Consider the following 71,647-nt stretch of genomic DNA (forward strand, 5'->3'; position numbering starts at 1 on the left):
TAGCCTCTGCATGCAGTGTTTCAGAGAGTCATGGCTCATGTGCTCAAAGGGCTAAAAGGGACATTGGTGTATCAGGATGACATTATGGTTTTCGGAAAGGGGGCAAGCGAGCATGATGAAAGATTGTGAGATGTTTTATCCAGATTGAGTGAGAAGGGGTTGAAAGTAGAACAAAGTAAATGCAAATTTAAGATGGCAGAGGTGGAATACTTGGGTCATGTTGTTAGTGGAAAGGGGTATGAACCGAAGTTGGAGGCCATGAAGGCTATTGAAGAGTCACCTGACCCTAAAAGCAAAGACGAACTCAGATCGTTTCTAGGTCTTTGCGAATATTATAACAAGTTTGTGCCAAATTTTGCCAGCATGACCGAGCCACTAAGAAGATTACTAAAGAAAGATGATAGGTTCATATGGGACAATGAGTGTGAGAAGTCGGCAGACTGCATTAGGAAGAGTATTTACAAATCATGTGATTTGGGTGGTTTCGTGTTTGGCAAGCAGACCAGAGTGACCGTGGACGCCAGTGGCGTTGGATTAGGGGGCAGTATTGTCGCAGTTGTCTGAAGGGGGATATGAAAAAGTGATATGTTGTGCATCCAGGGCGGTTACAGAGATTGAAAGCAGATACCTGGTGATTGAGAGAGAAATGTTGGCCTGTGTGTGGGCAGTACATTAATTTAGGAAGTGTCTTTGAGGAAGCAGATTCATAGTGTGCACTGACCACAAGTCTTGGTGGAGGTGCTGTCAGTGCGTGGTATGTGTAGAGCATCCCCCAGGGTGGCTCGATTAAGCTTAAAGCTTCAAGACTATCATTTTGAAGTGAGGTACCTTCCAGGTAAGAAAAATCAAGCTGCTGACTTTCTGTCAAAGTTACCTGTGGGCATGGGAGATGTGAGACAAGGTGAAGAGGTGAAAGGAGTAGCTTTGGTAGTAGAGGTCACGTCTAAAGAGGAGTGGTTAGAAGGACTTAAAGGGGATGAAGTGTTGAGCAAGGTCATCGAGTATACCAGGAATGGATGGCCTGATAGGAGACTGGTGGATGAATTTTGTATACAATTCTGGGAGGTGAGGGATGAATGCACTTTTGAGGATGGCTTATTACTAAGGGGAGATAGGTTAATACTGCCTCAGAGTTTACGGAAAGGTTTGGTTGAGAAGGCTGATATAGGGCATCCTAGCACCTCGAGCACAAAAAGGAATGTTCATTCTAAGTATTGATGGCCTGGGGTTGACATCATGGTGGAGAGATTTTTCAGACATTGTTGGCCCTGTCAGAATTATGATAAAAATTGCAAAGTATTTAAGACTGCACCCATGAAAACCCAGAATCTGAAACATCCGTGGGAGCAGCTGGGCATTGATATTGTAAACCCATATGACAGCATAGCGAGTGAAGGAAAATTCTTGATTGTCATGGTAGATTATTGCTCCAAGTGGATGGAGATCAAGTTAGTGAATAGAATTGACACCTGTGATATGATATTTTATTTGTATCGCGCTCGTACACAAGTGTTTCAGAGCGCGACTAGGCAAGGGAGGGGAACAAGGGAGAACACAGCACAACATAAAAACGATCTTACTAGGCCCATTGACATTGAGAACGCGCAAGTGCATGGGAAAGGGAAACAGTGCATGGAAGGGGCAGAGTGGAAGTGCAGAGCCGAGGAGCGCAGATAAATAAAATAAATAAAAATACATAGAAAATGGAGGCAAACTGTGGTAGTGCAGCCAGCGGCAAGTGCTGTGTTTAAGGAAGCAGACTGGGTAAGTCTGAATAAGTGCAGAAAAAGAAGAAAAATGGGGGGGGCTGTATGGGTACAGATACAGTCCCCAGTGCAAGGGGTGGCCAGGAGGCAGTGCAGGAAGCTGGCAGGGTGAGCAGGTACCTGGGCCCAGGGGACAGAGGGTGGCCCGGTGCACAGTGCCAAGAGATAAGAACAGCATGGGAGAAGGGGAGCGAAGTAAGAAGCAAAGAGGAAGGTTTTGAGGTGCTTCCGGAACCGGAGATGGTTCTCCTCAAGTTTTAGAGTGGCAGGGAGGCTGTTCCAGAGAGATGCCCCAGCCGAAGATAGAGATCTACCCGCAGCTTGTTTCTTTGAAAAACGATTGACCCAGGAGGGAGTTAGAGGTAGAGGAGCGAAGAGCACGAGAGGGGAGGTATTTGCGGAGGGATAGCTGAAGGTATTTTGGACCGAGGCCCCAGAAAGCCTTGTGGACAATGCAGAGGGTTTTGAATGTAATCCTTGCATCCACCTGGAGCCAATGGAGAGATTTCAGAGCTGGAGAGCTACGATCCCAGGGCTTGAGGCCAAGGACAAGTCTTGCAGTCCTGTTCTGGATAAGTTGTAGATTGCGGAGAGTAGATGCAGGTAAATTTAGAAAGTTGCTGTTACAGAAGTCCAACCGAGAGAGAACCAGAGCTTGGGAGACAGTGAGCTTCTGAGGGAAGGAGAGGAAAGGAAGAATACCTCTGAGGAGGTGCAGTAGGAAATTTGACTTTTTAGAGGCCGAGAACGAAAGTGTGGAGTCAAAGATGACCCCAAGGTTCTTAGCCTCGCAGTTAGGTGTAGGAGGAGGGCCAAGGGAGGCCGGCCAGAGAGTGAGGGAAAAGGATGGAGATGGTGTGCCGATAAGGAGGATCTCAGTCTTGATGGCATTCAGACAAAGATCATTGGCGGCACACCAATCTTGAATGGCAGTTAGGCAGTCAGAGATGCGAGAGGGAGAGGGGGTGGCCGAGGGCATCCGGAAAATTAGTTGAGTGTCATCAGCGTAGCACTGGAAATTTGAGCAGAAAATGGCAATGCAGTGAGCGAGAGTTGCCAGGTATTGGTTGAAAAGCCAGGGTGAGAGGTTAGACCCCTGGGGAACCCCAAAGGTGGGGAGAAAGATAGATGATAGGAAATATAGCGAAGTCATCAATTTCATGCAACAAGTTTTCAGAAGGGAGGGGTATTCCAAAATCAGTGACAACAGAGTGCAGTTCAGGAACAAGCAGATGAGCGAGTTTGCAAGGCAGGTAGGGATTGAATGGAGGTTTTCACCCTTTTTACCATCCCCAAACCAATGGCTTGGTGGAAAGATGTAATAGAGTAATTGTGGAGACCATAGAACAAGCTGCAAGAAACAACATACCTATTGAAAGAGCTCTGCAGTAAAAATGGTGGTGTAGCAGAGTTGCTGTTAGAGGTGACACCAGTAAATCACCATTTGAGGTGATGAGAGGCAGAGAACCTAGCACGGTATTGAATCCAGTGTGGGTCTATCATAGAAGGGCGAACATTGGTTATGGTAACTGTGCGGATCACAAAGAGACTATTAGAGTGAAAATAGTCCCTGGTGATTTGGTCAGACTAAAGAAGGGGAGGACGGTGAAAAAGGGGGAGTCTAAATACTCCGACCCAGTGAGTCAGGGAAGTATTCAAGCATGCAGTCAGAGTCCAGGATGGCTCTGTTTTGAATTTGGATCATGTTAGTAAGTGGAAATGGCAGGGGGACGAAACTAGGCTTAGAGTGAGGAGGTGGTGTCGAGGAGAGGAAGAGGAGTGCCGGTGAGTTGTTTGAAGAGGAGGTAGGTCGGCGAGGGAGTCTGAGGAACCGAGAACAAGGCAGGGTGTCTATTGAGATGGATGTAGAAGGTGTGAGAGGAGGTTTGAGGAGCGGGCAACAAAGTAGGGAGGCTGCCGCGATGGGTGTAGGAGGTGTGAGCGGGCGTACTGTTGGGTCAGGGAGTACGATTAGGAAACATCCTGCATGGTCTAGGGATTATGTCATGGACTAGGTTGATCGTTTTAGGTTTTAGATATCAAATTGATATACTATGCTTTCCGTTTTTCGTTTTCAACATTGTTTGTCTGCCTATATTTCTAAATTGTGTTATAAAGGGGGGGGTGTCATAATGTATTTGCTTAATTGCACTCCATCTGCATCCGCGCCTAGAATGTTTTCTTTGGAATCGTGGATGGCTCGGGTGAGGAACATGAGGGCAGATCGGTTGGAAGGTGCAGTGGTTGGAGCGAGAGTGCCATGGGTGGCGGATACAGAGGGAGTGCCGGGCTTTGATCAATACAGAAGCATTAATCTGCGACGTCTCACCTTTGCTTCCTTTGATGGTACAACAGTCCTCTTGTCTAATGGTAACTAGCTTCCTCACACCAAAGCATCTATTTCCCATTAGAGAAACGAACTTCTGATCTGAGAGGCAAAAAGGTCCTCACGTCTAATAGGAACTAGCCCACTCACACTGAAGCAGCTATTTCCCATTGGAGAAACGGCCCTCTGACCTGGAGAGGCAGAAAGGTCCCCTTATGTAATGGGAACTAGCCTACTCACACTGAAGCAAGCATTTCCCATCTGAGAAAGGCCCTATCAACCAATGGTCCGTTTCTCGGATGGGAAGTAGTAGCAACCTTCCCACTCAGACAAGACAAAGTCAGATACTCCAGGGTCTTGCAGAAACGTTCCGGCATCCCAAAGAAAATGCCCACCCACACTGTTGCAAGCCAAAGGCATGCAGAGTCTGGTTGCACTTCCACTAAATCCTGCTCACTGAAAGTGCTCTGGAACCGGGAAAATGACACAGACTATGTCAGAAGTCAAATGAACAAGAGTGGGCAGGCCGTTGCTATTCTCCGTTTCTAGGATGGGAAGTAGTCGCCACCATTCCCATGCCTACACAAAAGCCCAAACGCTTGGCATTGCCAATGCTTGTTTTATCAGAAGTTGTAACCACCCAACAGCTCCACCCTCAACATCAAAGACGAACAAGCGTTCCTATGTACCACAGATTCCCAAACTTACCAAAGAAGCATTATCAGACACGGTCGGTTTTAATCGAGACGCGTTTGTGGTTCCGCTTTTACTAATCTTCTCTTATTTCCCAGATACATAACGATTATCGTAAAAAAAAAATGTTTATATATCCGCACACGCTCTGTTCAAGCCTTGTGAAATAAATGCCGATCGTTTTCATCATACAGTGCTTCCAAAACAATCCTAGGGGGTATATTTTTTTAGATGACCGGTCCATTTGCACACTTCCGCCAGGAGATATTTTGAAATTCCATTCACATCGTCACGGTCTTCACGGTCTTCTGCGCATGCGCCACTGCCAGCCTCCATTACGCACGTACGACAGCGTCTCGTTTTCACTTCCGCTCACCGCCTTCTGCGCATGCGCCACCGACAAACATCATCACGCACTTACGAAAGGTTCTCGTTTTCACTTCCGCTCTTGCGCGGAACAAGTCCTTGAGCGGACATTTTGTGACGAGGCGGCAGAGCAAGCGGTGTCTTTTGTTGCGTTGCAGCGAGCAGTTGAGGAAGACAAAGTTTCTCTCGCCCTTATTCCCGCCGCTACACTCGTCCTATTACCTCCACGACAACCGCCGCCAAGCAAGAGATGGGAGACCGTGCCCCACCCCGAGGCTTCGACGATCGCTTTCCCAGAGGCCGCGAAATGGCGCGCTTTGGGGACCGACCACGCGGACCCAAACCGCCCATGCACACGAGGGGTGGAGGGCCCGAGCCCGGCATGAATGGGGGCTTCGCCCCGGGTCCTCGTGGCAGGCCAATGGGCCCACCCGATGGTCCCAGAGATCCCTATCCAGGCCGACCTTTTGCGCCCCGGAGTCCCAGCCCGCGGGGCCGCTTCGACCCTCGAGGTCCGTGGGAGCCTTCCCGACCCGCACCTCCAGCTGTCCGGGAGATGGTAGAGTATATCAAAGACCGCATTGCGCGGGAAGTGGAAGTGCGTAGGCCTGAGCTGATAGACGACGCCAGAAGAGACTTTGCACGGGACATGGAGGGTAGAAGGGGAGATTTCCCCAGGAACGTGGATGGCAGAGCCCGAGTGGAGCTGGAGGGAAGACGTGGGGACTTTCCAAGAGAAATGGAGGGTAGGTCGCGAGGGGATTTGCCCATGGAGGGTAGGTCGCGAGGAGATTTGCCCATGGAGGGGAGGTCGCGAGGGGATTTTTCAGTGGAGAGGCCGAGAGGCGATTTTCCTAGAGAAATGCGGCCCAGGGTAGAAATTCCCAAAGACCTCGAAGCTAGGCGCGGAGAGTTTGGGAGGGAGCCGGAGGCGAGGCCTCGGGGGATGGAGTCTAGGCGCGGAGAGTTTGGGAGGGAGCCGGAGGCGAGGCCTCGGGGGATGGAGCCTAGGCGCGCCGAATTCCCTATGGATATGGAAGCAATGCGGGGTGACCTCGGCAGGCCAGCCGAGGGAAGGCGTGGGGATCTAGATGGGAGGGGGTCAGACTTCCTGAAAGAGCTCGAGGGCCGCCGTGCAGACATAGATGGCCGGCGTGCGGAATTGGCCAAGCACTTGGATAGGCGCCCAGACTGGCCGAGGGAGATGGAGGGCCTCCGTGATTGGGACAAGGAGCTAATAGCCCGGAGGGCTGAGTTGCAAAAAGAGATGGATGGCAGGCGCGGGGCGGATTGGCTGCCGCCTAGGAGGAGCAGGAGCCGATCCCCATTGAGGCATCCCCACCCTTCCCCCATGGGGGTGGCCGCGAGCAGCCTCCCTGCCCGCTCTCCAATGGCATCGGAGAGCCGGTCTCGGGCTCCCGACAAACTCGTGCAGACCCACGGACTCAAAGTGCAGAACTTCCCCGTTGATGTGCCCGACGATCTCCTCCAGCAGACCCTCTTCCAGAAGTTCCGCAAGTACGGCTTGGTGAGCACCGTGGAGGTGCACGGCCATGGCGAGGAGCGCTACGCCCTGGTGTTCTTCTACCGCCAGCAGGACCAGGTGGACGCGCTCATAAAGGGCCGCAGAGACGACCTCTTGGGCCGACTGGTGAAGATCACGCCCTATATAGGAGGAGAGTCGAAGAGTAGCAGCCGCCCCCTGACCGGCTGGGATGAGCAAACCGACGAATATCACCCCCGAGCTAGCAGGTTGTTCATTCCTTCTTTCTCTGTCCTATTTATTCTCTGTTCACGCTGCCCTGTCTCGTTAGCACTGTTATTTTTCTCTGCCAGAGAGACTGTTTAATGCTTCGATTGCACATACAATATGAACCTGTTTAATGGTATGCGATGCAGCTGTGAAAGTATGAACCTAAAAGGAGTTCATCCCAGCATCCTGTTCTCCAATTGTGTGTAATTTTGAGGCCGAGGGTGTACCCATGCCCACTGCCCTTTCTGTAAACAGTTCTAGTGGTAGTGGTGGCTCATACATACACCCGCAGGGGCTGTAAGGTGGCGATGCGGGCACAGCGTGCCTAGCTGAGTAGGGGCCGTGTTCAGACTGCCGCGAAAATCCATGGGACAGTCCATGCTTACAAGTTCAGGGTCCAGTAAGTTCGTATTTCATCTCTCCGCACTTCATCCGGCAAAGTGTGCCCGGAAGCTGGAGTGGCCTGCTGTGCTTTCAAATGTGGATCCCCTGGACTCAACCGATGGCTTTTCATTTTCTTTTAAGCAATGGGGCCTGGGGAGGAGGGGGGCATATTTTGTAGTGGAGCAGTTACTGCTAGTTATTAGCATTATAATGTTCCACCATGGCAAATAATGCTTCAACTGAATGGCCAATTCCATGGCACCTTTCAAGTATCTTAATGTTACACTTCTATGCAAGTGGGGCGAAACTAGCATCACCTAGGAGCCGACTGTAGCGAACCAGGAGCCTTGCACACAACGTTCTCTAAAAAAGCTTTCTACACGAGAGGCGCACTTTAAATTTGTCCCATATATACAGTTCCTTTGGCTTTACATGTATTCTAATGTCCCTTTACACACTTCCCCAGGTACAGAAAGTTAATGGCGCATAGCTGTTTGCAGGGCACCAGTTTGCTTCTGGAGCCAAAATGGACTTTGATGGTGGTATTTGGTCTAAAATCAGGCGCTAAATAGCTTCTAGTAATTTCCAAACCCTGGGAGTTGTGAACCCACAAATATGGTGGGGTGGTTAACGCTTAAAACTCAAGGGGTAGCCATTTATTAAAATGGCATAGAAAATCGGTTCATCTTGGCGCAACACGCCATTATTGGTACCTGCTTTGTTTACCTTGTTTCTGTGTGGTTACTTGGCAAGGTGCGAAGAATGTGGTGCTGTATAGGGAGGAAGCATATTTCCTTTCGCTCCATGCTGTCATTGCCCCCAAAGAATGGAATATACTTCTGTTGCAATCCCTTTTAGAGTTGCATTTGGCTTGCTTTGCCGATCCCATGTGCACGCGACCCTATAAAGGGCACACAACTTTACAGTGACTGCACGTCATCCTGTAGTTGCTAGTGCAACCTGTTATGTGCCATGTTCTGTCTTGACAAGCGCAGCGGCGGAAGCTTGAATTAACTTTAGTGAAGACTTAAGCTCTCACATGTAGGGACTGTGCACTGATGGTGTCCCACCACCCCGGAATAAGATTTGGATCTGTTGGTGCGCATACCAATTTAAAATGGGTATGTATTGACACATTCTATAATGGTTTGTTCTATGTAGTGAGCGGGGTGCAGGGGAGAAATGCAGCTGTCAAGCTGCAACTGGAAAGTCGGTCAACAATTTAGGCTACTCTTCAGTGTTTTCAATTAAATACGCAATATTAAAGCAGTAATTCCTTCAATGTGTAGGTGACGCTCGATTAGGATAGCGGATTTTGCCACGTCTCGCCTCTTTGATTGCACGGTGGAAAGATTTTTCCCCAAACATTCCTTGAATGTGGACTGAGTATCACTCAATCGAATGTAAGCATTGACACACCCGCGTGTGTACTGACATTTCTGATGAGCTGGGGGACGCAAACGTATATCGCCTAGGCGACGGTTTCAGCGTTTGTGATGTGTCCACAAACGCTGTCCTGATTATGGTCCCCATAACTCCCACAGACGGACATATTGTAATCTTGGGCACTATGTCGGTCATCGAAGATGCTAACGCTTTGCTGTGCCTCTTGCTGTCTTGCAGGTGGCCTCTGACTGGGGCGCACACTATATTTCAAGTACCAGTCTTGAGAAAGGGCAGGTTGTCGACAGTCTTGTAGGCTCAGCAGAGCTACTAGACAGCAATGTAGAGCATTGTCCCGATACATACCACTGCATTCGATCTGCTTTGCATTACATGACCCTTTTGTCGTAAATGGCCTTTAAAATCGCATGACCTTTCATAGTTGGGTCCTGCCCGGGCCTCCAAAGCACCACCTTTGCCATTTCAGTCGCTTACCCGTTTAGAGAAGGTCGGTGTTCCAGCCCCTGTGCACATGTCACTGCCATTTCCCTGAAGTGCACTAAACGCTCACCGACTTATGCAATGTAATATAACACGTATGCATGTAACGTGTATCGAAGGACTATTTATTGTCTCGTCTTTGGTGGTGCGTGATAGCTCGAGCCCTGAGAACTTTACGTGTTTATTGGAGGCGAGTGACTTGAATGTTGGCCTCTTCCCGATGCTCTATTGAAGTACTTGTGGTCAGCCATGGATTCACGATACCCGTGCTCCCAGCCTGTCCCGGGGCTGGAAAAGATGAGTCTTTGGTGGGCTTGTCCTGCTCAGCCTGGAACGTCCGCTCCCTCAAGCAACACGACCCATGCCGCTGGCTCATTGTGTCAATTGGGGGAGGGGGCCTTTTAGTATCCTTAAACCCAGCTTTTGAATCCATTGGAGGTAGCTTATCCGAATTTTGTATTTCCAGTCGGCAAAATGGATTGTTGAAACCAGAGAATTTTGAATGATTGCTGTTGTCCTTTGTAAAACGAAGTTTCTTAACAGTTAACCAAGGCTTCCACACAAGTTTCATAATATAATCTTTCCCTTGTTGCACCAATGGCTTTGCTGCTGGCAGTCCTTCGCTTCTTTACCCACGACCTTCTTGGCATTTAAATCCTTTTCCACCTACACCAAAGTACAAACTTGTATAAAAAGTGTGCTGTGTCCGTGCCTGTGTACGGCGTTGAAGATTGTGGACTGTAATGCTCCATGGCTTTTGCAATGTCTTAAGGAGATTTCAATGGATCGGACAGTGTCTGGTTAGAGCTACTACAAACCTTAACCACCTTGAACAGCAAGGCGGCTCTAGGACGGTGCCAGCCAGCTATAGGGACTAAACACACTCTGAACTTCAGAGTTTGCACCCAGACAGTGCGGGGCACGCTCTGGTCAGTGATGCCACCATACGGCAGTGTAGCTTTAATTTACTTGCATTTGGATCAATACACTTTTTTTTTATATCTGACTAGCATAAATATTCCCCAATTGGAGGTGGGAATTATTTCCTCACTGAAATGACTTCCCAATGTAAGAAACGGATGGTGTGCTAGCGATGAATCCTCCCAACTTGGGAATCCTAGGTGGTTGCTTGTAAAGGCTGTCACCTGGTGAACAGTGAAGCAACCAACTCTACATTGTTCCTTGGACCAGGCCCACTGCCGATCTCATCCAATGGTTTAACCACCAGCCATAACCAGTACTCATGGTGCAAGATCCTTGTATGTCGCTACACACCCATAGATGTGAGCGTTGAAATAACGGAAAACCATATCCCATCCGGTGGTTTCACTCAACCTCGGAAGGATGGAAGGCTGAGTTGACCATGCCATGATTTGAACCTGCCCCACCCGGCTGCACACAGATATTGGGGGGGGGGGGGGGTACTTGGCTCGCTGTGCTATCTGACCGACTGCCATGGGGGTAATTGCCTGAAACACGATAAGTGCAGGTTGCAGACCCCTGCCTAATCCAAGGGGTATTCCCTTGGTGGAGATTTCCGAACCAGGCGTGGCAAGCAGTTTTTTGACAGTCTATAAACTACTTAATTTTTGTCTTTTTCAAATTTCACTTGTGATCTGCTTGGAATGAATCATGTCCCTAAAGATGTAACCAGTTCATAGCATCGGCTGCCACTGAGCACCTACTGCTCATGGTTACACTTCTATAGTCTCCTTACAGGTGTACTTGACACCTGTGCTGTAACTGGGCCCCGCAGGCTGCCCGTCCGATATACTGGTCAGGTGCATATCTTGACTACCTGACTTGCGCCTACTGCACTGCTGTGTGCGATACCTAGTTGAAAGCACCTCTAGGGCACCTAGTGTGGTTTGCTTGCACTGCTCAGGCTCTGGCATCAGTCTCCCATCTCGCAGGATTTTGCGCCACTGTGGATTTTGGCAAACCTGCCTAACGCTGTTGGTTGGTGTCTTGTATTGCACCCAGATCACTGACAGTCGTGGTCAATACATCGTCCTTTGTCTTGCCTCATGGCGTCCTCCTGGCCCCTGATGTCCAATGGCTAGGTGATTAATGAAAGCGCATCGCCACATCTGCTAGAAACAATGATGGCTTACTTTCAGGGTATCCTAGGTAGAACCGGTATACATGCAGTATTCGTAACCCTCCTTACCACCCACCATGAAGCCACCTTCCATTCACAGCACATGGCGCCAGGCTGCGGGAACTGACTTTCTGCCCCTGATTGGAGAGGTCTTCATTCCTTCGTGGTGTCTGTGGCACAGGTAAGAGTCTAGTCTGCTCGCTGTCCATAATGGTGTGGTTAATTGGCTGCTGTAAAACCATAATCCCACAACACTGCACAGACCACTGCCCTATAGAGGCCAGAACTTTTTCTTTTTATCTTACCACCAACACCCCATACCCTCCTATTCCAACTAACCGCACGCCCACATTTCCTGCATTCTTCTTTAAGAGCTAGAACTCCCAGGCCTCGTTAAAAATACCGTAGACCTTGCCCCATGTAGCCCCAGTATGTCATTAGTCCAATACTGTGGCTGCCCCATCTGTTTACACGCTGCTATAGATAATTGGCAAACCATAAACTTCTGCAACATTTTCTTCCAGTTGGGCATTAACAGCATCCTATTGATGTCAATTAGACAGTAGCTTGACTTTGAGAATGCTATGTTCATGGAACATCTAATCCGTAGTACAATGTAGCACAGAGACTAGTTTCCAGATGCAAAATACACTTACTAACCGAGATGCTGGCCATACTCCCAATAGAGGGTTTGAATTCTCAATAGCCTGCTTAGCCAGCCTTCCAAAACAGGAGAGCCAGTTTGCAGACACTGGTATTACACTACGACTCCCATGATCTCTCTATTGACTGTGATGCTTAGGGCTGATGGAATTTTAGCCTAACACATCTGGGGAGCAAAATGTTGTACACCCCTGCTCTAATACAGAGACCAATCCTCCCTTTACAACCTGTGTTGCTGTCTTGGATTTATTTATTTATTTATTTGCATTTATAAAGCGCACAGAACTGCCCTGGGGCATCGTGGCGCTGTTACAGCAGACTTAGTCATGAACACAAGCATAGGAATGTGTTTACAGATGTAAACCGAGTTACCGAGTACATTTCACATTGGTAATAAACATTGAGCTTAGAGGTTATGCTATGCTGTGGTTACAATGCAAGCATGAGAGTGCATGTGGAAGACTTTAGCGGAATAGGAGGGTTTTGAGGTTTTTACGGAAGGTATGGTATGATTTTTCGTTCCTTAGTGAGGTAGGTAAGGAGTTCCAGTTTTTAGGTGCGAGGTGTTGGAAGCTGGTTCCTCCCGCCCTGGATCTTTGAAACGTGGGGACATCAATCATGTTGGTGCGGTGAGCTCTGGTGGGTCTGATGGAGGCTTTCGGTGTGATTCTTTCTGCGAGATAGGGTGGGGCATCCAGGGATAGGCATCTATGTGTGATGGTCATGGCTTTGAAAAGTATGCGTTCCTTCACGGGTAGCCAGTGGGCATCTTTCCTTGCTTGCGAGATGTGTTCTCTTTTTGGAATGGACAGTGCTGCCCGGAGCGCATTGTTTTGCGTGATTTGGAGTTTTTTTAGGTTGTGGGCGGAGGTGCCTAGGAACAGGGCATTACAGTAGTCTAGTTTTGTACCTATAGTGGCTCTGGCGATGGACAAGCAGTTTTTGGCGGAGAGAAAAGGCTTGACAGCATTTATCATCTTGGTGGTAAGTGCCGAGGAAGAGGCTATGGCGTTGACCTGGCGAGACATAGATAGTGAGGCATCTAGGTGAACGCCTAAGGTTTTAACAGTCTTGGAGACTGAGATGGTGGAGTTGTCGATGTTGAAGGATTTGTATTGGGGGGGGAGTTTGTTGAGAATTTCATTGGTCCCTACTATGAGGATTTCGGTTTTGTCCCCGTTTAGGCAGAGGCCGTTGGCCGCCATCCAGGTTTGGATGGCTGTGTAGATTTTGGTTAAAGCTGTCGCATCTTCTTCGTAGGTCCCAGTTAGAGGGAGTAGTACCTGCGTATCGTCTGCGTAGTTGGTATATGCTATGTTACGACAGTCGAGGTCATTGAAGAGAGGAAGGGTGAATATATTGGATGTTGCCGATAGTACCGTACCGTTGGGATCCTGCATGGCAGTTAGTTATTATGGTTGAGTGTTTACTGTGCCTTTGTACCTAATTATTTGTACTTCATAATGTTCCTGATTCTACACGTATTTCTGATATAAAGGAGAATATTCCCTGTTATAACCCAGGATTGACCTATGGGGTGGGCTATGTTCTCCAGTAAGAGGCAATGTATATAGAAAAACAGATGGAGTCTTGCTTCCAAGACAGTTACTAGGCTATCCTTCCTCTGAGTGGCATGTGTCCACTCATTAGTCGCAAAAGTTACGAACTGAGCACTTTTGGTCTCAATGGGGAAAACTTGAGATCCCAAACCAGAGAAAGATTATGCATTTTACAGGGAAATATAATGCATTGATCATGATTTGAGCTAAAACTCGTGTATTGAATGATACCTAACTTAATCTTTATGAAAGGATCCAGCTCCAATACAGTTGCTGCCTTCAAAAATCCGCAGGGTTAGGGTCTTACTCAGTGGGTGCTATGTGAAATGGGGAAGGAGGGCAGAATTGGCGGCTGAAAGCAGCGCTTTACCTAGAGGAAGGTCTGCATCAGAAGTCGGAGCTTTATCAAGAGGAAGGTGGCAAGCGCAGGTGGGAGCAGGGAATTTAACCAGAGGAAAGAATCAAACCGCACTTGGATGTAGCGCCTACCCAGCAGAAGGGTCAAGCAGTAGTTCTTGTACTCTTACCTTTGTCTGTGGTTGCAGTTGAATATTTGGTTTGTGGCCGTGCAGTGGTTGCCGCTAAAGCTTTCACTGTCAGATTGATCTTCCAAGAGTCCCTCAGTTGCAGCAGGAGTGCAGCTGCGCCATGGCCTCGTAGCAATCGGTGTGGATGCACCAAGGAATACAGCCATCTGTTTTAGACGGTATAGATGGAATAAAGAACTGTTCAACCTTCAGTGCAGAGTGTGTAGGACGTTGAGGTAGCAGGAGTGAGACTGGTACCAATCAGGAAAGTAGTGAGTGACGCAGGTCAACACATGGCAGAAGATTGAGAGGGAGACAGTGGTGTTTAAGAGAGCAAAATCTCTTCGCCAAGCTCGCCCTCAACCTGCCGCTTGACTCTCTTCACTGGTCTGGGCTTCCTTTGTCGTACACCATATTAGTCTGTGCCAGTTTTGCTGCTGGGCTGCCTGGTGAGTTTGTTGTGCGACTTCTGTTCCCTTTCTCCCCCATCCCTCGTTGCTCTCTCCCTCTTGGTGCTTTCATCCATCTCCCTTGCTTCTCCGCCACCTATCCTAGCTATTTCAAAGCCTGGAAGTAAAAAGTTCAAGAATGTTTCCAATCCAGGCCTGCCCATCGCGGGCGCCCACGTCAAAGCTTTTTCTGGGCAGACTCACTGACATACTGTCGTTCCCTCTCCGGACCTTTGGCTTCCCATATGGTCTGTCCTCTCCCCTTTCTCTTTGCTCATTAATTGGGAAGTAACAAACTGTGCGGCTGCTTACAATATATAATATAGCAGATATGGCGGTGGGGGAGAGATCAGCACTGTATTTACTCAAGGGGGCGGGGGGGCTGGCAGCAATATCTTTGCTGGTGTGTTTCAGCATAAAGTTTGATTACCATGCTCTAGTCTAGGGCCATCATTAATATGTACTAGACCAGCACTGCCATGGACCAGGGCTCTCAGCCGAAAATCCTTCTAGAAGGGATCCAACTTCTGCACCCTCTGGCCTCTTTGCCAACACTCATTATACCACATTGCTGTACCCATCCCCAAGTCCTTCCAACAGTGGAAACCAGCTCCCCATAGCTCCCCTCAACTTGCCCTCTGCCGTTATACTCCTGCATCTCCTGCCTCCTTGAAGACTTTGACCTTGATGTCCTCTCTCATCGAGACATGGTTCACTGCCAACGTCGTCACTATGTTTGACAGCTACGAGATCACTCTCTAAGCCCAGGCCGAACCTATTTGAATGAGTCCCTGCTACTATCAGGCCTACTCTTCCTCCAAATGCCTTGAATGCTTGGTGTCACTCCAGTCCTCTCGCTGACTCTTGCCTTCTAGAGGACCTCTGGTCCGCTCTCCCCCCTCCTTTCGGAGTGGTCTGACTTCATTTTCACCTAGTATCCCTTGATGCGGCCACTGGACTCCTCTTACCTCTAGTTTGGTGCACTCAGATGGACACACCTTGGATGCTCTTATCTCAGCAGACATCCCCCCCATCTCCAACCGTCTCAGCTGTCTCCTGGTCGTCTGTGCTCTCTTGTCCTCCCCTTGATCTCTTGCCCCCCCCCCCCCCCGGCATTTGACAGAGCAAGCAAGTGTTGCTTTCATTCCCACTCTTGATAACCTTCACATTTCCATCTCCAACACTCGGAATCTTGCCCATGTCATGAGGATCCGCATGAAGCATTCATCCTAGCGCAACTCCTGGTATGGTTCTCACCTGGCCTCTCTAAAATGCAAGGGCAGAGTTTGAGTGTGGAAGGCTTCAAGCACATCCTGACAGACTTGCCTGCTCCAAAGGCAGTACTCATCCGCACCAAGCCCTATATCCGAGCTAGCATCTTTAGGGCCACTAACTCGGCTGGACTGTTGGAACTTGTCAGTCCTACTGCAGTTTCCCAATTCTGTCACCCCGGAGCCTCTGCGCTGGCCTCCCACTTCATAACAAAAATGGGAAATCCTGTCATTGCTTTCCTACAACCCTCCCTTCATCACGACACGCAACTATTCCTTTGCGCTTCCCTCGCTGTCTATTCATTCATTTCTGACTTGCTATTCAGGCACAGTGTGCTGCTAACTATCTCAGCCTTGATGCCAGTAAGGGTGAGATCCTTCTCATTGGGACCCCCGCGCCCTCCTTTCTTAAGCTTTCTGCCCTCCACGGGCCCCCTCATCCTTGTGAGGCAGAACAAGTTGGTGTCATTTTCGCCTCGTCTCCCTACATCGGCGGCATTGCCAAGAAGGCCCACTTTTCGCTGCACCTCAGGCATTCTTTTCCTTTCCTTCCCCCAGAAACAGAATGTCTCCTGCTATGGTCCTCTCTAGGTAACAGCATCTTCCTATATCATCCCATCAACTATTCCAGAATAGGACTGCAAGGCTTGGCCTCAAGCACAGGGGTCCCATCCCTCCAGGTGCTTCCCGATTGCAAAGGGTCTTGATCCTCATAAGTTGATGGGGTCAAAGTTCAAGACCCTTTGCATCATACGCAAGACTTCCCTGCTCAAGCAGTGTGGGGGCAGGGGTTGATCTCTCTTCCGCACAAGCCTCCCTCTGGTATGGCATCACCGCCCCACTCAGACATGAGACGCATCTCCTTAAGAAGCTTCTCAAGACACTTAGTTTCTCTTCATTCCCTCTCCCTCGCGAATGTCCCCCTCTGCTGTATTTTGACTGGCCATCTGCAATAGTTGTCCGACCACTGGAATAATCCCAGTTCTGTTTCTCGAGATTTTGAAACCCTGTTGAATTTCCTTGAGCCTGATTTAATGGGTTTGACCACTTGGAGCACATGACATTGGGAGTCAGTGGTAATATTGTATCAATTGTTTCTCCTGACGAAGACATTCTTTGAATTTTTCTAAACGTCGAAACCGGTGGAGAAGAATATCCGGGGATGGGATTTATCATTCTCTGTTGAACATACCCACTCCGTGGAATAGAGCACATTCTGGTCAATGGTTGATCCACATTTTATGTGGATAAAATGAAATATTTAAGACTGTGGGGCTAATTTATGAAATGCTACCAAATATGGTTGTACTAAGTTTTAGTCTGTGAGTGAATTAGGCTGATTTAAGCTGCAAATGATGGTTTGATTGTTGATGAATGATTGTTAGGTTTTTATTATCTGGTGTCTTATGCTCTCCTGCAATACTAATGTAATCTAATGTGTGTGCATTAATTAATGATCAATTCATTTTTGAAAAATAACGTATCTCAATAAGTACATTTTTGATACCTTTAAAAATAAAAAACAACCCCTGGACAATTTTTTCAGACTGTTACATTAATACCCTAGTCCAGTGTTTGGGGTTTCCTGCGCCTTTCAGTGTGCGTATTTTGACTGGGTGCCTGGTTCCTTCTGATTCATACATGGCACCAGGTTCTCCTCAACCAGTCTACCCCGGCACCTTCGTCTAGCCGTCCCCAATCTGCTCTTGCCTTACTGAGGCCCCCCTCCCCCTGTACTAACCTGGCGAGGGCCTGCACCCCTACTGAGCCCATCCAGTCTCGCGCTAAGCATGTGAACCGTAAGGCCCTGCGTTCCCCTGGTACTTGTCCACCTGGCCTCCCCTTAAAATTGCCTAGCCCAGATGCTCCCTCGCCAGCACTTGCACATTATTGCGGTCTGCTCTTGCCGACACTTTTTACTGCACTTGCACAATCCGAATGACTCATGGCCTAGTAGGACCATTTTTGTTAATCTTCACCTCTGCCCCCTTTTTTTCTTGTTGCTCCCTGAAATACCATGTGCTGATTGGGCACTATAAATACCCTATAAATAAACCTGTGGTTGCTGTCAAGCTACTATGCTTTTGCGTGGTTAATGACGCGAATGCTCGCTGCTAACTCTGCTAACTTTTCTTTTACTCAGTAGCACATGGTGAATAAAAGGATGTGCAGCTGTAATGGAAACGTTTCTTGCTGTGCTGTCAGCTTGGGCTAGACACTGTCTGGTGATAGATTGTGCTGTATAAAAGTGAGAAGTCTCCTTTATACAGTAGCTTGTAACTTGACACTTTATCCGCGATAGTTTGGACTTTAACAAAGCAGCATTGATGCCTCAGGCGGTCCACAGCTTGTATTGATGGGTGTCTACTTGCCTTAACCTTTCCACGTAATGAATGTCCCTTTTGGGAGCTAAAGCCGAACGGGTGAGTTCACTTGGGCGTCTGACTGCTTTGCATGTTGTCCATGGTGAAGTCATTTCTGAGTTTGCGACTTAATTCCCTGCCAGCAGCCATCCAGATAATATTACGGGGTACGCCTGTTTTCTTAGAATGCCATATTCTTCTGAAGAACCGCAGCTACTGTACTGCATCAGCAATTTTATTCTTCCTACACCTATCCACCGGATCCACTGGCCAGGGGTACTAGTCACTCGCCACTTGAATTGTACCTACAGCACAGTCAATGGTCACTAGCCAGAGGCTAATAATGGGTGCACAGTGGTACTGCAGTGGCCAATCGCGACTATGCTGTGTGGGTGACGGACTTCTGCGATATAACCATTCCATTTTGTTTCTCGCTTAGAATGTCAATTTGCATTGAAGCGCCTTTTTAGGTGGCATGGGGGGCTGCTGCTGTTTGCCCTACTTTTAGTTTCAATTTGTATTTTAACCATTTTAAATCCGTAGATTTAAACATGTGCTCCTTCTGAATTGTTTTAGTATTAACTGTTGCTGTGTTGATCGTGACAAGGTTTACATGTAGACTGCTGCTTTAATGCCCTCTCAATCTGCAGGCCACATTTGCCGTGCTAACCACATTTCCCATCTACTCCTTTATATCCCACAATCGGGCGAGTCTGTGCTGGTCCGTGGGTGGTCAGCTTCCTGATCCCTTTTTGGCAGTGTCCTGCTGGTGCTCCTCTTTGGTAAGAGCGGGCTTGACAGAATCTTTTTCCTTTCGGGTTACCCCATGCCTATAAACTCGTGTTACTTTCTAGCCTTACCTACCTTGCTTACCTGTGCCTCATTCGTTTGGTGCCTTTGTGGAGCCATGACCTCTGTATCGAGACATCCTCCAAATGCTCACTTGCGTATTGGACTCATCACGCTCCTTGGCTAAACATGCCGACGGGGTTGCTGACGTGACCTTCTAACGTTATCAACCATGCAGCTTTATCTGCGACACTCGCCGGGTTTTTAACTGTTTTGCACCGACCGGAAGTGCGGTAGAGGAGAGGTTGGTGGTAGATGCTAATAGTTTTGTAGACATCGGCCTCTTTTTGAGGAACTACTTATGCTCCTCAGCGACCTCATAAAGACTGCCTCCTATGTCGTCCATGGTGATGACCTTTTGGCCTCTCATACTGACTGACGATCGCCAAGCTACCAACCTAGCCACCTCCATGGAAGCCTATGGCCTTCCAACATTTTGAGACTCCCACTCACCAAAATTGCCATATTCTTGACTGGGTTCTTAGTGTACAATTTTGACATCACTGTTTGTCCCTGGTCTGATCATAGCCTTATCACGTTTCTTCTGGATTTTCCCAGAAAACTTGCTGGGCTCCATACTAACCCGAGGGTCCAAAGATCTGTCAGGAACTATCACAAATTTACCCAGGAGTATCCGAAATGGCTTCTCTGCTTGGCGATCTTCCACACTCTATTTGACCAGTAACAAGATTAACTCTACAATAACTAATACTTCACTAATACCTTAACACCCCACCATCCCCCATTGTTAAATGTCCTCAGAGATGAGGGTGTATTTGCAGTCAGTCTACCATTGAGATGTCATAGTGAACCATAAACTACAGATAGAAGGGACTACTGTAGTGTTGCTGTTTCTTGAACAGTGCTATCATTTTAGTTTGGGCTTGGGTGCCACCTATAAGTCGATATGGCATTTCCTCCCCTCTGCACTCAATGCAATATCAGGATTTGTGTATTGTTTATATAGCGTGCCTGGCCCAAGTCATCTGGGTGCATGTCATGAGGTAGGTTTACAGGCTTGTGAAAGTACAGAAAGTTATGTACAGACATAGGTATTGTACAGATGTGAGTAGGCTAATGGTACAATGATGTATATCCGTTACATAAAAGTGGATCGAAGATAAAGTCCTGGTGCGAGTCAGACAAGAAGCAATAGGGTACAGCGACAGGATGTCTTGTGTTTTTTTTTTTTTTTTTTTTGGGGTGGAGAAATCTTTGAAGGAGTCTGGTTATTTGCCCACCCAATTCCATTCCCACCGGCTTCCTCCTCACAAACACCGTCTCATGGGAACTCTTTGAGCTTGCTTTTAATTAAGTGCCTTCCTGTTTCCTCAAAGCAGTCTTCAGAGTTAATGACATGGTTCTAAACCTGCTACTGGTGTAATAGAAAAATGCACGCCCAAATCTGCATTCAGCCACTATGCACTGTCACTCACTTGAAGGCCTGTTAAAAACCAGTATTGGGAAAGCCCAACAGTTACAGGTTGGCGTTTTCAAGGCAAATGCCCAGGTACTTGCAACCATTTTGCACGTGCTACCATTGATGGCCAGTTCATACCACTACAGCAGTTCATGGAAAGTCTTTCCTATGCGTAAACACTTTGTTGGCATTGCCAGTGCTTGTTTAATTTTGCAAGTAACAGTACGAACAAACCGCTAGATGGTCTGAGCAAAGCATGTGACTAAGATGCAAGGTACAAACGTACTGGGAAAGTAATGCTCACCATAAAGTTCCACGGCACTAGAAAATGTGTAGCTGAAACGTAAATCTACCGACAATCAAAATCCTTTAAGCACGTCTGCTCTATGCCCTTGCACACACAACTGCTTTAGCCAGTGCACGATTACTTCAGTTTCAGCTATCTTGCACATAACCTTGCCCGACATGGTATCCTGCTAGTTCGATTGCTGGTCCATTTTGACTTGCCTCCCTGGATAGATTCAGTCTGGTTTTATTCCATTTGCTGCAGTCTTTAAATAAAAAAAGCAAATCATTTTCTCGTTGATTTCAGTGTAGCAACGCTCACATTGGCCAGTTTTCTGTTCTGGATTCGAAGCCTACACGATCTTGCTTCGGCTTTTTTCCCAGTTTGGCCTTTATTCTGCCACTCCTTTCATTGGCTCAGTGCCTGCAGGGTGAAATGGTTTATTCTAGCTGCAGGCTCCCAGCGTACCCATACTCTTATACCTTTGGCGTGCTTGGGTCTGGAGCACTGCTGGGCTTGCAGAACACCTCCTTAAGCCACTGAGTGGGAACTTCCTATCATGCCAGTGATCAACAAATGCCCTGCACTCCTTATGCAAACACCCCTTTGCCTCTAGGCTGGAGTCGTCTACCAAGGTCACCCTCAAACTTGTTTTCTGATTACTGAGGCATGCATGTTCTTGGCCCATTGCTCTCGACACCCTTATGGTTTGTTTACACCCTCAAAGTAACGCTAATCTGATTCTTAGCACTCTACTTTACTTCCATGGCCTAATTTTGGATGTCGTGCCTCATGCAAAATGTCCCTCTTAGACCACCCATCGGTGTTTGTTGGGGTGGTCCCTTTTGGGCCGCCTTTGATCTTGTGCAACAACCCTTTCTGACTGCTCCACATCCTGTAGCTCCTCTTGGTCTTTCTGCACCCCATTTACGACCCATCCTTCCTAATCCTACACACAAGATGTGACGGAGGACCGCCCATCCTCTGATGTTGCACATAGGACTTCTCTGGTCCCCTCAAATTACATCCTAGTTGTGAGCATGGGAGGTCCACTAAACTGACTCAAGCGGGTTTCTTTACATTGCGCTCCAGCTTTGTTGGCTGCATTAGTCCAGTTCTCTTGGTAGGCGGGGTGCTCCCCATTCTGGATGTGAAACAAGGCTATACATTACTCTTTGTGGTCTAATGCTCTGTTCCTTTGGCAGGCAGTCCCTTGTGGAGGCCCTTTTGGGACAAGCAGATCCCCAAAACGAGTAACAGTTTCATGCATCTTAGTTGGTCCATTATGAAGATCTGACAAATGACTGCTGTGCGTGAGCACAGGGAACAAGTAGTGTAACGTGCTTACTCTGCACCCGCTACTAAAAACAGCAGTGGGCCCAATCGTAAAATGCAACCTGATTCATGGGCTGTGGGCAGGCTGTCCTCTTCAGGAGCAGTGATCCGATACCAGTACAGTGGTAAATGTCTGAAGTTTCTTTGAATTTTTCTTTTCAAGACCCACCCTGTAAAGGAAACAAATGCAGTCTTTAAGAGCAATGGTGACGCTGGGTGACGGGTGAAGTCACAAGGGCCCCGTAAAGGGGGCTTAGACCATTGCAAGTATTGCTTGTCTTAGGTTAATGACTGATCCAGGAGACTTCATAATGCTGATCTGCAGTCCGCAATTAGTCATGTTCCAGCGGAGTCTGCTTTGAGGTGGGACTTGATTGTGTGTAGGTCCCCAACAGATGGCCGCGAATTGTTAAACTGGCTCTAAACTCTTTAGGTGGTAGTTTGTGAATGGCACTGTATGGGTTCTCCAGAGACTTTGTTCCACATGTCCCCTCTGGGAAGATTGGCCCCTAGTGTCCTCCAGCGGGTGGTAGCCTGGTTTTTAACCGACAGCCGTGTCAAATGATATCTCAATGCTATGACTTGTGTAATCCCAGTAGTCGCTGTGCCATAACCACATATAGCTTATATGTACAATTTACTGTGCCTCCAGGCTGGATTACACATTTGCTTGAAACCAGTGGTGCAGATTATAATACAACAGCTGTCACGAACATTTGCCCTTGCTGCAGAGGTCGGGCAGCCACAGCAGATGAACAGGAGTGCACTGGAATTTTGGCATGAAAATTGGTTCTTTGCATTGGTTCATGAAAGGGGTTCTTTGCAGATCTCCCCTTCAGTTACCCACATTTTACTACTTAATCAAGTTCAGCAAGTCTTCAAGTGGCCTCTCGCCTTCCAATCATTATTTCTTAAGGGAAATGCCCGTGACTATAGCCAGATCACTCGGTCCAGTGCTGCGCCAAAATGTTTGTTCCCATTTCTTGATGAGCTCAAGTGCATTGCAGGGAAAGATGAATGGTTGTGGAGTTACTCGCAATGCGGAATTCTGTCTGTACACCTGGCCTGCCCATTTCTCATGTCCCCCAAAAAATTGGCTGTACATTGGGCAATGTTGGCACATGCACCCATTTAAACTAATGGCATGTTTTTTCTCGCTCAATCACACTGGTTAATGCCAAGGGGAATCCTAAGCAACTTTTAACGTTGCAACCTCGTGCTGTGGATAAAAGCCGATTTCCCCATAAATATGTAAAAATGGTTGTTTGCTTCCTTTTTAACGGATGCCTTTAAGACCATGCTCTTTGAGCACCACATCCTCGAAGCTAATTTTCTGGACACGATTCTAATTTCTCTGATTGGGAATGATCTCCATTCATGCTGTCTTGTTGCGTACTTCAGGAGGCACTTCTCTTGGCTTTCTACTACCTCACCCCCTGCACCTAACTGATCTGGACGATAGCCACGCCTGTGACGATCAAGTCTCGTTCCCTTCCACTTTGGAGGCAGTGAAGTGGCTGTGTTGTTATCTGTGGCTACATAAACCCTGCATCACACTGCCTTTTTGAAATTGTTTTATTTAGTCCTTAGTTTCTACTGTTTAATATGGTGGACACCAAACCCAATGCCTGCTAGTCCTAGATTGGAATTTAACAGCGAGCTTATGCAACAGTATAGAAGAGGTTTATTCCTGGGTTGACCCACCCACTCTTGCACCCCATGCTTGCCGTGTAGGCTTTGTCCGATTTGGAAGTGGACTTGCAGGGCACATTTTCGTATCAGAAAAGTCAGGTGTATAGAACTGGACTATTGCTTTTGACAGTCTGAATAGAAGGTACCTAATTGCAGACCCTCACTATTTTAAGGGACTGTGAGGCCCTCTGATTTTGGACTTTGTTTCATTTCTGCTCCTGCAGCATAGGTCAAGCCAAGTCTGTTCCACCGGGCTATCTTCTGTTTCAGAGGCCATATACGAAATTAGCAAACAGGTTTGCTTCCAGTTCAATAATTGGAAAGTGGCAGGTAGCAGAAGCAGATATACCTAATCTAGGAACTGCAGACGGTAGTTGTGTTGCTATGGTTCGTTTTACATTTTCATCTTAAATTACTTTAGTTTGGGCTATTAGGTGGCTCTGAAAGCGCTACCTTTAAGCAAAACTATTTTCAAATAAAAAGCTTAACAGAAGAGCTTCAAATGGGGGGGGGTCTGTAAAGCTTTTCAATAGAGGACATTTGATGGATACAGTTTGATAATGCAGTCCCTCCCATTCCATGGCCCTAACCATGCTAAAACCTATGGCAAATACTGCCCATCTCAGAACTGAGCTCTTTCATGGAGGCAGCAATCTTGGATGGCTCTCTAAGGAAGCCTTCTGGAAATGCGCCAAACCTAGCGGTCATCTTTGAGTGGGAAGAGACCCTGCATCTCTTTGACATTTGTTTAAAATGGCTGAAGTAATTTGCATTTTGGGAGCTTGTTTTGCACGCGAGACCTGTCCACTTTCATGGTAATTTGATCAGATGTATTTTGGTGGTGGCAATCTTTTGTGCACGCTGCCTGTAAATTCCCTGTTCTATGGAGGATCCTCCAACAGCACGTCTGTTTCGAAACGTGCAAACTGCAGCGTGTGCATCTAATGTGGAACACGTGAATCATTGCACCTTGATGTGACTTGTTTAAGAAATAGCAAAACAAATGCAGGCTGTGAATCAGTCTGTGCTGTGCTCTCGCTTGCATTGAAGGCAGGATTTTTAATTTGCATTAATTTACTGTGCCCGCTAGATTTGTGGATGGTGCTCTGGCAGGATCTGCACGCAAGGAGGGGTGGGGGGTTTAGGGTGAAGAGGGAATAGTGAAGTGAGGAAGGTGATTCCCTGTTGGCAGCTTCAGTTCGGTTTTCACTGTGGGCTGTGCTTGGGTGTGTATCGTATCCATGCAAGTCCTCGTGCTGTTGCAAGTTGTCGGTGTGATGAAGTGCATGCGGTTTGCTGTCCGAAGAGGTGGTTGTGTGGATTTTTGTGATGTATGCAGAAAATGTACCTTTTGGGTTAGTGGGTTTTATGAGTCTTTGTATTTCTAGTTCTGCATATTTGATCTATGAGTTGGCATCCTTTGTCAGTCTTAATTTTTTGGTGGGATGGCAAGTTTCCATCTGTGCTAGTTCTGGACTTTGTTTACCAGGTTGAAGCGCTTATTTGTACATTTATAAAGCATGCCAAGGCAACTAGGAGCTGACACTTTGATGGGTACTTTTTTTCAGGCTTCCATAACCAGTACATTTGTGTAATAGTAACCGGTTCGATTTGTTACACCTGCTGACAAACATTCAGAAGATGGTTACAGTTAAGTATGCAAGGTGTTTGTGATGGTGGCAGTGGGGAATGTTAATGGCAACAATCATGGTGTCTGAAGGAAGATCCGACCTAAAGTAGGGTTTTTAGGTTTTTCCTAAAACAAAAAACAGATATGTCTTAGTTGCGTTGGAAGAGCGTTCCACGGTTTGGGTGTGATCACTGGAAAACCTGAGCCTCCTGCTTTGTCTATGCTAGGGGTGGTGAGCAGGTTAGTGTAATGGGACAGAGTGGGTCTGCTAGACTGAGTTTTGCTGATCTGGCGCTTAGTTGGAGTCACATTTGTGTGTAAGTGTGAATTTTAAATTTGATCCTGTAAACGGCTTGGAGCCAATGGATGTTCCCCCTAGTAAACGATATGTATTCGTTGATGGGGATATTCAGCGCTATTTAGGGTGAGGTAAGAGTACATGTAAACCCCAAGGGTTTTTTTTATTTCATTAGCGACCATGATGGTATTGCCATCGATGTTGAATGATTTATACTCTTGTGGGAGGTTGCTTAATTGCATCGTCATTGAGGCACAATTCACCCTGTGCCATCCAAGCCTGGATTGCAAGGTATTGTTTTTGAATTTGTCATAGCATCCAGTGATTGGGATGAGTATTTGTGTATCTGCGTAATTTGTGTACGTGATACCCATTTTGTCAAGCTTATTGAATAAGTGCTTAGTGAATGCATTGTATAGTGTTGGAGAGACACAAGATCCTTGAGGGACGCTGCAGGTCACGGATATAGAGGGGTCTGCTGAGGTGTCTGAAAAGACCCCCATGGTACGATTGGCAAACGATTTGATCCAATTGATGGCATCAGGTGAAGTGTGCAGCAGTTTCAAGGTGTTGGCTTAAAATATCATGATTGACCAGATCCATGGTCAAAGGCTGCCGAGGGGTCTAGTGGGAGGATGCACAGGTCACCTTTGTCTTTCTATTGGTACTTTTGTGTTTTCAAGTCGAGCTATTTCCATTCCATGGCCTGGTCTAAAGCCTGATTGGCCATAACTCTTAAAAAAATGTGTTGGTAGGCTGCCCAGTCCAGAATGTTTAATAAGAACGGTACTGTGGTGATGGGGCGGAAATTAGTGGGAATGTTGTCTAATGTGGGTTTTCAAGTAATGGTAAGACCCAAGCTGTTTTTAAATCTTCCGGGATAGTGTGAGGCAAAAGAGCGATTGATGTGGTTGGTGATGTTTTACCAAGGTTGCAGGGCAAATGTCGCCTTTGCACCCAGAGGGTTTTATGCCTTTGTTCATAGTGTCTAAGATGGTCAGTGGGGGAAATAAAAATGTATTGTCCCTGCAGAGTTCTGTCGATGGATGTCATTGGGATAGATTTTTTTTTAAAGCTTTTTTGTTGTAGTAACAACTTTGTCTGCTATGGCATTTTGGATACTGGCGCACCATTGTTCATTTTTGATAGTGTGGTCTGAGGTGGGTGCTTGTGATTCCAGTTCAGAGAATTGTAAATAATTCTGGTATTGGACTGGGCATTCGAGATTCTTAGGTTATAGTCTTCACTTTTGGCTTTAATTTCTTTTTTAGTTTTCTAAATCTGGAAGAGTGCTTTATTTGTCTGAGTTGGCGATGTGAGCCAGTTTTCTACTTTTCTTTTGGTTGTACCATGGTATGAAGTTATGGGGTGAACCAGGAGTTAATGTCCATGCAGTAGGTTTGGCTTTTTTGTTTCTCATTGGGCTACTGTAAGCATGACTTTATTGTAGTTACTGACCAGTATCGAGGGGTCATTGTCAGAGCGGCAAATCCAGTAGGAGAGGCAATATACTGTTAATATTTTCGTACTTCTGGTGCTGTTTGTGTTGGTATGGGGTTTATGGCTGTTCCAGTGGTGATGGTAGTGGGGAAGATTAGTATTGTGGTGAGACCAGGGCATAGGGTTGTTGGAGAGGTTGACGGTGCAGCAATTGGTGTCTGCTATCCAATGTAGGATGCCTCCCTTTTCATGGGTATGTGCGCATATTCTTTGGATAAAGTGTGCGCTTTCATGGAGTTTTTCTAAAAGGTCGCCATGGGTGTCCATTGCATCGTTCAGACTGAAGTTGAAATTGCCAATTAGGTTTACTTTGGATTGGGGTTTCATATTGTGTGCTAAGAGATGTGATGTCATGTAGACAATGTGCCTGGTGGCCTATATATGTGTAGTGTGAGCGTACAGGTATGTGTACGGGAGATTTTTTAGCATGATTCACCTGCAGTGAAGGGGTAGTCAAGATTCTTAGTCGAGGCTTTTTTGGCTAGAAGGGCTATGCCCCCTCCCTTGAGGTGTTTTAGGTCGTCTGATATGTTGGGTATAGGTTGGGTTGTGGTAAATGTGGGCGGTTCTTTAGCAATAACTGGATTGTCGGGGTGTAAGGCTAGTACTGCACTGGGGTAACAGTGAGTCCTCAGCATTTTTAGATTGGGTGTAGGGCTAGCAGCTGTAGGGGTATGGTCATGTCTTTGGCTTGTTGTGCCGATAGTGTAATCTTGCCAGTCTGTCTGGGGGGACAGATGGGGAGGGGGGGTGTAAGGGTATTGCCTTAATGTAATCTTTCCGCAGGACAGGTTTTTAGATGGGAAGGGGGGGGGTGTCTGGGATGGGTGCCATTGTATTTAGGAAAGGAGTGGGGCAAGGGAGTATGGGTGTGACGTTCACACAGTATGCAGGCTAGTCCAGGCCCCTGCTGACCAAGACTTTCTAGTTGAGCTGTCCATGACATGAATGGCTGGACGTTTCTCCTGATGGGGACTGGAAATAGCTAAGTTGTAGTTGCGAGCATCGGTATAAAGCCAGTCGGGCCTGTCATAGCAATGGCTATAGTAATTACCACCCTCGGCGACTATAGCTGTAAAGCGTGGGCAGTTCAGAGCAGTATATTGGGAGTCGCTATATTCCCAAGCAGTGCAAATATCAACATTCAATGAGTAACTAGGGTAAAGGTCAAACCAAGTCTTGGCAATCGGCATATGTCAGATACGTATCTTATCACCATTCATAGACCGCTAGGAACAGGTCAATGTATTTTCACATAGTGATGTTGGCGATGAGGAATACGTGGCTACATGCAGAGTACAGTACATACAGCTGTAATGCAGCTAGTTGCATGCATAGTCTACACAATCTTGTTTATAACCTAGGCGTGAAGGTAGGGAAACAAGCGGCTACATATAGCAGATAATGTGCCTGCAGGTATGGATGCAGTAGATGAAGGCAGATATTGCGATAAGTTGGATAAACCTACCAAGGGTCTGCTAAGCACAGGACAAGGCAGTGTGCCTAATAGGTAAGGATACTGCCTTATGGGTAGTGTATTGTGCAGGTAGGCAATACTAAGGTCACTTTACTATTTCATTCGGCAGCTGGCGTGCATTAAGTTGTCATAAATCTAAAGACTCATACTAGTGCGGCAGTGGGTACCACGCATATACGAGAAACAGGTGGGCCCAGGAAGTACAGGTGAACTGGCGATGGATGGCAATCACAGCAGGTGCACAGGCTGTATGGACATGCAAGGTAGTGTTGGGTGGTTTAGAGTCTGAAGGGGCGTATCTATTGGAGGGGTGGCAAACTTCCGCAGTAGGTAGAATGTTCGGTCTGAGTGGGTAGGCCCATGGCCCTTAAGCACTGACCGGCCTGGGCCCTATGAGGAGGGCCTCCAGTGGCGCTGGGCCAGACAAAAGTGGGACGGCAGCTAATCGGGCAAGCTGCTCATAGATGTTGGTTGCTTAGCAACCAGTGCGGCAGCTGCCGTCTGAGTAGAGGCTGTCATCCTCCAAATCGTACATCTGCCATCAAGGGTCAGGTGGGCTCAGAGTCCTTGGCGACGGATTTCCGAGTCGATCCTGATAGGGGTGGGGTCGCACTTCTCCTGAAGCTGATGAGGAATGGTGGCAATGAGGGGTGGGCTCCAGCCTTCCCTGGACAAACCAAGCTGCACACACCATTGCTGCATTGTCCCCCACTCTGGTATCTGTGCTGTATGTTTTAGTTATCCACTCGCTTCCCGTTTCCCCATCGGTGATCCATTACTACCTATGTTTGCTTTGTTGGCTAAGGTGTTGACATGTCATCCTTCTCCAGCATTGGATCTTTCATGGATTCACATGCTTAGAATATTCCCCGTCGTCAGACTGGGAACCCTCGGTACACATATATATATATATAGTCATTTCCAATAGGAAAAACTTCTGCCCTATCCCCGTCTGCGTCCTCTACGGGGCCGCCCACGTACGCCCCGTTGGACGTGATGGTATATAAGCCCCGCCCCCGCGGGTCCCTTCAGATTTCAACCGTCTCCAAAGATAGTGGGATCTCCTCGTGTATTTTCTTCAAATACTTATCGATTGTTTCTAACTCCTGCGAGTTTGTCTGTTTGGTCCGCTTCTAACTCCTACGAGTTTTGTTAGTTGGTCTGGCAATAATGTCGGGTAAGCCTCTTTTCCGCCAGTGTGCCACGTGCGGTCTAAAGAAGGTTTATGAAGGGGATGGCCATCTTGACTGCATCTACTGCCTTCACCCCCACCACTCGGCGGACCAATGTGATATCTGCAAGGGGTTTTCCCAAAAAACCCTGAAGGACCGGAATCGGCGACTGGTCTCGTGGCTGAACGACGGCGCTGGAGCGTACCCTCAGTCGGAGGTAGGATCGGTGCGCAGTATCGCCTCAGCGAAAACATCAGAAGCCCCCCGACGCTCACATCCGTCGGAACCTCCGGCCAAAAAATCACGACCTACGGAGAAGGACGTGCCTCGAAGTCATTCCTCTAAGGCCTCATCGAAAGAATCGACGAAGAAATCATCTTCTTCTTCTTCTTCGTCGAAGAAAGATAAGGACAGGCCAAAATCCTCCTCGAGCGATCAGAAAAGATCAGCTACGAGTAGAGAGGCGGATAAACGCAGGGAGAGCTCCGCGAAGGCGGGACCGCCTAAGCCACCTGCAGGCCCTCCGGCGACGATCCAAGTGCCCACTCCGTCACAGTCCCCCGCCTTTCAAACGGGCTCATCGTCGACGACGATTCCCTCGTCGACGGAGTTCCAGGCCTGGAGGCCAGAAGCGTTCGACATGGGGCTACCCGACACACTGCTACAAGAACAGGCAGTTTCGATCGCCTCCAAAGAAGACGACGGCTTCAGAATAGTGAGCCCGGAAGACCTGGGGCTACGGCCCAGATTTCCTTCTGGTGCAACCTGCTCTCAAGTTTTCACCCAGCCTCCAAACGCCCAGGCTACTCTCTCCATGGAGGTACTTTCCTCCTTACACTCGCTCTTGAAGTCCCTGGACGAAAGGCTCCCACCTGTTCCGACGACTCCCCTCGTCGACGAGCCCGGACCTTCACACCGCCCGACTAGATCGGTCGTGGGCCCAACTGCTCCAACAGTCCAGGAAGAAGGTGAGCTCTCGGACTCCCTCTCTGAACAGGGGTCAGCTTCTGATATCTCCCTCTCGCCGTCGAGAGACCCGTCATGGGTTTCGGATGTGGAGGTGGATCCTCCGAAAAGTCCCATTCACCCATCTCCACCGGATGACATAGGGGCCTTCCATTCCATGATGGAAAAGGCCTGCAAGGAGTTCGGTTTGACCCAACAAGAAGAAAAGGACTGCTTCCTCTTTGACCACATGGGCAAGAATAGGCGTTCCGTTTTTTCGATACCGATACTGGACCACGTATGGAAAGAGGGCGTCCAAACCATGCGGCATCCATTCTCGGAACCTGCGGTCAAAGGCCGCGTAGAGAAAAAATTTAAAGTTCCAGATTCGACGCCAAAATGCCTCTCTGCGCAACCCACGCCTGACTCGGTGGTATCGGCGGCGGCGACGAGAAAGGCAAAGGCCCAGCATAAGTGCTCTACCCCGCCGGACTCCGAAGCTAGACGCCAAGATGCTTTCGGTAAGAAGATCCTGTCAGTGGGAGCGTCAACAGTAAAAGCAGCGAACTCCCTGGCAATCATGGCCAGGTATGACAGGGAGATGTGGCACAGACTGGCACCCATTTTGGACCACCTCCCAGAAGAACACAGAAAATCAGCTCTGTCCCTGGTTCGTGAAGGAGAAGAAGCCTCGAACCATGCTATCAATATAGCGGTGGACCTGGCAGACTCGGGGTTCAAACAAATTAACAACGGAGTGGTTCTACGACGCCAGGCCTGGCTCAAATGCACCAACTTTAGACCCGAGGTGCAATATAAGGTCGTCGACATGCCTTTCGAAGGTGACCACCTGTTTGGCGAAAAGGTGGATGAGGCCTTGAAAGGAATGAAGGAGGACTCTGAGACGGCGCGCTCGCTGGGCTCTCTCCAAAGCGGTAAGCCCTTTCGTTCCTTTCGCCCCTTTAGAGGAGCTACGGGAAACGCACGATTTGCGGGATCCAGGGATAGAGCATTCGGGAGGTCTTCATATCCGTCCCAAGGCTATAGACGCGCCTCACAGTCCTCGGCCCGACGCAGAAATTTCCAGGCCTCTAAGAGACGTCCCACTTACTCGTCGTCGACGGGAAAACAAAAAGATCAACAATGACGTTCTAGGAGGGAGAGTGTCAAGTTGCGTCGAGGAATGGGAGTCAATTACGACAGATCGGTGGGTTCTGGACACGGTGAGACTGGGACATTCCCTAAGATTCAAATCCAGACCTCCAAGACGTCCACCGATACGCCTGTCTCAACCACACCTAAGCGTCTTGCGTCGAGAGGTTGCGCTCATGCTAAAAAAAGGCGCCATCGAGTTAGTCCCTGCTTCACAAAGAGGCTTAGGGGTTTACTCGCGCTGCTTCGTAGTAAAGAAACCAAACGGGAAGTGGCGCCCCATCCTCGACCTACGGGACCTCAACAAAACCCTGCTGAGTCAAAAGTTCAAGATGCTTACTCTACAGGAGGTAATCAGATCGGTCCAAAAGAACGATTTCCTGGCGTCACTGGACCTCCAAGATGCGTATTTTCACATTCCGGTGCGCACTCACCACAGGAGGTTCCTGAGGTTCCTAGTCGGCCAAACACACTACCAATTTACTGTGCTCCCTTTCGGCCTGAAGTCCTCCCCAAGAACCTTTACAAAGTGCCTAGCACCCGTAGCAGCCTGGCTGCGGAAGGAAGGGCATCACGTTTACCCGTACCTCGACGACTGGCTCGTGAGGGGATCCTCCCCAGCGTCGACCAACGACAGCCTATTGACCACCTTGCGACTGCTACAGCGTCTGGGATTTGCAGTGAACTACGAAAAGTCTTCACTAAAGCCCTCGAAGAGCTTGAAGTTCCTAGGTGCTCAATTCGACACCCACACGGGACTAGTGAAACCATCCCTGGAAAGGTTGTTGAAGATCAAACACCTGACAAGCCAACTTCGTTTACAGAGAAGGTTGTCAGTAAGAAAATATGCGGCTCTCCTCGGCTCCATGGCATCGTGCATCCACCTAGTCGCGAACTGCCGGTTGTTCATGAGACCTCTACAGGAGTTCCTATCAGACAGATGGAAGCAGGCCACAGGCCGCTGGTCGGACAAGATAATAGTCGACGACGAACGAGTTATCAAAGCCATCCGATGGTGGAAAGTGGCGCGCAACCTGGACAGAGGGGTCCCCCTGCAGGAGCCGGAATTTCAGAACACCATCATTACAGACGCCTCTCTGTCGGGCTGGGGAGCACACATGTCACGTCACCAAACCCAAGGCAGGTGGTCGTCGACCGAATCTCGCCTACATATCAACGTCCTGGAGCTAAGGGCGGTGAGATGGGCCCTGAAATCTTTCCTCCCACACATCAAGGGGTCAAAAGTAAGAGTGCTCACGGACAATACGACAGCTATGTTCTACCTGATAAAACAGGGTGGCACCAGATCCAGGACCCTCTCGAAGGAAGCTCAAAAGATCTGGCATTGGGCTTTAAAACACCACATCTCCCTAGTGGCATACCACCTACCGGGAGCGAAGAACTTACAGGCGGATTCCCTGAGCAGGACTATGTCACAAATACACGAGTGGGAGCTGGACTCCACTCAACTCGGGGAAATCTTCGAAAGATGGGGGACCCCGTCGTTCGATCTCTTCGCCACGGAAAGAAACCGAAAATGTGCTCAGTTCGCGAGCAGATGGCCCCAAACAGGCTCCCTGGGGGAAGCGTTCTCGTTTCCGTGGACAGGCAAGTTCCTCTACGCCTTCCCTCCATTTCCCCTCATACGGAGGACGATCCAGGGGATCCACAGGTACAATTGCCGGGTCATCCTAGTGGCCCCGCGCTGGCCGAGGCAACCATGGTTCTCAGACCTCCTTCATCTGTCGCTGGATCAGCCGATACCATTCAGGAAAGTACCGAACCTCCTGTCCAGGGACGAGGGGACCGTGTGGCACCACAATCCGGACAGCCTGAACTTAACTGCATGGCTCCTGACTTCTCGGAGTTCGGGAACCTAAAAGTCTCGACTGATTGCCGAAGGATTCTGCAGGCGGCCAGAGCCCCGTCCACTAACAAATCATATGTAAGCAAATGGAAAAGGTTCTGTATATGGTGTCAAACACAACAAAATATACAACCTTTGGAAGTAACTCCGGAGCAAATCCTCCCGTATCTTCTTCATCTTGCGGAGAGCGGACTGTCATCATCGTCAATCAAAGTACACCTGGCGGCTGTTTCGAGATTTACCAGAAGAAGACAGTCCCCTCCACTATTCAGTGACAGGCTAGTGAAGCATTTCATGAAGGGTCTGTTTAGAACCTTCCCTCCGGAAAAACGGTTCCCACCGTCGTGGAGTCTGAACACGGTTCTAGCTGCCTTAATGAAGCCTCCCTTTGAGCCAATGTCCTCTTCATCTCTACAATTTCTATCTTGGAAACTCGCGTTCCTAGTTGCCATCACTTCGGCTAGAAGAATGTCGGAACTACAGGCACTGGTCATAGACCCTCCATATCTGAGGTTCTTTAAGGACAAAGTTATTTTATCAACTAACCCTTCATTCATCCCAAAAGTACCGTCGATCTATCATAAGCACTCGACCCTGGTACTCCCTACTTTCTTTGCATCTCCTTCGTCGACGGCGGAGAAGGCTCTTCACACTCTGGACGTCAAAAGGGCGCTAAAATTTTACCTGCAAAAAACGCAAGATATCAGAGCCACCAGACAGCTATTCGTCGCCTACGGCCCCTCGGCTAGGGGTAAGGCTATCTCCAAACAAGGTCTGGCTCGCTGGGTCTCCTCGGCGATTACCCTGTGTCATTCCAAGGCCGGGAGACCTCTACTACATCGTCCCAGAGCCCATTCCACGAGATCGACATCTTCCTCCGTGGCTCTATGGGCAGGAATTCCGCTGACGGACATCTGCCAGGCGGCGGCATGGTCTGTTCCGCACACGTTTACGCGCCACTACTGCCTGGAAAAGCAGCACGCGGATGAGGTACAAATGGGAAGGGCAGTGCTTCGCCACCTTTTTCAATGAGGTAAGCCAAAGTTTCAAGAAGAATGCTGCCTATTATTATTTGGCCTCAGCTGGTTTTTCAGAGTGTATACATGAATGTGCATAGTTTATTGACCTAAACATAAGTGGTTGGGTAGATATGTGCGCAAGGGGTGCATACTGAGTCATATGACATAGCATTGTATGGCGGAAATCCGTTTCGTATCAGTATAATAAGTTGTTGCTTACATACATGGTGTAAACGGTAGTGTTTGGGGGTGTCTCTACGAATGTAAGTTACATTGCACTCTCACCTCCTTCTTGATGTTACTGCTTTACAATCTATTCTAAGCATGTGAATCCATGAAAGATCCAATGCTGGAGAAGGGAGTAGTTTCTTACCTGTAACTCCATTTCTCCAGCATTGGTATCTTTCATGGATTCACATGCGCCCTCCGGCCTCCCCGGACTGCAATGTGGAAGATTGGTATGTAAGCAAGTTTTCCCCCCGTTATCTTGGAGGGGTCGAAATCTGAAGGGACCCGCGGGGGCGGGGCTTATATACCATCACGTCCAACGGGGCGTACGTGGGCGGCCCCGTAGAGGACGCAGACGGGGATAGGGCAGAAGTTTTTCCTATTGGAAATGACTATATATATGTGTACCGAGGGTTCCCAGTCTGACGACGGGGAATATTCTAAGCATGTGAATCCATGAACGATACCAATGCTGGAGAAATGGAGTTACAGGTAAGAAACTACTCCCTTACCCTTCCCTCCTGATCTATGTAATCGTTCTTTATCGTGATTCAAAATCCTTCAATTGGTATGGATTGCCGTGGTTTGTTCCCCACCCCTTCAGTTTTTGAAACTTAGCTTAGGGAGAATCTGTTTCCTCTTATTTCAGCTGCGTATATGTCCCATAGGTATTGCTTCTAGTTATGGTGTGAAGAGCGTTAATTTGAGTAGTTTTCTGAATACAGGGAGCCCTTGTGTTACGTATGTTCTTTGGTAGCTCGTTCCAGGTTTTTTGGGCAAGGTGAGAGAAAGCAGATACTCTGGATTTTGGTTCCAAACGATGTTGCTGCTAGTGTCGGGTACAGACCCACCGGCCATCCATTCACTCCCAGCTCAGGCCCCCAACTGACATCCATAGAACACTTAACACACAATATTCACTCATTCTCCTGAGCGGCCTATCGTGCATACATCAACATTCCATCGGCATGCATTCCTGGCCAGGGATGCAATACAAGACTGACTTGCATTACAACAATACCCTTCTCTTGCACTAGTATTCTAACATTTATGCCCTTTGTAATCTGCCAGTGCAAAGCCTGTCGGAGCAAACGGCCCTGCAGCGATCACTGGCCCCTGGAACAAACATTTCCACGATGTGCAACATAATGTAGTTTACAGCTTAGCCAGCTGATTTGAATACCATAGCCTATTAAAATAATATGAGGGTCAGCATTTATCAGTTAAAATCTCTAAATGCGGTAACACTGAATAACTACACTATCTACATTTGCAACCATTTTGTGCTTGGTCTGGGTTCATTTATCCATAAAACGCTTTTAAAAATCGGACCCAGTTGCTTCGAGTGGAGAACATGTATGTAATGGCTGTAGTTTGTTTACACGTTACTGTTCCAGCATTTCGGGCAGGTAAGTCAATGAAATTGTAATTTTCATATCTAAAGGCATCAGTCAGAACGGGTTCCCAGATTGGTTCATTCAGGTGTTTGCTTTCTCGCATGGCTGGTTTAAGGCACAATAAGCTGCCTCCCTACAACAAACGGCCTAATTCCCGTCATTGGATCACATAGCTCTAGGTCCCTCACGTTTAGCTTTCACTGCAGTGAATTCACCATCCTTGTTTTTAAAAGTTGGTGCATATGCAAGTTACTGTTCGTAGGGAAACGGATGCAGTACCAGGAAGCAATGCACTCCCCTTACTGACCCACATTCGCCATCATTTTCAGTGCGTTGTTGTACTAAGAAACCTGTAAATGATTGCTATTTGTAAGTCCCAGTCCAGTGTGGTCAAAACATTTTCCAGGCGGGTATAGGTGACTTTTGTCCCGCATCAATCTAATCTCAATCAGGTGCCTGATCAGATGATGCTTGCACGCTACTTGTCAGCTGAGGCAATATAACGCATAAACATGCCTGTCCTGGCTTTGAAAGCAATCTATGGATTTGATGTATTTATAAAGCGCACACAAAGAACCAAATTGTATCCTGGCGCAGGTGGTGATATTTCATTAAGGAAGCATAACCATACTGATAAAAGATAACACAGGAGATAAAACACAGCTGGATAGTCATTGGGCTTACTTAAATAGGTAAGTCTTTAAGCCTGCTCTGAATTTCGACAGGGAAGTTACCTGTCTCAGGCTCAATGGAAATCAAGGTCCAGCCACTGAGGAACATTGATCACCTCTTGATCTATAATTTGTCCTTGGAATGAGACAACCAAATTGATCTTCAGATCTAAGAGCTTGGGTTGGTTGGTATCTCTTCAATTTGTTGATCAAGTAGGCTGGTGCCAGCCCAGGCATTTGTAAACCAAACATCCTCTGATCTGCCCATCAATCTCCTGGGAGGATGGTGTCATTTTATTTTGGTCTGGGGAGAATTACATGAGGGACAGGCAGTCTGAGGCCTCTCATTGCCTGATGTATTTGAGCCCCTTTATGCCAATTGTTCCTTTTGTGCCTTTGGACTTATAGCAACTCCCCCCCCCCCATCACTTCAGTGGGAACAAAATTGAAAACTTCCTAAGGCCGCCTGCTGCTGATTGAATTTGGGGAATCCCCTTCCTTTTGGGGGGCTAAAGTTTTTTCTGAGAGCAGTCCTTGACCAGACCAACAACCCTCTTGCTGTGGATAGGTTTCTCTGAGCCGTTAGCCGGGCTGAGTTTCACTGCCAACTATTTAAAGATTACTTTTCCGTAGTCGAGTGATGCTGTCAACTGCCAACCCTGTAATGCATAGCCACCTCAGAATGGGGACGGCCAACTAGTCTTTTTTTCATGCACGGTCCTCTGCACCTACCTCATCTGTACGTTCTTCACTCCCAGCACCGTTGCTGCGGGCGGGAGGGTGGGTGGGTGGCAGAGCTTTGTACTTTCAACCTATCCAAATTTCAGATTCTGCCGTTTTTGACACGAACGACACTAGAATGTTTCATTCACCTTCTCTGTCGGAATGTTTACTACATTTTGCCTCCAACTCACCTGTTTAAAACCAGCACGCTGCTTTCACTAGGCAATCTGATCTCTGTGGGCAAGATCACTTTTTTGCAATGCCTGCCATCTCACTGTCGCCTGCCATCTGAGTATTTTCGCTATTAGTGCCACAACTATATAGGGGCATACATTGGAATTCAATAAAGTATGCCAACAGAGCACTGGCGGTTAATGCTCTAGCAGCAGAGTTGTCCAGCAGAGGACACGTGCAGGTTTTTTAAATAAATGTAATTTGGTGATAAACAAAACTACAAGTTCCAGAATGCAAAGTGTTGTCGCCATAAATGTGCAGAACTGCCAGGCGTGCGGCACTTAGTAATTACAAATCAGTGTCATTATTCCTGTTGCTCATGGGAATGAATGTTACTCACTGCATTGGCCCCAAGGTCTAAATAGTTTGTGAAATGAATTGCTTTTTCATGTGGAGGCTTTCGGCGCCAGGAGGGTTTACAATTTGCAGTTTTAAACATGTTATGTTAGGTATTTGTACAACCCGCCTGACTGTTTTTCTTCCTCGCCTGCTAGAGTGCAGTGGTTGCGAGTGTGCTGGCGCTTGCAAAGGTGTAGCGCCATACCACAAATACCAAGTGCTTATAACTCCGAGGAACTTATCAGTGGTTTATAATGGAAGTGTTTAAAACATTATGAATTCCAGCTGTGGGATTGACGGACAAGGTTTGGGCATAACGGGGAACTCTGAACTAGCTTCAATGAAACACCATCAAACTTTGCACTCCTAGTGCCTTCCAGTGTTTTTCACAGCAATCTAATGAGTTAATGAATTAGTTGTAAATGCTCTACTTGTGTAATAAAAATGTCTTCACCAGGTTGGTGCTCAGCGACTAGATTTACAAATGTCTGGTAAAAACAAGCATTGGCAAAGCCAGCAGTTTTGGCTTGTAGAAGTATTGGGGATTTGCCAGGCACTGCTGTTGTCCAGGTACTCGCACCTGCTACCATCAATGGGCTGTTAATACCACCACAGGTGTACCTGACAAGTGCCTTTGCTGACGCAAGTCCAAACTGTTGGCAGTGCCAATGCTTGTTAACTAGTTCAGCTCTGGAGGTGCCATTGCGAGACTTGTGTGCTCTTGGGATAGTCTTTGTGATCCGAGGTCAATTGGGGGCAGGGGGAGGTCTAGAGTCTTGGCGGCACACCTTTTCGGTTTGTTAGTAACTTTATGTTGATACGAGTTTATGCTTGGTTGAACCATTACATGTTCAAAACTTATTCGTATGCCTTTTTCGGTTCTTTTCACAGGACCTTGTTGATTATGAACCTGGATCGGACCATCACTGCAGAGAAGCTTGCCAGCATCTGTAAGCGCTTTGGTGATGTGCTGGATGTGGAGATGAGCCGGCCGCCAGAGGGGGAGCCCACCCGCTCGGCCTTTGTTGAGTTCTACGACATGTATAGTGTGTGCCGAGCTGGGAAAGCACTTGCTGGGGAGGTGCTCGGTAAATACCGCGTGAAAACAGAGTTTGGAAAAAGCATAATAACGAGTTGTGTGTGGCTCGATGGCCTTCCCCTCGAAGTGACCCAGAAGTCTCTCCTACAACGCTTCAGCCGCTATGGGCAAGTGGCCAAGGCAGTCTTTGATCAACTACGAGGCAGGGCTCTGGTCCTCTACGTTAGCAAAGAAGATGCAGTAACTGCTGTGCAGGAGACGAAGGGTGCCCAGATTTCTGGTTTGCGCCTTAAGGTGGACTTTGCCAGTGACCGAGCACGGTTGGCCTTCTGTCGTGAAATGGAAGAGTCTGGCCAAGATACAGGGGACTTCCTATTTTAAATTGTTTTTTTTCAGTGAACAACCGAGCTGTACAATTACAAATGTAGATGTATTTTCTTTGATCACAATTACTTCAGTTATGTTGTGTGGGATTTTTTTTTAAAAGCAGGTTAGTCCATAGATGCAAACCAGTGTCTGGCTATCATTCAGATATAAAGTTGAGAACTTTCAATGACGGGTTCTGTCTTTTTTTTTTCTGCATGGTTTGATGTGTGATCACGTCAATGTACTTGATGTGACGAACTTAACACACTTTAACATGCCCATAGTGCCAGCAATAATGAGTGCCAGCAACAATGTCTGGGCATAGTCTTTGCCTACAGCCTCCGCATGACCAGGGCGAGCCCTGGCAGAGAAGCAGATTGGTCTTCTGATGGTGCATACGGGAAGGCAGCACTGCCACATGGGTTCTACAGGCCCCATCTTGCTTACAGGTGTGGCAAGGGTTGTGCCTAGGCCACAAGTGGGGCAGCCTTCATTGAGGTTTGTGTGCCAGGGCATGTGCTTGCTGTTGCTGTGGGGAGTAAGCAGATTGACTGTTGTGGTGAGCTACACTGGGTGATGGTGAGGGCATGGAATGTTTGTGTTGCTGGCCCCAAATAAAGCACCATATAGGTAATTGAGACATTTTTCAAAATGTCCTTTATTGGAATAAACAAGCAGAGCAGTTTTGCAAGCATATTCATGTGCTATTAAGTGGAACATCAAAATGCGTTACCGCTGTGTTCATACATCTTCCTGCAGTGTATGCCTTCCTTGGTCCTACCCCAAACAGGACCAAAGAGTAGCAACTTAAATCAGCTTAACTAAAGTAAAATATAAACTAAAACGAGAAGAAAAGCACTTAAGAGGGTGTAAATATGGTGGGTTATACTGCATACAACCATTGGATATTACAACAAAGGGGTAATCGCATGGGGTTTGTAACATTCCAGATCAATCATGGCTCGCTCACATAAATAACGAGAGGTGCCCTTTTTTGTTAACGTGCCGACTCCACTGAATGCCGCATCAATTTTGTGCATTGTTGCTACATACCAGATCCTGGACCACCGTTTTTTTGCCCTCTGGGGGAATTGGGGACTTTTGCTTGCTATGACCATTTTAGCTGCCACTAAAGTGGGATATTGGTTTAGATCCCCTTCACATGCAGTTTGTACTGCCCGTGTGGATCTTCATCCATGAGAGTATCACTATGGGATTTTCCGGTAAGTTCAGATGGGTACTTATTTTGATCTGGGCGAGCACCTCTTTCCAAAACATTTGGGTGATTGGGCATGTCCACCACAAGTGAAAAGGGTGTTTGTTGCGTTGGAATGTACCCAGCATTGGGGGGGGGATGTGGGATGCATTCTGTGCAGACTGTCCTGGGTTTAGATACCAGTTTAGTAGCAGCTTAACACCATTCTATTTGATGAGCCGATTTCGCCGCCCTAGTCCATTAGGCCAGTTCACCTATAGGCTTCCCTATATCTTCTCCCATTCTATCATGTATGTGGGGTGATTTGAAACTCTTGGGAGTTCTATTTTATAGATGGTGGACACTAGGACTTTGGGGGGGTGGGGCTCTCTGATAAATCTTTGAATTAAGTAGTGTCCCTTTTCTAATTTGGTGCCAGCAAGCCAATTGAGTTAACCTGAATCTATTTTACAAGTTCATCCAGATTCAAATTCTTTAATGTGATATAGGTTGAAAATAAATTCAAACTTTACACATTTCATTTACAAACATAAAATCATAAATATCCACAAAATATTAAATCCATTTCAACAAAAAAACCAATCAGAAAATCAGTATACAGTACATATTAAATTTAAAATATAATAAACAAATGACTAGGCAGTTATAATTCAGATCTAATTAAAGACCTAAGCCTAATTCAATCTGTTGCCAGACATAAAGTGCTATGAATAGGTGCATGTTGCAAGTGTTGGTACAGTAATGCCAGAACGACAGTTCGTGGATAGCTAATAGATCATGTACAAATTCACCCAAGAAGTTTATAATTGGCTCCTTCATAGCCTGGCATTGTGTCAAAAGATGCCTAGCTGTTTCTGGACACGATAAAGATTTACAAAGCCGACATGTCCGCTCATTAGGAGGGATATTTTTCCAAGCTCCTCTATTGGTTAGAGTAGGCAATTGTTCTAGCCGAAACAGAATGATAAATCGTCGAAGTCTTCTGGTGGGACAGAGATATAAATAGGCCTGTGGTTTCATAAACTGATATATTCGGTATTTCACAATTATATGACTTGAGACTACTCAAATGGGAGAAATTTTCTAACCAATCCCAAAGTTCTACTTTTTTCTCGAGTGCATTTAAAATTTCATTAGGTACATAAGCCCCTGTATGAGTCCAGCCAATGTTGGCAAAAAATTTACTCGTATCTTTATAAAAAGGTGAGGTAGTATGTTTTTAGTCAGTTCCTGCTGGATAACTGACAATACTGGATTAGAGGAGCCACTTATCTTCAGATAAAACCCAGCTCTTTTTTTCAATATCAGCGCTTTCAATGAAGGAAGGCCCAATTCCAATCTTATCACAGCCATCGGCACACCCGGGGGGGAAGACCCAACATACGTCTCCAAAACTTGCCCTCGATCACTTGAAGCCACTCTAAGTCAACTGTTAACAGCGACCCGAGGCCATATATAACCATAGGGACAAAGACTTGCATATAGAGATGGCGGGTCCCCCATAGAGTGAAACCGCCATGCTTGTTAGTGAAAGATGAGACTAATGAAATTACTTGTAATGCACGAATGGTCCGCCCCTGTTTGCATAATGTATAATCACCTAGTGGTTCTATTTCCACTCCTAAATAACAGTAAGAAGGGGCATAGAGGATAAGATTTTTATGTACCACCAAGTTCACACGGGCTAGCTACCCTTTTCCTGGTAAATCTAAGTACTTTAGTTTTATCCAGGTTAATGGACAAACCATTGGTCCTAGCATAGTCCCAAAGAATATGTGCTGAGCGCCTAAGGCCACCTATGGTGTTATCTAGGACTACCAGGTCATCAGCGTAGGCCAGAACGGCACACAGTACATCCCCCAATTTTGGTGGGCAATTGTCCACATCTGTAAGTGCCGCAGGGATGTCATAAACATATGTTATAAATGAGGTGCTGTAACACAGCCCTGCTTAACCCCCCTATTTTGAGGCACATTTCTAGTCGTATTGCCCTCTTGGTTAAGTCTAAGGTACACCGAGGTATCATGGAGTAATCTAAGATAGTATAATAATCCTGAGGGGCATCCCATTGTTTCCAACTTGGCCCAAAGCCGCTCATGAGGGATGGAGTCAAAGGCGGCCTTGAAGTCAATATATAGAGGGCATACAACGGGGGCTGTCCTTTACTAAGCGCTCTAGTGCGTAATATATCCATTACCAGTAGATTATGTGATGTAGAGAAATCCCGTCTAAAACCGCATTGGAATCTGCTAAGTATATTAGTGTTATCTACCCATTTTTGCAGCTCAGTTAGCAGTAAAGAGGCAAAAAGTTTCCCTGTAATATCTAACATAGATAGAAGCCTATAATTGCTGGGGTCTGAGTGCCTACCTTTTTTGAATACTGGAATCAGAATGGCAGTTTGCCAGGAACTGGGGATAGTTCCCTGGGCTAAGATTTTGTTAAAGAGTAAGGAGAATAACTCCGCCCAGAATACAGAATTATTTTTGATCACAATATTCGCTAGCCCATTTGGGCCAGGAGCTCTCGAGGACTTAAAGGAGGCAATTTTATTAAGGATTGCCTCCGAAGAGACATCAAAAGGGGGAAGGACCGGGGCCTTCTCAATAGATATACTCCCGGACTCTTGTTCTTTCGTATTACGATTTAATAGGAACTCTACCCAAGTATTCTCATCAATTGGGTTGACCATAGGGCCTTAAACTTTCCCTCTATTCTCATTGAGAAGTGCCCAAATGCTGCGTGAATTCCTGGCACAAATCGTAGTTATGAGTCGTTGATCCCTATTATTTTGCTCTATTCTCTTGATATTTTTAATCTCAGCTCTATATAGAGTTTTAGCAGTTCTTAATTTCTCGCGGTACTTGGTTTCAGACAATTTCAAAGATTTTAAACCACGGATCGCTCTTCTAAGCCCTCTCTTTGCATCTCTGATTTTTCTGTTAAAAGGGGGTAGAGTGCCACCCGTTTTTAACATGTGGCCCTTTTTGGCTGAAGCATGTTGACCTGAAAAGCCCAAAATCAGTTTTCAATTTCGTTTATCGTCCTAGCATGAAAATCATAAAGGCCCTGTATGATGGTAGGTTTGAGAGCTTCAGATGCCGCTCTGATGTTTTTCTCTGACCATATAATTCTAGTTCCAGAACAATTAGATTGAATATCACCAATATGCGCTAGGGGAGTGAGGGGGATCGGTATAAATATTGAGCAATGCAGCGCAGCATGGTCACTCCATCCATTAGGCTTAACCCACATATCCCTTACTTTGGACTGCATCTCGGGGCTCATAAATATAGTCTAATGTACGAAGTGATGATCCATTTGCCCAAGTATGCTTCCCTGGTCTGTCCCCAAAAGTGCGGCCATTAATCATCGCCAAATCCCAGGTTTCGAACAATTGTAACCACCCAAGTCCTTCATTCTCCCTCTTGCTATGGGTCATCAAACACTTCGCACTGAGACCTGAATTGGTGGGTATAAGAGTATTGTCAGACATATGGCAATTAAAATCCCCCACGACAGTGATAGCAACATTACTAGTTCTTAATGTCCAGGTAGACAGTAAATCCTGTATGGGCTCTTGTAAGGTGTCCCTTGCTACTGCTCCAGGAGGGTTATACAGATTAATTAATAGAAACCAGCTACAGCCACTTTCAGTAGGATATTCTACTTCCACCACCAATAACTGGTCTTCAGCTTTACACTGTATTTTCCGGGACTTCTCTCCTGCTCCTGTATTGCACTCATTTCCAGAAGATGATGTCCCAACTGATTCCTCATAGATAGCTGAGAGATCCTTCTCCTGCGGGTCCACATCAATATCCACCGCTCTCAGTTCTTCTTTATACTTTCTCAATAACTGCACAATATTTAAAAAAGTACAATGTAGGGCAGATACATTAGGATTAGGACCCGACAGAGGTTCAACGAAGAGAAAGTCATCAGATTTTAAAATGCGGAGTTGAGGAATGTGGTGTAGCCGAGTTAATAGCTCAGAGCGTGCCAACCAAGAGTTCTTATTCCTGGGGTACAGATTCTTGATGAAGCATACGCGATTATTCTTGATTTCAGGCACTTGCTTCTGCTGTTCCAAGAGAACATGCTCAGTCGGGTCCTCCGAGGACCGTGTCTCCGGAACAGGCTCAAGGTGGGAGGGCGTGCTTACTTCACAGACAAGCGCCGAGTCCTCCAATGCAGTTTCCTCTAGTTCCATGGCTTGGGACTTATCAGATATTCACCCTTTTTTTTGTTGCTGCTCGCAAGGCGGCTCTCGTCAGTCTTTTTCTGGCTTTTTTTGAGCGAGTTTCGAATATAGGTCCTCCCCCTGCCGTAGGAGATGGGGCATGTATTATAGCTGACTTGTTTTTGAGGGCCTTTCTGGCCAATCTACGTTGTTTACGCGTGAGGGGGGGCTTGGGGACGATGTTCCAAATCTTGTTCCTCTGTCTCTGTGGGAGTATCTTCAATTAAGATGTTGCTATGAGGTGACCCTTGCACCATTTCCTTCACCATCTCGTCTGCTTGTTCCATCTCCTCGGCTACTTGGAGAGCGTCTGATAAGTTAACTTCAGCTTCTTCTCGCAGAATATCCTTCAAGTTTAATATCGTAGAAATAGAATTGGTGTTAGATAAGATACGCCCCGTCATCTGTAGTAGTATTTTCAAAGCAAATTGGAGGGAAGCTACAGTCGTTTGGAGCTCAGATAGCTGTGTAGCATTGGATTGGGAACCAGTGTTCTCCACCATCTCGTGGTCTGGCTCGTCCTCCATTGAGGCCATTGCAAGGTTCGGGGAGAGGGATAGACGTTCCCCACTTCCAGCTATGTTATGTCCCCCTAAATCAATATTCATGTTATTTTCTTTCTGGGGCGAAAATAACTTTGGATATTATCTGTGGCGTGTGTCTGCATCCCTCTCTGTATCATCAAACACAGATCCAACAGAGCATTATTATCAATGTCATCAAAGTTGGAAGAATTTAGAGAGGTGCCTCCTGTGTTTGCCGGTTCAGTCGTCTCCTCAATTGTAGTTGAATTGGTCTCTGGAGGGGGGTTCACAGGGAAGAACTCCGTAATAGCTCCCTGTGCTACAGGTAGAGCATATTTCGAGTTTTTCTTAGCTTTACCTCCCTTTCTGTGGGTCTCCTTTGGCTCTTTTATAGCAGGGGTCCTGTTTTTCCGTAGGTTATAGATCGAATGCTGCGCTCTTTTTCCCCGCTGCATCTCTGCGTAGTCACTCTTTCGAGCGGCTAATTACTAAGCCGACTGAAAATCAAAAGAAAAAAAAAGGGGAAAAAGAACTGCTATCACCTGGTCCAACCCTGCAGTACTGAAGGGGAGGATTTATCCAACGTTACCGCCAACCCTCCAATAAGGGGGAGACTTATCAGTAGATACCGGGTCAAAGGCCGTAGCCCGCAGTCCCCGGCTTATATACCCCTTTTCGCTTAGTCGGGGCGTAGAAAAGGGACTTATGGATCTGCGCACCAAATGTCAATCCCCCAGCGCACCCCAACAGGCTCATACACTGAAGATTCCGTCGTACAGACACCTCCGGAGCCCAACACGGAGGCTGACCGGGAGGGAACAACAATTGTCCTCAACCCCCACCCTCCGCTCACCCCTCCTTGCTTCTGTATCACCCACAAAAGCAAAATGAGGCAGGTCGATCCCTGCTCTCAGTAGGCGGGGACACCAACAGGGTAAAAAAGGGGGGAGGGGTCACCCACAAATACAGTGAGGCAGGTCAATGCCTGCACTCACTCGGTAGGAACACCAACAGGGCAAAAAAGGGAGGTGCCGCACCCACACCAGGCACCTCCAAGGCTCCTTCTGGCTGTAAGACCTCCTCACCTAATAGGTTCACAGAGCAACTCTATCCAGCTCGTCACAGCCCTTCCCCTGGACCGCACACACAGGACCACTCCTTCCTTGTCGTCCTTCTAGGGGCCGGCAGCGCCCAGAAAGGATGCACCCGCACAGCACAAGGCTCCATGTACGCTGTGCCACGGAGCGCGACTCCGTCTGCTCCTTCGTGTCTTTCGGCTCCTCACGATCAGAGGAGAGGACCCTCGCTCCTGCTCCGTACGTCGCACATCACCTACGTGTCAAGCCGCACCTCTGCTCGTCAACGGCAACACGCTTCAGAGGCCGCTTCCGACACCGAGAATGATGATTCGGATGAGGGGAGAGTGACTGTCCCATAAACTCCAGGCTGCCCCATCCCAATGTTTAAATGATGTTGTGGTTGGAAGTCTGTTCCTTTTTAGTGTTTCCTGGCTCTCTTGGATCACCAACTCCATCCATATAGTGGTCCAGCCAAGGCATATTGTTCTAGTGCCCAATGTTTAGTGTTTGACTTTGTTGCTTGGCTCTGAGCAATTTGCACTGTGTATGATAACTTTCCACGCCTAGGACTGCCGGTCCGCCCCACTCCTGTGCTGCAGTTTTCCTAGAGCATCTGTCTTTACACAATGTCTGGATGGGGGACCTGGACCACAATCAAGGCCGTAGGAAACGTCTTGCTAACTATGGTTGAAAGGTCAGTGCTGGGAATGTTCTATTGCATCTGTAAATCAGTGTAATGTTCCCGCTACCTGCCGTCGCCTTTTCGGCCACTAGAATGGCCCAGATGTTCTACCACTATAGTGGTAGTAGGGGGCCTATCTGTCTTCCATTTGCAGGTAGGGTGACCTTGGCCTCCAGGAGGAGTTGAGTGCAAAGCTTTGTTCCAGATTTCGGGTTGCACTTTGGCCACGCTGCTCCCAACAAGACCACCTCTGGGGTTAGAGGCAGTTTGCAGTGGGCAGTTGCGTCAATATTTGTAGCACCTTCTCCCAGAAAGCTTCCGCCTGCGGTCACTCCCACCACATGTGAAAATAAGTCTTGTGCCCCGTACAATCTCTAGCATTGACATCCTGGTACCCCTGGAAGCAATGTAGCTGTTCTGGGGGGGGGCTAGTACCAACGGTGGAGGAGCTTGAGTGCACATTCTCTGTTGGGTGATGCATCTCGTGGCGGAACTAGTTCCAGTCCTAATGTTGACCCATGCTTCTCACAAGGGCATGCCCTAATTCTGATTCCCATCCGGAAATGTACATAGGCCTGGTTGTCAGCGTCTTTCCTTGTAATAGTCTATATAGCTTGGTGATTGAGTCCCTGGTGTGAGCTCTCCTTTAGCGTGAGAACCAGGAGGGTGGCTCCTTGTTTAATCGCTGACTCTTGCACCCATCAAAAGTTAAAGGGGAGCTGTCTTTGAACAGTTGAGTTTGTAGGCCCCCCAGCTCAGTTTCTAAAGTTTGCTATATATAGGCCTGGAAAAAAGTCTGTTATGAAGTACTGGGGATAGCGGGCTCAGCCTCCTAGGAAGTTTCTTCCTTCAGTGTCCAGTCCCAAGAATTTAAGGCGATTCTGGTTGAATAGAATATTTTCGGCCAGTGCTGAGAGAAATGTCCACCGTACCGCGCTTGACCTATGCAGTAGTATTTGATAATTGGACTGCAATGTAGTTGTGGAGGTTAGGTGTCCCCATCCTGCCCCTTTAGCTGTGCTGGTAATCACCTCTAGCGGAATCCGGGGCTTGCCCCCTCTCCATATGAACTTAAGCAGCTGCTTATGTAGATCCATTGGGGGTTGTCTTTGGAGGACAGGTGGGGTTGAGCAGGTACAGGAATCTGGGCAGTAGGTTCATTTTACATCTTACGGTTACCCATGAGCGAGATTTCCTGGCCTTCCCATCTCTTAAGATCTGCCCCTGGGCCCTTAAATAGGCGGAAAGTTCGCTGCATATAGTAGAGCAAGGTTTGCCACAATGGGCTCCCGAGGTATATTGTCGACGTGGAATTCCATTTGAAGGGCATCACCTCTGGAGATGTCTTTGGCCATGGTAACCTCCAGTGACTTGGTGTAGTTGATTGTGGAGCCTGCCACCCATTGAAATCTTCCAACCCTACTAGGGTCGATTGAAGGGAAGTTGGTGTATGAGAGCATCATGTCATCTGCGTACAGAGACCTTGAATTGTTCTACTCCTCCCTGTTATGCTGTTCTTGTGGATTTTCTGTGTGAATGGGTCCATTATGAGGGCGAAGATTGCTGGGGAGAGCGCGCATTCCTGCCTCGTCCATCAGGAAAGTGGGATAGGTGCTGAGAGCTTTTGGTGCATCCTTATGGTGGTTTTGGGAGCCCTGAAGTGGGCCGCAGCATCTTGCAGCACACTGGACTGAACTAGAAGTCCTCCAACGTGCGGCGCATGAAAGTCCAGTCTACTTGGTGGAAGGCTTTTGTGGCTTCACTCCATGTCTAAAGTATGCTAGGAGTTTGGTCTGATGTTCGATATTCTGAACGATATACCACTCGTATCACACCCTTCTCCTGGAACTCCCCCCTCCCCTCTGTCACACTGAACCAGCGATCAGGCTAGTTTGCAAAGTTAAATATGTATTTAGAATATAATCACGAGGTATTTTAATGGGTAAACAAAACACCAATGGGGGAACACTGAAGAATGTTTAATACACGAGGAATAAGTAATGGGCACCAAAAACATATGCAGCACAGCATACTTTTGTGTTGGTTCAGATCAGATAGCACTACGGTTAGAGGTTCCCCCTGCAACACCCCTCAACCCCCAATAGGCAATGTAGAGAGATGGGATCAGGCATTCAGGAATATCGCAAATCGCACAGAATCAGTCCCCCTTCAAACACAAGGGGAAACGGAATTGACTTTTCAGCTGTCAGAATGGCTTTAAAATAATCTTTAGACATTACTGGGCAAAAACACCAAATAGGGTCAAATGCTTAAATTGTTCTACATTCTAATGGGAGCTGCTTTGAACAGTTGCACACAATCACAAGCAATGATTTAGTCCAAAGAAACGATTTGAAATCGTATGGATAGCTATGGCTGTTGGGTACAAGTGGGAGTTGAAATATCAGTTCTATCTCAAAAACGGAGGGAGTTATGGAGGTTTTAGTAAAGATTGTTTTTGCAAGATGGGCTTGAGAATGGAAAACAGAAATGCACTTTTGAAAATGACAAATGGGTTTGCTTACACTAGAGGATGACTATGAAAAGGCAAATACCACACAGGGATCTTAGTCACATGACCAGTGCGACCCGCCTGCTAAGGAAACTCGACTTCTTTGGAGGAGAAAAGGGACAGCGCAAAGATAACTACTGGTTCTGAAGGATAGGATAGGTCTGAGATGGGGATAAGACAAGATAATACTTGTTTCATGTGTCCCAACATTCAATATACATCAGAGGTATTGCTGCAATTGTAAAAACAGTAGTCTGGTGTAGGAGGAAAGATCAGACTTCTATGTACTGCCATAAATAGATCCTTCATTGTGGAGCCACTCTGATGCGCCCTGCTCTTGCCTGTTTAGGTATTTGTTGAATGCCGTCCAAATGTTCTTAGGGAGTGGGAAGGGAGCATATGAAGGTGGTACTCCAGAATTTTGGGACCAGGTAAGCGGGTTTAACCACTTCTGAAATGTAGGGGGGTGCTTCTCTTCCAGTCCTGGAGTATGCATTTCTTGGCCACTATACAACTCATATTTAGAAATTTGCCGTGATGTCTTCCACACCCCAAACAGAACGCCCAGCGAGTCAGGGTCTATAACAGTGTCGATCTCCGACAATGTCCCAAGGATGCTCTCCCAAAATTCCCCCAGTTTGTGCCATGTCCAGAACATATGCAGATGGTCTGCGTTCTCCACCTTAGAGGTGCAAGTCAGTGCAGGCAAATCTAGTGATCCTGTGCGGGGTGTAGTAGTCTATTCAGCAATTTATATTGCATGGCTCGGTAGCAAAGATTGAGGGAGACTTGGTGTGCGAGCATTTTCCCCCAAAGGTGGTCAGACCTCAATACCCATTTTGTCTGCCCACTCACCACGTGCCGTGGAGGGCCGAGTTGAGGCATTCGCCAGCAAGATCTTGTATAATGAGAGAATGCCATGGGCGCCCCCAGAGTTAGCAATGTATGCAACCCTTGGGGAATCGGGGGGGGGGGCTTGTTAGGGAAATCTGACCATGCAGCGCGGAGCCTAGAATATTGCAAATATTCGTGTTGACCTGGAGTGGCTGGGGATTTATGAACTGCCTGTTGGGATGGAAGTCGAAGTGCTTGGTAGCTCAGGGTGTCCCAATGGTGTGCCAGGATAGTGTTGTGCGTAGGCTCCAATCTGGGGAATCCCCACATGGGGAGCCACTTGTAATATGATATGGCATTATAACGTGCCTATACACAAGTGTTTTAAGGCGCGACGAGGCAAGGGGGGGGGAGAACAAGGGGGGGGACAGACCAGGATCCTACTAGGCCAGGTATCATTCGGATCGCGCAAGTGCATGCGAAAGGGGTCTGGGGGGAGTGCACGGGGGAAAGTGCAGTACATGGTGAAAGAGTAATAAATAAGACCAATAAAACATCTAGATTGTGGCAAGTGTGAGGAAGTGCAGACGTAAGTGCTGGTAGGGGGACTGAAGGGATACAGAAAAACAGTCCCCAGTGCAGGGGTTGCCAGGGCAGCAGTGCAGGTGGGCAATTGACAGGGCCTGGGCCTGGGCCAGAGATCAGAAAAAAGTGTGGCCAGGTAACCAGTGCAATTTCAGTCAGTTCAGCAAGGGGGATCGGGAGTAGAGCAAGCAGAAGCAAAGAGCAAGGTTTTGAGGTGTGTCCAGAACTGGAGATGGTTCTCGAGTTTCAGTGAGGCAGGAAGGCTGTTCCAGAGAGTTCCCTGCCGACGAAAGTGCTTTGCCACCAACTTGTTGCTTGGAGAAGCAACAGACCCTGAGGGAGTTGGAGGCAGATGAGCCAAGAGCTCGAGAAGGAAGATATTTAGGAAGAGCGAGTTGAAGGTATTGCGACCCCAGAAGGCCTTGTGTACAATACAGAGGGTTTTGAACTTAATCCTTGCAGCCACTGGGAGCCAGTGCAGAGATTTCAGTCCTGGAGAGATACAATCCCTGGGCTTGAGGACAAGTCTCGCAGTCCTGTTCTGGATAAGTTGCAGAGGGTGGAGAGTCGAGGCAGGCAGATTTAGTCAGAGGCTGTTACAGTAGTCCAGCTTAGAGAGGACCAGGGCTCTGGAGACAGTGAGCTTCTGGGGGAAGGAGAGGAAAGGAAGAATACCTCTAATGAGGTGCAGCTGATGGTGACTTCTTAGCGATGTCCGATGTGAGAGAAGGAGAGTGCAGAATCGAAGATGACCCCGAGGTTTTTAGCCTTGCATGTGGTAGTGGGAGGAGGGCCAAGAGAGGCTGGCCAGAGAGCTGCAGGGAAGGAGGGAGTGGGTGTGCTGATGAGTAGAGGAGGAGGAGGCCGAGGGTAGCCTGAAAATGAGCTGGGTATCATCCGCATATCACTGAAAGTTGGGACAGAGCGGCGATGTGATGGGCAAGGAGTGCCAGGTATTGGTTGAACAGCCAGGGAGAGAGGTTAGATCCCTGGAGGACAAACACAGGTAGAGAAAAAGATGTCGGAGCGGAAGGACCCAACCTGGGAGGGTCGGTCGGAGAGGAAAGAAGTCAGCCACGCCAGAGCCTGACCAGTGATACCCAGGTTATCACGGAGACAGTTGAGCAGGATGGCATGGTTGACAGTGTCAAAGGCAGAAGAGAGATCAAGCAAGATAAGAACGCAAGGGATGTTCGAGTTGAGGTTGGTGAGCAGGTCCTCACGGATGTTCAGGCGAGCATTTTCCGTGCTTCTGGCAGCTCTGAAGCCAGACTGATGGTCATGAAGACAACCAACAGATTCAGTGTGGAGATTGAGCTGGGAGATGGGCAGTTTCTCCAGGAGCTTGCCTGGGAAGGGAGTGATGGAGATTGGGTGATAGCCGGGCAGGAGGGATCGGCAGAGGGTTTAAGAGGGTGCACAAGGGAGTGCTTCAAGGGGGAAGTGAAGACTCCAGTGTCACAAAAAGACAGTCACAAGTGATTGCAGAAATCTGCCAGGGCAGGAGCCAGGAAGTCGCTGTGATCCTTGATAGTTTTGGAGGAACAGGGGTGAACCTGTTTCGATGAGACTTTCATAGATTGAACTCGTCTAGAAACCTGGAGAAAAAGGGGAAAGGCAGAGCAGGAGGGAGGAGGTGGCTGCAGAAGGGCCAAAGGAAGAGCAGGGAATAGTGGGAGGGGGTGGGGGGGTCAGAGGAGGAGAGTGAGGACCTGATGTCCCGAGTTTTTGAAATGAAGTGAGAAGCCAGTGCCGTGCTGAGGGCTTGGGAAGGGACAGAGGTAGACTGCGGCAGGATTGTCCAGTTCCTTGCAGTTTTTAAAGCGTTCAGCCGAGTTGTTGGATGCCGCAGAGACGTGGGCTTGGATGAGCTTTCTTGGTGAGGACGGAGAGCCGGTATTGCCTTTGCAGCAGGCGGAAGGCCAGTTTGTCAGAGGATGAACTTGAAGCATGCCATTTCCTCTCGGCAACCCTACACTTGCGTTTTAGGGTGACAAGGTCTGAGTCATACCAGGAGTTACACTTTGCTTTGGGCTTTAGGCAGATTCTCATGACAGGGGCAAGGATATCCAGAGTATCTGATATAGAAGAGTGGAGGATGAAGAGGGCTGTGTCAAGCTGAGAGTCAGCTAGGGGGGGGGCGCGGAGGGGGTGAGAAGGTGGTGGCGAAAGCCTCAACTGACACACGCTTCATGGGTCGGGTGACCGAGCAGGTGCGTGGCAGTGATGGAGGTGGCTTGACCTGCGGGGTAGGGAGGGTGATGTGGGAGGATGGAGAAAGTGGACACTCCAGGAGAGAGGGGAAGGTCTGAAGAGATCAGAACCTTGAGTGTGCCCTGCAGAATGAGTCGGTCCAGAGGTGAGAATGGTGAGTGAGTCGCAGAGGTCGCAAAAGAGTTCAGAGGGGGGACAGGAGGCATCCAGGTAGATGTTGAAGTCTCCCAGAAAGAGGGAGTTGAGTGGTTGAGGCCAGGAGTGAGGAGGAGAGATCCACCCACTCCGAGGAAGGAAGAAACCTGGTGGCCGATAGATAGTAGCCACAGTAAGGGAATGGCTAGGCGAGAGAGAGCCTGCAGACGAGGCATTCAAAAGTGTAGGTCTGTGTAGGAATGACAGGCAGGAATCCACTCGGGGAGAGAGCTATGCCCCCACCAGAGTGGTTGGGCCTGGGCGTGGAGAGGATCTTGTAGCCATCAGGTAGGAGCGTGTCAAAGCTGGTGACGGAGCTGGCCGTAAACCATGTCTCAGTGAGACCGAGGTCAAGTTCTTCAAGAAGGCGGCAGATATCAGATGAGTGTTTGACAGTGGAGCGGGGGTTAAGAGTGGCAATGTGGAGAAGGTTGCCCTCCTTGAAAGACTTGGGGAGGGGTACAGATCAGAGGTATGCCCTGTGGAAGTGTAGAAAGGAAGGAAGGAGGAAGGCAAGGTAGCGAAGGAAAGTGGGAAGGGGACAGTAGAAGAAAGTTGATGAGGTGTGGAAAGTAGACATTAATGATGACCTTAGAGGATAGGAAGGAGGCCAGGAGGGCGTCCCAGCGGGTACCACCATTAATGGCAGAAGAGGAGAAAGGAGAGAGAACAGACCACATGAGGGGTCCATAGATCTGGTGAAGGGACGACAAAGAGGATGTCGGTGAGTTTCCTTGGAGGAGGCACTGATGTAGGTGTCGGCGATGGAGAGGCCTGGGTTGGAGACCAGGATGTCCTTTAAAAACTTTTTTCTACCAGACTTGGTGAGGAGACCAGGATAGTCAATAGAGAAACAGTTTGAAAAGATAGGGGAGACAGAGAGCACCAATAGAGTAGGTGGGAGGGGAGGTCCCAGGGGTAGACGGACAAGACAGCAGAGGCAAGTGCACAGGAGAGTGGGACAAGACTACGACACTTAGGAGGCGAGCGCAAGAGAGGCGCTGGTTTCACAATGCAATTTTTAGTGGTGGTACAGATGCAAGCAATTTAAAGCCACCTAAATTTGAGAGTCCCAGAGAGGGAGAAAAAGGCCTAGGATTCAAATACTGATACAGTGCATATTCTAATAACAGTGGGAAGAAACACACCTCAGTTTGAGAGACCTGAATGGCGGGAGAAAGGCCTAGGTTTCACAATGCAACAATTTTAAAGTGATACAGTGCATATTTTAAAAACACCCGGAAAAAAACACATAAGATTAAGAATCCTGAATAGAGGGAGGAAAGGCCTACGTTTCACAATGCAATATAAAACTGATTGGTGAATATTCTACAAATACAAGTAGGGGGGGGGAGGGGCTAGGATTAAGAGAGGAAGCTTGTGACAACTGGGGTCTCCTGTGGACACCAGCAGACACAACAGGAGCTGCTACTGTAGGGGTGATGTTCTGCTGTTACTCTGAACAATCGGCCCCAGGCATGTACAGTGGTTCTGACTGGATCAATGGGCGAGTCCGGAACGTACTGTTGGTGCAATATAAGTGACATTACATCAATTCCAGTTGCTGCCAGAATCTCAAACTGGATGTGCGGGTGGGAAGGGGAGCCAGGATACCAATGGGAGGCATATTGGGTCTGCCGCTAACCAATATAGTGTCAGGTTAGGGGCTGTAAATCCCCCCTCTTTCATATGGGAGGGACATATCTGTACATTTCTTGCGTACCGCGCCAGTGCTACAGAAATTGCATGCAGTTTGTGTAGTCTTGTGAAGTACTGTTCCCTAGGCCAAATGGGAATGTTGCCAAATGTGTACAAGAACTTGGGAAGCAATACCATCTTGATGAGTGAAAGCCTCCCAGCGAATGATAATGGATGAGAACGCGAACGCTCCATTTTGGATTCGGCAAGCTGCACCATGGCCAGGTAGTTGTCTGCTAGCAGGGTGTCTTTAGAAAGGGATACCTGGACCCACCAGGTGACCAGTGGAGTGGGTATTCAGTGGCCAGTTGTTGAGTAGAGTTAGTGAGTGGAAAGACCTCCGGTTTAGAGTAATTAATTGTAAACCTGGAGTGAGTGCCTATGCGTGTGATGTCCTGCAGTATCGGATCTGGATGAATAGCGGGGTCCCTAATAATATATAATAAAACATCAGCATAGAGAGATATAATCTCGGGTTTCTTTCAGTCGTATACCTCTATGGAAGTGGTGTGCTCGAATGTAGTCCGCCAATGCGAACGGGATCGGCGGGAAAAATGGGCAGCCTTGTCGGGTGCCTCTGAAGAGCGGGTTCAGGGTGGATGTCGGGGAGTTGAATCGTACCCTAGCCACTGGGGAGGTATATAGCAATTTGATATAACTGATCATATTGGGGCCAATGCCCATCGTCTCCAGCACCAGCCACACACATTTCCAAGACACCATGTCAAATGCTTTTTGAGCTCCGAGTGTGACCGCAACTGCATTAGAGCCCTTATTGATTCGTGCCATAACATTGAGCAACCGCCTTATAGTGTGGGATGTAGATCTCCTGGGTACAAAACCTGCCTGATCTTCATGCATCATGTATGTCATTACTGGGGGGAATCGGTTTGCTATCACTTTAGCAAAGATCTTGGTGTCCAGGTTCATGAGCGATAGGGGCCTATATGAACCGCATTCATTGCTGGGTTTAAGCAGTACTGTTATAACGGCTTTGCGCAAAGTGGGTAGGAGGGCAGAAACCCGGAGCGACTCGTCACATACCTCCTGTAATTTAGGGGCCAATATGGCTGTGTTCTGAAATTCAGCAGTGAATCCGTCAGGGCCCGGTGCTTTACCTTTAGGGAGATCGGAGATGGCACCGATTATTTCGTCCAGTAAGATTGGGGCGTCCAGTTGGTTCCTAGTTGTGGGGGAAATACTGGTCGTGGGTATCTGGTCAAGGAGATCCCTCATGTGTTGCTCGCTATGTTCGGGGGTTGGGAATGGAGGTTAGTATAGAAGTCTGTAAAAATGTCTAGTATTTGCTGGTCCGCCCACTGTGTAATGCCTCTTCGGTCCTTGACACCAGCAATCTGTGCCTGACCTCACTCCCCCCTTGTTAAGGTTGCCAATGGTTTACCGGGTCTGACGCCCTCCGCATACCTCCTAGCAGCATGTGGGTGACTGAAGTATTTGACATCCCTGGTGGCGTGTGTATTGAACAGGAGTGCCTCGCTAATCGGGGCTAGTGTAGCCGGGTCAGAAGGTGTTGTGCACCGCCGCTCCAGCTTCCGCAGTCTGGACTCGGAGCGACTAAGGTCTGTGCTAATTGTCTTCAGTACTCCCGCCCCTTTGGATATGGACATTCCTCGAATATACGCCTTGAAGGTGTCCCATTGGTAGCCTGGGGGGTGTTGTGCTCAAAAAAGGACTCGATGTCCGCTAGGATATCAGGCTTACGATGTCCTGGAGTGCTGAGGATTTAAACCTCCATGTGTTAAATGTCAGGGTGGGTATTCCCAATTCCACCTATTCCACTGATGGGGTGATTGGGGCATGATCAGAAAGGGTACGGGTCAGAATTTGCGCTCCTCCCACCCTTCCCATCAGCTCGCTTGATACTAGGAATAGATTGATTCAGGAAGAGCTGTTGTGTACAGATGAGTAATGGGTGAATTTGCGTAGCTGGGGATCCAGTGCCCTCCAGGCGTCCTGGATGTTGAGCCTCACAATATGTGCCTGTAGCCTACACGCCGTGCCAGTTAAGGTCTCCAGACCGGCGAAGTCGGCATGAAGTCATGGAGATGGATGGCGGCTGCGAGCTGCCAACGTCGGGCAGGGGAGCAGCCCCGCCCCCTGGGTCTCGGTACGGCAGCTCAGCCGAGGTCCCAGTGACGGCCACCGCAGCTCCGGGACGCAATGTGGGGCCTGGTGAGACGAGCCCCCAGTGAACCACCAACGGGCGGCGCAGTCCTCCGCTGCAGAGGTTAGGAATCACCTAAGGGAGGACGTGTAATGCAATGGGGAGCCTCGCACGCAGCCAGGCCACGGATTGCAGTCAATCGTGGCTGGAGTCACAGGTTCAGATTTCTCCCAAAAACGAAGCCAAGTATTAGGGATGGTGTCAGATGTAATCTGATGCTGTCTCAGGCAATGGCATGTAAGCAAACCGCTGATGTTGGCGTATTCGTGCCAATTCTGCACACAGCTTCAGGGCTAAGCATCCCTTTTGCAGGCTGTTCAACAGCACCCCCATCAACAATACTGGTTCTGGAATAGAGATGGGATGTGTTTGAGATATGGGTAAGACGATGCAAAGATACAAAGGGCCACAGTTCTACCTATTAATACTCGAAGAATAATTTTTTAAACGGGACCGTTGGCCTCTGGTCATTGGATTGGGTCTGGTCTAGGAAAGACAGGACATCAGGCACGGTACTGGATCAGCGAGGCCGGTCGCTGGATTTGCATAGGATCTGCCCTCCTAGTCGGAGAGCATTTGAATCAGCTGGATGGCGAGTTCCTCAGGCAAGCCTAGTGGTGGCAAGCCAGATGATTTCTGGATACTGGTTGAAAAGGCCTTTTCACACACCGCAGCAGTGGGATCTTGTCTCAACTTTGTACAGAATTTTGCCCTTTTCACTATGAAAACAATTTCCAAATTTTATGCAAATTTCCACAAATGTGCGTGTTTAACATAGGGATATGCTTGTACATTTTCACAATTCTAACAGTAATACATTTTGCATAAAACCACATGTATTGCCATTCCTGTCCAGAACATGTTGCACAGTTCTACCGCCTCTTCACAAGTGCAGCCAGAAATTAAATTGACTTTCCTTTTCATGTTTTTCACAATTTTGAATAGCAAGTTGAGTCTTTTAAAAATGTGTTCTTTGTTCACATTTAGCAGCAGATGGTCCGCCCCTTTTTGTCTCCCTGCAGTCCAGGGCATTCCCCCCTCCTTGTTTGTTCCTTCCAGAGGCCATTTACAACCCCCCCTTCACACTTTCAGATTCCTGGGTTGAAGCTTTGTCATTTTTCCTTCGCTTTCTGTAGACAAGATTCTGTTCTAACCTGCAATTAACACCTCCCAGTGAGTTTCTGCTGAGAGGAAGGCCCTCCTTCTGGGAGAAAAATCTGCTTTTCCAGTTCTTGCAGCTTCAGCCAGGCTAATTAACTTCTTAAACCCAGCAAAAAGCAAATTTGTTACATCAAACATAAATACATTTCTTTCTTGGCCTTTAAAATCTGCGGGGGAAAAAACAACTAAAATCTGTATTCCTTTTTGGCAACAATCCTTGTTATGTTTGCTAATCCAGCAGACTTTTTAGTTTGAGGTCATTTTAAAGGTTTTTGTAGGTTTTGCCGCCATTGTTGCTGTTTCTTTCCCCATAACTGGCAGGGTGATGCCGCATAGTGGAGTGGGTCCATACATCCCACAGAGCCCCCCCCCTCGCAACTTGGTTTTGACCGCCCTTCAAGGGGAAGTCGGGAGATTGGGATGTTCTTTTCTTTTGTCCATGTGGATAAATTCATCTGCGTCTCCCGTCAGTGCTGGAGGCGAACCGCTCTCCTCGCTGGTTCTGATCAGTACTATTGCTGGTTCTGGTTGGGCGTATTGCTGGTTCTGGTTGGGAGTATGGAGAGGCACTCCGGGCTCCTTGGTTCTTTCCTCCCGGTCCCTGAGTGGTGGTCCTTGGTAATCCTTTGAATTAATCTTTGTCCAGATGCTAGAAGATGGAACATAACATGGTTATGGATATTTCCCCACTACTTTGTCCACACGGCATCTGGGCATGTCAGCAGTGGGAAAGACACTTGCATTGGTTATAATTGGAAATATTCCCCATCTGTTTACTACTGGTCTTAACAATCTTCTTGCACATACATGGTGAACATTTAGTGATTCTTCTATGTTTCCGGATTTTCCCCCTCTGGGTTTCCGGTTGGCTCTAAATTTGTCGCAAAGTATGCCTGGGATGGCAACTCTTCAGCTGGTTTATGTGGACCCACTTGTCTTCCCCTTCTGCCAAACTGCCCTTGGGGATGTGGATTCTGTAGGCGACTGGCGAGATTCTGTCCACAATTTCAAAAGGGCCCCGCCAAGTTGGGAGGGATTTGTGCTCTTTGGCTTGGTTCCTTTGGAAATTGTACAAGTAGACCCGGTATTCGGTATTCCTTTTCAGTTGTTTTGAGATCCTAGTGGGTCTAACAGTATGCGCCTGCTGATTGCTTTGTATACCATCTGGTTGAGGATTGAAGGCAGACTGGATATAACATTTTAAATAACTGTTTTAATTGAGTAATTTGTATATATTATCTGTTTCATAGATAATTATGTGGTATACATTTGATATATGAAGATTATGCTTAATGTTATCTTTATCTTTATTTTTATTTTTTTCTGTTTATATTAATGTTATGTTCTAACTATATGATATTTATTTTATATTTTGTGTAAAGTTTATAATTTAAACTGTATCACAATAAATAAATAGTGGGTCTTCATACTGTCAACAGATCTCTCTAGATTCCGCTGAGCATAGGCAAAAGCATGTTGAAGGTGTTTTCTCAGACTCTCAACATACTCGTGAGTTGTGGAGGCATTTATCAAGGTCTGCTCTTGGGTTCTGTAGAGCAGATGCTGGGGTAGCACCATCCTTTGTCCAGTCATCGGCTCAAATGGAGAAATCTTTGTTGCAGAAGAAGTGGTAGATCTGATGGCCATCAGGACATAGGGTAATCGAGTGTCCCAACTTGGCCTAGAATCTGTATGCTCACAATAGTTTTAGTGTACCTCAACTCCACCACTAGAGGACTGCCGGTAGGCAATGTGTAGTTTCCTTTTGACCCCAAGTATCTCCCACATCTTTGTCATCACTTTGCTGGTGAAGTGGCTACATCTGTCTGACTCAATCCTTTGGGGGTAGCCAAAACGCGAGAAGATGTGATTGATCATCAGGGCAGCTGCTGTTTCTGCCTTGCAATATGTGGCCGGGAGACATTCCACCCATTTAGTGAACAAGGATGTTACGGTCAACATGTACTTGTTCCTCCTAGAGGAGCGAATCACGGGCCCGATTAAAATCGACTTGCAAATCTCACCAAGGCAGTGTCATCCCCCCCTTTTTTGGAGGGGAGCACAGTGTGAAAATGATGTTGGCTGAAATTGTGCACACACACGAGACACCCCTTCAAGGATTGGTCGAGGTCCTGCCCCATGTGTGGCCGGTATGCAACCTCTCGCAAGATTTCTAATGTCGTATGAAATCCCCGATGACCGGCTGTGGCCGCATCCTGGGCGTGACTTAGCATCAGGCTTCGGAATGAGGTAGGGACCATCCACTGGTCATGGCCAGCTATGGATCTCCTCCCCAACAAACCGACATTTCATCAACACTCTGAGGTCCTCTTTCCCAATGTAATCGGTATCCGTCAGGGGAAAGTTCTCAGGGTCCGCAAGATAAAACTTTCCAATTATTGGATCCACTTTTTGAGCTGTAATCAAATCAGCACCTGGGGTCTCCTTACTCTATTGTGCAGTTGAGAGTTCATTGTGAGCATTTGTCTGGGACCTAGTGATAGCAGTGACCTGGATTTCCCCCAACAGGGACTCAATCTCAAGTAGATCCCCTTGGATGGCTCTGGTTTTGGCCAGCTGATCAGCTAGATCATTTCCAGTTTTGTCTGGTCCCTCTACTTTAGAATGACCCTTGATCTTTTTCCAGTAGATGGTCATCCCATTTGAGGTGACCAGATCATCAATATTTTCTATCAATTTTCAGTGTTTTAAAGGTTTATTATTGGCACATACCAGTTAACCAGGTGCTCCACGAATCTGTTCCGTACATAATCTGAATCAGTGATTATGACCAGTTTGTGGAGTTGGTGTTGGACAGCAGTGAGGATGGCTTGATGCACAGCCATCAGCTCTGCCACTTGACTACTTCGGGGACCAATTGTGTACCAGCGGAGGGTTCTGGGGCATCATTCACCCATGCATTCCCTACACCGGCCACAGGTTCCTTTTCCCCGTTGTTGTCCACATGGTAGGAGCACCCATCCACATAGACAGTGGGCATTCCCTCACACTTGTCTTCTTCATAGACTTTGTGTAGGGAATTGAGGTATGCCTCCATGTTGTCCTTGATTTTAAGACTTTAGTCCTCGAGACAGTTTTCTCTGGCACAATCATGCAAGTCAGCCAGACCTTGCGCGAGGGGACACTTCTTGTTTTGGCCATATCTGACCTCCACAGGAAAGCCTACCATTGACAGAATCCAGGAAGTAATTTGGGAATTACTTACATTTCCGGCCCTGATTCTGTCACTTTGAAGATATTGCAAAGGTTGGGGTGGAGTCTCCAGTCTCCACTATGATGTGTTCCCCCTGGATAAACGGGCGGTAATTCTTCAATGCCCACACCATTGCCAGGAGTGCCTTCTCACAATCGTTGAATTTTTCCTCCACAGAGGATAAAGTCTTACTCGCACAGGAGATTACTAATTAACCTTTTCATGCTTTTGATATAATACTGCGTCAAACGTGTATTTGAGAACCCTGTCTCCAAGAATAACTCCTTGTTTTTGACAGGGTAAGCTAGGCAAGGCGTTTGTGAGAGGCTTCTTTTGAGTTGTCTTACTGCATCGGCTTGTTCTGGACCCCACTGCCACTTGACCCTACCTCCCCATTCAAAAGATGGATCAGGGGTCTCGTGATCTCTGCGTAATCCTCAATGAACTTTCTGCTGTAATTGGTCAGTCCAAGGATGCTCCTTAGTTCCCGTAGAGTTGTGGGCTCTTATTTTCTGGAGTGCTTCTACTTTCTTTTACTGGGGACAGAGACCTCAGGAGTTATCTCATGCCCCAAGAAATTGACACAGGTTCTGCACCACTGTGCCTTTTGGAAAGAGTTTTGCTCCGGCAGCCCTCAACTGTGTCAGAACATAACGGATCTCCACTGTGCGTTCCTCCACAGTTGAGCTTTTGATTATAACATGATATACATAGGCCAGGTAACCCCTTTCACCCCAAGTCGGGCATGGCCTTATCCAGAAAGATGTTAAATTAATTGCCGGAGTTGATGTATCTGAAGGGAGTCCGGCTCCACGTGTACTGCTGCCCCCCGAAGGTAAAGGCCAGCTTGTATTGGGCCTCCCTACTGACAGGAACAGTCTAGTACCCATTGGTCAGGTCAATGGCAGTGTATACCTTTGACCCCTGGATCTAGGCCAGCCCTGGGACAATGTAGGGAAGAGGCCATCGAGAAGTATGGAACCGTTTATTGAGCTCCCTTTGGTCAGCACAGAGTCTCCACTGGCCGTTTGGTTTCAAAATCCCCAGCACCAGATTATTGAAGGTGTTGTGGACTGGATGAATTATCCCACGGGACTCAAGGTTCTTAATTATTTCTGTAAGGGACTCCATTGATGCGCGAGGCAAGCGATATTGCTTCACAAACAATGGAGTCATGCCAGGGTCCGTAAGAAGTGTTGTGTGGATATCTGTGCGACCACAGTCATGAGTCCACCGCAAAGTGATCTTGAAAATCTAAGAAAACTTATTTCAGTTTTTTCTTCTGCTCCAGTGTCTCACAGGCATCAGCTAGGTTGACTCTTTTAAACCATCTGCCTGAAGCCCAGAAAGACTTCTGGTTTGACTAGCTCAGTGGCCTCCTCCTGCTGGGTGGAGAAGTCCCTGGTCAAAGTACTGATTTGAAACAATGGCTTCAGGTGGGGAAGGCAGTCCTTGTGGACTTGAAAGATCACCTCATCCCTCTTGAAGTCACAGGTCACATCTTCCTTACCATAAGGGCAGGAAGAGTACACCAGGAAATTCCCCCCATGCCGGATGAAGATCCTGTCTGGTGTTGTCATTGCCACTATCACTGTCAAAACAGTCTTGGGGATTGGTCCTAACAGTTTGTTACCTAAATCTATGGAAAAATGTTGGTCATCAACTGCCATTCCAATAATGGCACCTGCGCCCAGAGTGATACTCTTTAGGTCGCTGTTATCCACCTCTATTGGAATGGTGTTGTGTTCTGTATTGACTAGTGGTGTAGGGTTTACCCCCAACCCTTGCTGTTGGAAATGAACATTGACATGAACATAGGCGCCAGGATTCTTCAGTTTCTGTCCTCTTTAAATCTTTACTTCAAGTGAGAATTTTCGGGTCCGTTCTGGGATGGTGACTTCCTATCCAGTCTGAATTTCAACTGCATATGGCAGCAGTTGAGCTGACCGAAATGCTTTCTCTGGGTCCTAAAAGTCCATGGGATTACCCGCTAATCGGGGCCAGGCTTTGAAGTTTATTAGGTTCAAACTAATGGCAAAGCGATTGAGAATGTCACTGCTTAAATAAAATGCAGCAGGGACATCTCGCACAACCCAACAATTATGGACTATGCTCTTATTACCTATGGACATTTTGAGCATACACTTGCTAGGCAGGAGATGTTTGGAATTAGATGTTTCCAGGACCATTTCCCATTGGTCTAACAGTTTAAATGTGGGAATGGCTGGATCTTTTGGGAGTTTGCGGAACATGGCCTCGCTGATGAAGCTCTTACCGTTGTTCACGCATACTCAGGTGAGAACAGAGTCCTTACCTTTTAACTGAATAGGGATGAACAACTGCTCTCCATTTTTCTGAATATCAGCCAAGCTTTGAGCTGATGTCTCAAAATTTTGGACTATAGAGTAGGATGTTCTGATTGTGAATTTGCATAGAATTTCAGAGTGTTCCCTTCCAGTGTGGAATGCCACCCTAGACTGGAAGGAAGGTTGATTTTCAGAAATAGAGATTCAGTTATTTTGGAAATGGAATTCAATTTAGTCAGGTTTCTGTTCAACCATGTAGCATGTGCCATTTAAACTAACATGGTGACACTGTTTCAATTTTATTGATCGGTTAGTCTGGGTCCAGAGGACCTTGTTTACACAATCTATGAGGGGAGACAATCTACGCAGGATGTAATTCCCTAGTAAACATGGTGTGCCCTCTGGAGTCATAACTATGAGCGGGTGCTTCACCTTGTGTCGCCCAATTTTAATGTCTAAATCTGCAGTCCCCTCGACAGGAATTTCCTTCCCATCAAAGTTCTAAAGTTGTCCTGGAAGAGGGATGAGAGGGATTTGGTATTTCTCCCCCCTTCTCGAATTCAGCTGATCAAAGGCCCTTTTCGACAGAAGGGTGGCTTGGGATCCAGTGTCAAGAATGTACATTGCCCCTGTTTTTGGACCGGGGCATAACATCTTCCCTCCTTTTCCTCAAGGGGGCAAAGATAATGCAATTTCTGGCCAATTGATAGGTTAGTTTCTTTGCGTTGGATTCTGACAGAGGGGCGATTTGGGCAGGATTGTGTTTGGGATATTGGGAACCTGTATGAAAAAGGTGGCAATTGGATATCGGGGGAAGTTTTGGGCTCCCCTGGTTCTGATTCTGGGCTGCTTCCCCACCCCCACCCCCCCCCCCCCCACCCCCTTTTTGGAGCCAGTCACCAGAATTGGTTTGAACAAGGCAATTTTCTTGCTGGTCATTCTGGGGTTTGATGATGGGCGGTTTTAACTCAGTCCCCACATCTATCCAGTTTTGATCAGGATCGATTGGGACCCATTTTTCTTTGGGAGGAGTCCCTCATCCCTGCAGGAGAAGATCCTTTTCCCAGAATCCTCTGAGAACGCCTCTCCTTCAAATTGGAAGATTCGCACCTCCTTCACAAAATGGGCCTTTTTAGGCTCTTTATTTCTCCTACCCGCCCTCTGTTCCTTAGGTTGCAGATTTTTGGGGGCAGGAGATTCTGGTTCCAGTTCCTGGGTTTCCCGGGGCTTTTCACAAGTGGTGAAGGAAGCTTCCTCTAAGGCTTTACACCCCCCCCAACCCTCTGTGCCCCCGCTCTAGGAACCGGTGGGTTGTCAGGGTTCTCTCCCCGTCATTGCACCAGACCCTTGATTTGAGGAGTTCTGAGTCGGCATGTTCATTGGAGGGTTTTGCTGCGCCCTCAACATGCGACCCAGATCCTGTGGCAAGTTTTGGACCTGGCGCTCCAGTTGGGACACCCGCTCTGGCTGTTACAGGGTCCTCTGGTCTACCCTTGGTTGATCACGGGAAGGGTAACTGTCCCTTCTCCTATAATACCCTTGGTTGGGATAGTTTTGGTACCCCTCCACCCTTGGCCTCCTCTCTCCCAGATTGGGTTGCCTGGGCTCAGGAAAGTGGGGAAAGAAAGAAGGGTTCTTTTGGGGGTTGAGGTTTGGCAGGTACCGGGGAAAGAAACTCAGCCTGGCATTTGGCGGAATACTTCCCTCCTGGGGAAAGTGAGGAGGGAAGTTTCCTGGGTTGGCAACTTCCTGGTTGGATTCCCCCACCCCCTTGGGCTGGAGGAGTCCACACATAGCCCAGGATGGGTTTGTTGCTCTTGTAACGGGGGCTGATGTGGTCAGGGAGTTAGGGGTCCCATTAGTGGGGTTACCTCCCTGACTCCCTGTTTGGGATTGGCCCGAGGGCCTTCTGGGTCTTGGGTTGCTAGGATTCTGTGCAGGAATGTTTTTAGGCCCCCCATCTCCAAATGTAAAATGGGGGCAACCTTCACCTCCGCCACCTTAGCAGCAGCAGGGGTGTTAGTTGGTTTTGGGCTTTTGTTAGCACTTTTATACTCTAGTGACTTCTTCACTTCGTAGATGCAAGTTGCTTGTTCAATAACCCAGTCTAGTGATCTTTTCTCATGAAAGTCCCTCACCAGTTGGGTCATAATGTATTTAGGGAGTGCATGAAAGAAGGTATTAATAAATTCCCTACTGTCAGTACGCGCCCTCCTGGTGGTCTGCGCAAAGGCACGTTTCAGCTCTTGGACAAATTCTTGTGGCGCCTGGTCTTCCCCCACATTGCAGGTTGTAGGCTGCTTTGCGGGCCTCTTGAGAGTTTCTATGGATTGAAAAATGCTTTAAGATGGCCGCCCTATATGTGGACCATCTTAAGTGGTTCTGATCCTCAAGCCCTGCAAAGAAGCTGGAGTATTCAGGTGAAAATTTCCACTTGACATGCTGAATACTTCAGGTGGATAGTCTCCATCATTTGCTCAAACAGCTCGAGGTGCTCCCAAACTGAATATTTGGCATTTTTATGGTAGGGCGTGATGACGCTCCTAATAGCCTTGATTTGCTTCAGGGGATCTTTCAGTAAAGCTCTCTTAACGTTGTTTGTCTTTTTAGTTTTGGTCACCCTTGTCCACTCATCCTCTCACTCAGAGGCACTGGTACCTGAGGTGGGTGTCTGATCCTCTAGGCTCTCCCTCATTATGTGAGCTTGGGAATGGCTGGCAGAATGTGGGGGCCTAGTCCCTTGCTCCCATAATTGGCTGAGTAACCCCCCCCCCAATGTCCTAGCGGGGAAGAGGTTTTTAAAATGCTCTTTATGGGCCTAGTCTCGTGGAATACCCCACCAAATTTCACTGACTGGTCTCTTGGTAGGTTATATTTCTGAGGATCCAGTTCTCTGATGCTCCCCTCACTGGAGTTTCCCTGATCAGGGAGGCTGGCCCTGATATTTGGGAACCTGTACATAGATGCCCGCCCTTCCATTTCTGGGAGGTGCTGACCTGTCAGTCCCATATTTCCCATGGTGTTGAAGTCTGCCATCCCCGTGGCCCTTGGCTCATATGAGCCAGTGGACATGCGGGTGGCAGAGTCCATGGAACTTAAGGGATGAAAGTCCCTGATGCCAGTGTTCCTGAGGTTATGCTCAGGGGTTTCCCTCTGCCATCTTTACTCATCTTTTTCAGCCCCTATTTCCTGATGACATGCCAATATCTGACCTTTTTGCTCCTCTATTAAGGCCTTACTGGTCTCTGAGTTGTTCTTGCATGGCTATCTGTTGGTGGAGCCTGTCATTCTTTTCACAGAGAGCCTCATTGTCTCTCTGTGCTTCCTGCCTGAATTGGGAGTATTGGGCCAATTTTTGCTGCAGGAGACTCGCCTCCTGGGTTTGGTCCTTACTTGTTCTTTTCCAAAGCATCCTCCAACCGCCTGGTGTGCTCTAGTAGCTTTTTGTAATCCATTTTGATTTCACCAAGTTCCTGAAGGGCCAGGTGATTTTCTTCTAACTTTGTTTTTAAATGGCTGATTTCCAGCCCTAAGGCGTCCCTCTCCTGACTTAGAGTGCCCCTCTGTGCAGCCAGGTTGTCCCTCTGCTTTTTAAGTGCCAGGTTGTCTCTCTGCTTTTTAAGTGCCCCAGCTTTCTGGCACTCTTCATCAAACTCTGTTTGGGATTCTAGATCTTTGATAATCAATTTATTATGTTCCTCTGTTAATTGGTCTATCTGGTCTTGTAAGACGTTGAGCTGTTCTGCACAGACTCTGCTAAAAGTTAATTGTTGCGCCAGCTTTTGTTGACTTTGTGTTTTTCTCATGATGCCTACCTCCAAGGAGCCAGACAGGGCCCGGCACCCTCAGAGGCAGGCAACATGTATACTAGGGAAGTCCCAGCCACCCCAGATAGGGGCTCTTTGGACTCAGTCCTGGCGCCGTTGGCGTCAGGCTCATAAGGGATAACAGTCCTGGCACCATCGGCGCCAGGATCATACAAGATATGGAAGGAATAGTGTTTGGTGCAAACTTACCTGGCAAACCATGCTGCAATTTCCTTACCTGGCAGATCATTCTACAACTTCCAGATGAAAAAGGAAGTACTTAACCACACGGGTGTGGCTGGTGGCAGGATACATACCTTCAGTGGAAGGATACATACCTAGGACTACTTGAAAGGCTATTTAAGCCACGCCCAGACAGCAAACCACGCTTCGCGTTGTTCTGCTCATAGCAGCTGGACGCTCACCGTGCCTGCTCCTGCTCCAACCCTCGACCACGCCTGCCAGCATCCTGGAAACACCTAAGGATAGAAAAGGGAAGAAGAAACAAGTGAAAACAAACCTTACCTGTTAAAGCTGCATTCCGGATTCAGCGCGCCAACGTTCCTGCAAAAAGACATCATTTTAAATACTCACCGCGTCGCATACATCTCGGCGCACTTCTCTTACCTGCACGTGGCGCCTTTGGCTCTGCGACGCCCATCCGGATCCCCTGCAGCATTTCAGCACCTACGGGGAGACTAAGAGAAGAAAGCAAGGTGAGAAGGGAAAATAACCAAGAAGCTCTTACCTGCCAAGCTAATTCTTCTTACCTTCGGGTCGATGCCGTTCCTTGGGCATTTCAGCACCCCGGCCCCTATGGGGAAAAAGCAAATATCACATTAGTGAATGCAAGAACCGTAGCAAACAAACTATTTAAAACTTACCTGCTTACAGGTCGGACTCGGCTTCTGCTTCGTGCCGGCTCCATTTCTTCGGCATTCTCGAACTCCGGCCCCTAAGGAAAAAGAGACAGGAAAAGACAGTAGTGGGCCTACACCAAACCTCACCTGAAATCAGGTTTTCGACGGAAACCGCCCTCAGCCCGGAGTCTTCCATTACCTGCAAAAGAGAAGAGGAACAGTTTAGACTCAAGCTTGCCATAAACATTTACGGTACGTACCGGAACAGACAAGCGAACTCGAACTTACTATCCAGTGACGTAACTGGACCCCAACGCGCCCCTGCATCAGAAGCAGGATGGAGAGCTCGCCTTTTCAATCCCTAAGGTGAGTCTCCACAGGGAATTACAGAAGGGTTGCAAGGAGGGTGAGAAGCGAAACGGGAGATCTACACAAAACCCGCAGAGTATTAACCCTTCCTTTTCGCTCACAGAAGGGTATTCATCCAAGCGAGACAAGCCAGATTTGGGAACCCAGCCCACTCCATCTTCAGGGTGCTGAACATCTCCTTCGAAGAGGCCACTGCCGTCCAGACCACTCCCGCGCCTCCGTGGGAACCAGGTGACCGTTAGTTTTAAAGAGTCCAACCTTTCCTGACACTTTTTGCAGGGTCTGTACCTGGGCATGTTGCTCTGCATTCTTTTGCAGTAAGAGAGCCAGATCTTTTTGGAGCTTGGTGGCATATTGCCTAGCCTCTGTTTCAGATTCTTGGCTACCCTGGAGCCTTTGCTCTGCAGAGTCCAGATTTCTCTGGATTTTCTGCAGTGCTTCCCCTTGCCTCTTTGTGAAATCTACATGGTCTGCATACTTTTCCTGTATGACTCCTATTTGGAGGTACAGGTAGGCCACTATTTTGGCTATTTTGCATTGATCCTCTTTTATTTTAGGGGTCATATACAATTCGCTAAGTGCTTGATGTAATGGCCCCTTGTCCTGTCAGATATTAAAGTTGATTTCAGTGACGACTTGTTTTATTCCCTGCAGCCATACCTGTTCGTCCCGTTCTAGCCATTCACCCCTGACAAACAATTTGTGCAGTAGGTGTTCCCTTGCAATATTGATTTCCACTGGGGTTGCCATTCCGGAAATATTAATTTCCTTCTGGCTTATCTCAGGGTTACTTTACTTTTGCAAACGGGCCCAACTCATTTGAGTATTTCTTTTGAGGGGTGCTTATAGAGTGTAGCACAGTATGATCACATAACAAGGTTTATGTACCCCGTCAGCTAGCATGCTGTGTTAGACTGTCATAAGTGGTATGTCTAATTTAGGATCTCGCAAGAAGCCCCCCCCCAAGCTGTAAGTGTTTTCAATCCGGCAAACACCCAAGTCAAGCCCAGCATGTAGTGCACAACTGAAACCCTTATTTATTTTTGTCTATAAGTTCAATATACTGAACGATACAACACTCCTATCACACCCTTCTGCTGGAACCCCCCCGACCCCCTGGTCACACTGAACCAGGATCAGGCTAGTTTGCAAAGGTAAATATTAATGTATGTATTTATAATATAATCACAAGATATTTTAATGGGTAAACAACAATCACTAATGGGGTGACGGAACAAGAAGAATATCTTTAATACACTAGGAATAAGTAATGAGCACTGAAAACATATGCAGCACAGCTAAGGATACTTTTGAGTTTGCTCAGATCAGATAGCACTACGGTTAGAGGTTCCCCCTGCAACACCCCTCAACCCCTAATAGGCAATGTAGAGACATGGGAGGAGAGAGCAGGTATTCAGGAATAGCACAAATCACACAGAATCAGTCCCACTTTCCCCCTTCAAACCCAAGAGAAAATGGAATTGACTGTTCAGCTGTCAGATGGGTTTAAAATGATCTTTAGAAATTACTGGGCAAAAACACCAAATATGGCCAAAAATACTTACATTGTTCTAAATTCTAATGGGAGCTGCTTTGAACAGTTGCACAAAATCACAAACAATGATTTAGTCCAAAGAAAACTTTTGAAATCTTAAAGTCCAGGTCGGAAGCAATTTAAAGCTATTTCACATGTGTAAAAACCTTTCAAATTTAAAAATCGTGACAAACTTTTCCTTGCGCGATATTTGCTGTAATTTGTCTTATCACAATAACTGAGGGAGTTATGGAGGTTTTAGTAAAGGATGTTTTTGCGAGATAGGCGCGAGAATGGAAAACAGAAATGCACTTTTGAAAATGACAAATGGGTTTGCTTACACTAGAGGATGACTATGAAAAAGCGAATACCACACAGGGATCTTACAGTCACGTGATCAGTGCGACCCGCCTGTTAACTTCGCTTCTTCAGATGAGAAAAGGGACAGCGCAAAGATAGTTCTAACAATACTGGTTCTGAAGGAAGGATGGGATGGGTTTCAGATAGGTGTAAGACATGGGTGCACAACATGCGGGCCAGTTGCGGCCCGCCATGCTCTTTTGTCCGGCCCGCGAGGCACAAAGACTCTCCTAATGGAGGGCGGCCCGCGGCCGCCCTCCATTAGGAAAGTCTTTGTTGTCTTCCTGGCCGGACAAAACACTGGTCCTCATTGGCTCACCACACAC

At 47.7% G+C, this 71,647-nt stretch overlaps 1 protein-coding gene across 3 annotated transcripts; it reads left to right on the forward strand.

The window, feature by feature from the left end:
• The first annotated feature begins 5,183 nt into the window (after nt 1-5,183).
• LOC138566351 (msx2-interacting protein-like) lies at nt 5,184-39,931 on the forward strand. 3 transcript variants are annotated; one of them, XM_069643499.1, is made up of 3 exons: nt 5,236-5,901; nt 5,932-6,903; nt 39,231-39,931. In XM_069643499.1, the coding sequence occupies exons 1-3, from the start codon at nt 5,402-5,404 to the stop codon at nt 39,757-39,759; spliced, it is 2,001 nt and encodes a 666-aa protein (XP_069499600.1). In that variant the 5' UTR covers nt 5,236-5,401; the 3' UTR covers nt 39,760-39,931. The 3 variants fall into 3 exon arrangements, with proteins under 3 accessions (XP_069499609.1, XP_069499600.1, XP_069499618.1); XM_069643508.1 differs by having other exon boundaries at nt 5,184-6,903; XM_069643517.1 differs by lacking the exons at nt 5,236-5,901; nt 5,932-6,903 and adding an exon at nt 6,931-11,454.
• The last annotated feature ends 31,716 nt before the right edge of the window (nt 39,932-71,647 follow it).

This window comes from Ambystoma mexicanum, chromosome 1p (genome assembly GCF_040938575.1).
Source record: "Ambystoma mexicanum isolate Mex_15411 chromosome 1p, UKY_AmexF1_1, whole genome shotgun sequence".
Taxonomy (NCBI): Eukaryota; Metazoa; Chordata; class Amphibia; order Caudata; family Ambystomatidae; genus Ambystoma; species Ambystoma mexicanum.

Bases quoted from the DNA above. Each gene is read 5' to 3' on its own strand.
- LOC138566351 (XM_069643508.1), top strand. From the start codon at position 5,402: ATGGGAGACCGTGCCCCACCCCGAGGCTTCGACGATCGCTTTCCCAGA. The intron at 6,904-39,230 runs GTTGTTCATTCC...TTCTTTTCACAG, and splicing joins TATCACCCCCGAGCTAGCAG to GACCTTGTTGATTATGAACC.